Below are 72,089 nucleotides of genomic sequence, written 5' to 3'. Positions count from 1 at the left end.
ACCTAGACTCCTCCGTGCTGCCGAAATCAAGATCCTCCTCCATGGCATCCTGAAGTAGACCAGGACCATCATAATCATCCCCCTCCGGTAGGTCGTGCTCGGCCGTCCAGGGAGTAAGTCGAATGGTATGCCACCAGAGGGCCTGGTATGCGTTGTCTAGCCCGATCTCTCGCCATACCAGGGTCTCCAGTCTTGCCACCCACTCATCTAGGGGTTGCTCTCCCAATAGACCCATTCGCATTGCCACACGCTTCTGTAGCCGCTGCTCATCACTGGGGAGCCTCTCACCTCGCCGCCACTGGGCATCTTCCAGGGCATCATACCAGAGTTCCCTTCTGGCTGCATCCCTGTAATCTGCGGCCTCCTTCTCCTCCTCATCATGGAACGCTGTCCGCAAACCAGCTGATTCCATCCTGTTGTAGCCAGGGGCGCTGCCCAATGGCTAGCGTTGCCCTCAATTGTAACTCCAAACGTTACCAGTGTCTCTGAGCTGCTTCTCCTCGCACTAGGACGCCATCCCACCGCTGCCACCAATGTAACGGAGCTCCGTGTACTCCGACCGAGTACCCTCCGTTGATGGATGCTCCTAGCGCTCTCAGAGGACTCCAAGCACTGCAGACGACACCACAACCACCGCAGGCTCCACAACCGCCGTAGCTTAACTGGAGCCGCGCCGTCTTCCTTCCACCCTGGAATGAACCTTCAGCATTCAGGACCGTGTGGGGAAGATCTCTCCTCCTGGAGAGCGTATCCGGAACAAGCTCTTAAAAGAGCTAAGTGATTAAGAGCTCAGGGGAATATGCAGAGCATAGCAATCCCCAGTGTGATATAGCAGTTCCCTCCAATAACGAGACAAGGCTACGTATTGAGGGTCAGAAGAGGTCTGAGATGCTGGAACACCCAGCCTGGCTTTTATTGAGGTTACATGCAAATAGGATACTCCCAGGGGGAGGCATAAAATCACCAATCACATATCTGGTGCAGCCCACACATTCCCTCCCCTCAGATAAACAGTTAAACCAATTATTACATACAATAAGAATACCGTTTTTACACACACACTGTAACTTTAAAACCATACATTCAATTTCAATAAAATGCATATTCAGACTCAGCATACATCAAACATAAACCCTTCCAAAAATCAGCCAAATCCCTCCAGTGGATCAAAAGTTAGCTGGAAGTCCTTTATGACCGACCGCAAGCACAATTTCCTGCCCAAAACAGTTCCATAGATTTGGGCTGTGCGGTCGGTCAATTTCATGCCGAAAAAACGACTAAGTCCCATTTCGAACGGGACTTAGTCTCTGGAGCTGCAAGTTCCGTATGGGAGAAGGTAAGGGTCAGCGGTGTTCGGCAAAATGTGTAGCCGATTTCAGTTCCACAGAATATTTAGCATACACCGCTGACCGCATTCGAGGAAACCAAGATGGCCGCCGCCACGTGCAATTGACCGGCAGTAACCTCACAGCCTGGGAGGTAAATTGCCTGCACACTTTAGCTTCTGGGTGGTCCGCCTGTGTGGTACTTGGTTCAGTAAGCCCTATTTACTGAACCAAGTGGGAGAGAGCCAGGGGCAAGTTATTTTACAGGTCTGGGGACATAGTCTTAAAGGGACATTGTTCAGCAAAGTCACAATATGTCCCCAGACGGTTCTTAAAGGGCCATACACACCCAATAAATGTTAATAAGTTTTCAGAGGCACAATCTTCCAGGGGCCATAGTCATGAGGCAGGAGGCTGGCAAACATGCTTCTCCACAATCCAGGGAAGCAGGGCAATTTCTCATTTAAAGGGCCAGTTACAAATAGCGATTTGTAACACATCTCCCCTTTGGGGGGAAGACTAACCAGGCACCTGACCTTCTGTCGGTCAGTGCCTCCGTTAGTCGATCCACCAACCCACAATAAACAGATGTCCGAGTAGCCCCCCCACAACATCAAAGTACAGGAACAGCCCACCCACAACACACAGTCACTGCACCTGGGTATTTGGCTGTGGTAATGAGGCCACATGCCGAGGGTACTTGAAGGGCAGAGGCCAACTGCACTCTGCCCAGATGCCAGCTCTTCTGCTGGGGTAGCCTGCAGGACATCAGGCTCTGGACCAGGGACAAAGGTAGGGCAGAGGCCGACTGCACTCTGCCCAGCTGCCAGCTCTTCTGCTGGGGTAGCCTGCAGGACATCAGGCTCTGGACCAGGGAAAAAGGTAGGGCAGAGGCCGACTGCACTCTGCCCAGCTGCCAGCTCTTCTGCTGGGGTAGCCTGCAGGACATCAGGCTCTGGACCAGGGAAAAAGGTAGGGCAGAGGCCGACTGCACTCTGCCCAGCTGCCAGCTCTTCTGCTGGGGTAGCCTGCAGGACATCAGGCTCTGGACCAGGGACAAAGGTAGGGCAGAGGCCGACTGCACTCTGCCCAGCTGCCAGCTCTTCGGCTGGGGTAGCCTGCGGGACATCCGGCTCTGGACCAGGGACAAAGGTAGGGCAGAGGCCGACTGCACTCTGCCCAGCTGCCAGCTCGTCTGCTGGGATGCTTGGGACATAGTCCTGCTCAGTAGCCAAGGGAACATGGACGTCAGTAGGGGTTAACATTGCCTCTGTTAACTCTGGTGCCACGCTAGGAGTTACCTGGGGAGGGGAAGTTGTACTTACCCCCTCCTCTGGGTGTCCCGGTGAGGGTAGTTGGGGATCTGGAAAGGCTGTCCAGCATCCCTGTAGGTCAGGCACAGAGACCACGGTCCCATCTGCGCCGTCTGGGGGATTGGTGTCTCCCCTTGTTAGGGTAAGCTGCCGCTGGGGAGAGGGGGTGCTGTGCTCCTTTCCCGGAAACACAGGCTGCCGCTGGAGAGGGAGACCGCCTGTCTCCACTCCCGTAACATTGTCCTGTTGCTGTAGAGAGGGACCAACTGTCTCTGCTCTCTGTATGACACACTGCTGCTGGGGGGGAAGGTCGGCACCTTCGGCCCCCTGGGGTACACACTGCCGCTGGAGCGGGAGACCGCCTGTCTCCACTCCCTTACCATTGTCCTGTTGCTGTAGAGAGGGACCAACTGTCTCTGCTCTCTGTAGGACACACTGCTGCTGGGGGGGAAGGACGGCACCTTCGGCTCCCTGACACTCACTCTGGGGTTGGGGATCTTCCCAGTAAACCTCTACGATATCCTTCCAGCTGAAGGGCTCTAGACCTGGTTCTGCTTGTCGGGTAGGTTGGGGCTGCACGGAGCTGAGCAGGTGTAGGTAGTCTTGCTCCAGCTCCCACTCCCTTGTTACCAGGTGGGTCATGTCTTCTCTCACCTCGCGTTCGTCAGCCCAGACATACATGCCCATCCGGTAGTCGTAGATGTCCCAAAACCTAGACTCCTCCGTGCTGCCGAAATCAAGATCCTCCTCCATGGCATCCTGAAGTAGACCAGGACCATCATAATCATCCCCCTCCGGTAGGTCGTGCTCGGCCGTCCAGGGAGTAAGTCGAATGGTATGCCACCAGAGGGCCTGGTATGCGTTGTCTAGCCCGATCTCTCGCCATACCAGGGTCTCCAGTCTTGCCACCCACTCATCTAGGGGTTGCTCTCCCAATAGACCCATTCGCATTGCCACACGCTTCTGTAGCCGCTGCTCATCACTGGGGAGCCTCTCACCTCGCCGCCACTGGGCATCTTCCAGGGCATCATACCAGAGTTCCCTTCTGGCTGCATCCCTGTAATCTGCGGCCTCCTTCTCCTCCTCATCATGGAACGCTGTCCGCAAACCAGCTGATTCCATCCTGTTGTAGCCAGGGGCGCTGCCCAATGGCTAGCGTTGCCCTCAATTGTAACTCCAAACGTTACCAGTGTCTCTGAGCTGCTTCTCCTCGCACTAGGACGCCATCCCACCGCTGCCACCAATGTAACGGAGCTCCGTGTACTCCGACCGAGTACCCTCCGTTGATGGATGCTCCTAGCGCTCTCAGAGGACTCCAAGCACTGCAGACGACACCACAACCACCGCAGGCTCCACAACCGCCGTAGCTTAACTGGAGCCGCGCCGTCTTCCTTCCACCCTGGAATGAACCTTCAGCATTCAGGACCGTGTGGGGAAGATCTCTCCTCCTGGAGAGCGTATCCGGAACAAGCTCTTAAAAGAGCTAAGTGATTAAGAGCTCAGGGGAATATGCAGAGCATAGCAATCCCCAGTGTGATATAGCAGTTCCCTCCAATAACGAGACAAGGCTACGTATTGAGGGTCAGAAGAGGTCTGAGATGCTGGAACACCCAGCCTGGCTTTTATTGAGGTTACATGCAAATAGGATACTCCCAGGGGGAGGCATAAAATCACCAATCACATATCTGGTGCAGCCCACACATTCCCTCCCCTCAGATAAACAGTTAAACCAATTATTACATACAATAAGAATACCGTTTTTACACACACACTGTAACTTTAAAACCATACATTCAATTTCAATAAAATGCATATTCAGACTCAGCATACATCAAACATAAACCCTTCCAAAAATCAGCCAAATCCCTCCAGTGGATCAAAAGTTAGCTGGAAGTCCTTTATGACCGACCGCAAGCACAATTTCCTGCCCAAAACAGTTCCATAGATTTGGGCTGTGCGGTCGGTCAATTTCATGCCGAAAAAACGACTAAGTCCCATTTCGAACGGGACTTAGTCTCTGGAGCTGCAAGTTCCGTATGGGAGAAGGTAAGGGTCAGCGGTGTTCGGCAAAATGTGTAGCCGATTTCAGTTCCACAGAATATTTAGCATACACCGCTGACCGCATTCGAGGAAACCAAGATGGCCGCCGCCACGTGCAATTGACCGGCAGTAACCTCACAGCCTGGGAGGTAAATTGCCTGCACACTTTAGCTTCTGGGTGGTCCGCCTGTGTGGTACTTGGTTCAGTAAGCCCTATTTACTGAACCAAGTGGGAGAGAGCCAGGGGCAAGTTATTTTACAGGTCTGGGGACATAGTCTTAAAGGGACATTGTTCAGCAAAGTCACAATATGTCCCCAGACGGTTCTTAAAGGGCCATACACACCCAATAAATGTTAATAAGTTTTCAGAGGCACAATCTTCCAGGGGCCATAGTCATGAGGCAGGAGGCTGGCAAACATGCTTCTCCACAATCCAGGGAAGCAGGGCAATTTCTCATTTAAAGGGCCAGTTACAAATAGCGATTTGTAACACATCTCCCCTTTGGGGGGAAGACTAACCAGGCACCTGACCTTCTGTCGGTCAGTGCCTCCGTTAGTCGATCCACCAACCCACAATAAACAGATGTCCGAGTAGCCCCCCCACAACATCAAAGTACAGGAACAGCCCACCCACAACACACAGTCACTGCACCTGGGTATTTGGCTGTGGTAATGAGGCCACATGCCGAGGGTACTTGAAGGGCAGAGGCCAACTGCACTCTGCCCAGATGCCAGCTCTTCTGCTGGGGTAGCCTGCAGGACATCAGGCTCTGGACCAGGGACAAAGGTAGGGCAGAGGCCGACTGCACTCTGCCCAGCTGCCAGCTCTTCTGCTGGGGTAGCCTGCAGGACATCAGGCTCTGGACCAGGGAAAAAGGTAGGGCAGAGGCCGACTGCACTCTGCCCAGCTGCCAGCTCTTCTGCTGGGGTAGCCTGCAGGACATCAGGCTCTGGACCAGGGAAAAAGGTAGGGCAGAGGCCGACTGCACTCTGCCCAGCTGCCAGCTCTTCTGCTGGGGTAGCCTGCAGGACATCAGGCTCTGGACCAGGGACAAAGGTAGGGCAGAGGCCGACTGCACTCTGCCCAGCTGCCAGCTCTTCGGCTGGGGTAGCCTGCGGGACATCCGGCTCTGGACCAGGGACAAAGGTAGGGCAGAGGCCGACTGCACTCTGCCCAGCTGCCAGCTCGTCTGCTGGGATGCTTGGGACATAGTCCTGCTCAGTAGCCAAGGGAACATGGACGTCAGTAGGGGTTAACATTGCCTCTGTTAACTCTGGTGCCACGCTAGGAGTTACCTGGGGAGGGGAAGTTGTACTTACCCCCTCCTCTGGGTGTCCCGGTGAGGGTAGTTGGGGATCTGGAAAGGCTGTCCAGCATCCCTGTAGGTCAGGCACAGAGACCACGGTCCCATCTGCGCCGTCTGGGGGATTGGTGTCTCCCCTTGTTAGGGTAAGCTGCCGCTGGGGAGAGGGGGTGCTGTGCTCCTTTCCCGGAAACACAGGCTGCCGCTGGAGAGGGAGACCGCCTGTCTCCACTCCCGTAACATTGTCCTGTTGCTGTAGAGAGGGACCAACTGTCTCTGCTCTCTGTATGACACACTGCTGCTGGGGGGGAAGGTCGGCACCTTCGGCCCCCTGGGGTACACACTGCCGCTGGAGAGGGAGACCGCCTGTCTCCACTCCCTTACCATTGTCCTGTTGCTGTAGAGAGGGACCAACTGTCTCTGCTCTCTGTAGGACACACTGCTGCTGGGGGGGAAGGACGGCACCTTCGGCCCCCTGGGGTACACACTGCCGCTGGAGCGGGAGACCGCCTGTCTCCACTCCCTTACCATTGTCCTGTTGCTGTAGAGAGGGACCAACTGTCTCTGCTCTCTGTAGGACACACTGCTGCTGGGGGGGAAGGACGGCACCTTCGGCTCCCTGACACTCACTCTGGGGTTGGGGATCTTCCCAGTAAACCTCTACGATATCCTTCCAGCTGAAGGGCTCTAGACCTGGTTCTGCTTGTCGGGTAGGTTGGGGCTGCACGGAGCTGAGCAGGTGTAGGTAGTCTTGCTCCAGCTCCCACTCCCTTGTTACCAGGTGGGTCATGTCTTCTCTCACCTCGCGTTCGTCAGCCCAGACATACATGCCCATCCGGTAGTCGTAGATGTCCCAAAACCTAGACTCCTCCGTGCTGCCGAAATCAAGATCCTCCTCCATGGCATCCTGAAGTAGACCAGGACCATCATAATCATCCCCCTCCGGTAGGTCGTGCTCGGCCGTCCAGGGAGTAAGTCGAATGGTATGCCACCAGAGGGCCTGGTATGCGTTGTCTAGCCCGATCTCTCGCCATACCAGGGTCTCCAGTCTTGCCACCCACTCATCTAGGGGTTGCTCTCCCAATAGACCCATTCGCATTGCCACACGCTTCTGTAGCCGCTGCTCATCACTGGGGAGCCTCTCACCTCGCCGCCACTGGGCATCTTCCAGGGCATCATACCAGAGTTCCCTTCTGGCTGCATCCCTGTAATCTGCGGCCTCCTTCTCCTCCTCATCATGGAACGCTGTCCGCAAACCAGCTGATTCCATCCTGTTGTAGCCAGGGGCGCTGCCCAATGGCTAGCGTTGCCCTCAATTGTAACTCCAAACGTTACCAGTGTCTCTGAGCTGCTTCTCCTCGCACTAGGACGCCATCCCACCGCTGCCACCAATGTAACGGAGCTCCGTGTACTCCGACCGAGTACCCTCCGTTGATGGATGCTCCTAGCGCTCTCAGAGGACTCCAAGCACTGCAGACGACACCACAACCACCGCAGGCTCCACAACCGCCGTAGCTTAACTGGAGCCGCGCCGTCTTCCTTCCACCCTGGAATGAACCTTCAGCATTCAGGACCGTGTGGGGAAGATCTCTCCTCCTGGAGAGCGTATCCGGAACAAGCTCTTAAAAGAGCTAAGTGATTAAGAGCTCAGGGGAATATGCAGAGCATAGCAATCCCCAGTGTGATATAGCAGTTCCCTCCAATAACGAGACAAGGCTACGTATTGAGGGTCAGAAGAGGTCTGAGATGCTGGAACACCCAGCCTGGCTTTTATTGAGGTTACATGCAAATAGGATACTCCCAGGGGGAGGCATAAAATCACCAATCACATATCTGGTGCAGCCCACACATTCCCTCCCCTCAGATAAACAGTTAAACCAATTATTACATACAATAAGAATACCGTTTTTACACACACACTGTAACTTTAAAACCATACATTCAATTTCAATAAAATGCATATTCAGACTCAGCATACATCAAACATAAACCCTTCCAAAAATCAGCCAAATCCCTCCAGTGGATCAAAAGTTAGCTGGAAGTCCTTTATGACCGACCGCAAGCACAATTTCCTGCCCAAAACAGTTCCATAGATTTGGGCTGTGCGGTCGGTCAATTTCATGCCGAAAAAACGACTAAGTCCCATTTCGAACGGGACTTAGTCTCTGGAGCTGCAAGTTCCGTATGGGAGAAGGTAAGGGTCAGCGGTGTTCGGCAAAATGTGTAGCCGATTTCAGTTCCACAGAATATTTAGCATACACCGCTGACCGCATTCGAGGAAACCAAGATGGCCGCCGCCACGTGCAATTGACCGGCAGTAACCTCACAGCCTGGGAGGTAAATTGCCTGCACACTTTAGCTTCTGGGTGGTCCGCCTGTGTGGTACTTGGTTCAGTAAGCCCTATTTACTGAACCAAGTGGGAGAGAGCCAGGGGCAAGTTATTTTACAGGTCTGGGGACATAGTCTTAAAGGGACATTGTTCAGCAAAGTCACAATATGTCCCCAGACGGTTCTTAAAGGGCCATACACACCCAATAAATGTTAATAAGTTTTCAGGGGCACAATCTTCCAGGGGCCATAGTCATGAGGCAGGAGGCTGGCAAACATGCTTCTCCACAATCCAGGGAAGCAGGGCAATTTCTCATTTAAAGGGCCAGTTACAAATAGCGATTTGTAACAATATTGTATCCCTTTAAGACAATAATACCACTTAGGATTAATATATATCTGACTAATGTATGTATATAATAAATAAAACAGGCTATTCCATATGGTTGAGATATGCCGACATCTATATTTTCACCAATATTTAATTGGCTGTATACCCCTTTAAGACAACATTAATATTGAAAATGTATTCATATATTTAACATCCTATATAAAAGATCGATAAGACAGTTCATTTACACAGCTTAATATAAGTGGCTGTATTCTTTTAGGAGAGTAAAGGCACTGGAAATTGACTTATATATTTAACATCTTAGATACAAGTTTATAATGACTATCCATTTACACAGCCGAATAGAGGCTGTTGCTCAAAGACTTAAAATTTATCCTTTTTCGAGCAAATCTCTATTGGGCTTATTGTCTTACTAATTGTAACGGAGCTCCGTGTACCCCGACCGAGTACCCTCCGTTGATGGATGCTCCTAGCGCTCTCAGAGGACTCCAAGCACTGCAGACGACACCACAACCACCGCAGGCTCCACAACCGCCGTAGCTTAACTGGAGCCGCGCCGTCTTCCGTCCACCCTGGAATGAACCTTCAGCATTCAGGAACGTGTGGCGAAGACCTCTCCTCCAGGAGAGCGTAACAGGAACAAGCTCTTAAAAGAGCTAAGTGATTAAGAGCTCAGGGGAATATGCAGCGCATAGCAATCCCCAGTGTGATATAGCAGTTCCCTCCAATAACGAGACACGGCTACGTATTGAGGGTCAGAAGAGGTCTCTGGACTGGAACACCCAGCCTGCTTTTTATTAGGATCAGGTACATACAGGACACTCCCAGGGGGAGGATGAATTTGACCAATCACATGCATGGTAACACCCCCACGTCTCCTCCCCTCAGATAAACAGTTAAACCAATTATTACATACAATAAAAATACAGTTTTTACACACACACTGTAACTTTAAAACCATACATCCAATTTCAATAAAAGTTGCATATTCCGACTCAGCATACATCAAACATAAACACTTCCAAAAATCAGCCAAATCCCCCCAGTGGATCAAAAGTTAGCTGGAAGTCCTTTATGACCGACCGCAAGCACAATTTCCTGCCCAAAACAGTTCCATAGATTTGGGCTGTGCGGTCGGTCAATTTCATGCGAAAAAACGACTAAGTCCCATTTCGAACGGGACTTAGTCTCTGGAGCTGCAAGTTCCGTATGGGAGAAGGTAAGGGTCAGCGGTGTTCGGCAGAATGTGTAGCCGATTTTAGTTCCACAGAATATTTAGCATACACCGCTGACCGCATTCGAGGAAACCAAGATGGCCGCCGCCACGTGCAATTGACCGGCAGTAACCTCACAGCCTGGGAGGTAAATTGCCTGCACCCTTTAACTTCTGGGTGGTCTGCCTGTGTGGTACTTGGTTCAGTAAGCCCTATTTACTGAACCAAGTGGGGGAAAGCCAGGAACAAGTTATTTTACCGGTCTGGGGACATAGTCTTAAAGGGGCATTGTTCAGCAAAGTCACAATATGTCCCCAGACGGTTCTTAAAGGGCCATACACACCCAATAAATGTTAATAAGTTTTCAGGGGCACAATCTTCCAGGGGCCATAGTCATGAGGCAGGAGGCTGGCAAACATGCTTCTCCACAATCCAGGGAAGCAGGGCACTTTCTCATTTAAAGGGCCAGTTACAAATAGCGATTTGTAACACATCTCCCCTTTGGGGGGAAGACTAACCAGGCACCTGACCTTCTGTCGGTCAGTGCCTCCGTTAGTCGATCCACCAACCCACAATAACCAAATGCCAGAGTAGCCCACCCACAACAAACAGGTACAAGGGTGACCCACCCACAAGACACAATTACTGCACCTGGGTATTTTGCTGTGGTAATGAGGCCACATGCCGAGGGTACTTGAAGGGCAGAGGCCAACTGCACTCTGCCCAGATGCCAGCTCTTCTGCTGGGGTAGCCTGCAGGACATCAGGCTCTGGATCAGGGACAAAGGTAGGGCAGAGGCCGACTGCGCTCTGTCCAGCTGCCAGCTCTTCCGCTGGGGTAGCCTGCAGGACATCAGGCTCTGGACCAGGGACAAAGGTAGGGCAGAGGCCGACTGCGCTCTGTCCAGCTGCCAGCTCTTCCGCTGGGGTACTGAGACCATAGTCCGGCTCAGTAGTCAAGGGAACATGGACGTCAGGAGGGGTTAGCATCGCCTCCGTTAACCCTGGTGCCACGCTAGGAGTTAGCTGGGGAGGGGAATTTGTACTTACCCCCTCCTCTGGGTGTCCCGGTGAGGGTAGTTGGGGATCTGGAAAGGCTGTCCAGCATCCCTGTAGGTCAGGCACAGAGACCACGGTCCCATCTGCGCCGTCTGGAGGATTGGTGTCTCCCCTTGTTGGGGGAAGCTGCCGCTGGGGAGAGGGGGTGCTGTGCTCCTCTCCTGGAAACACAGGCTGCCGCTGGAGAGGGAGACCGCCTGTCTCCACTCCCTTACCATGGCCCTGTTGCTGTAGAGAGGGACCAACTGTCTCTGCTCTCTGTAGGACACACTGCTGCTGGGGGGGAAGAACGGCACCTTCGGCCCCCTGGGGTACACACTGCCGCTGGAGAGGGAGACCGCCTGTCTCCGCTCCCTTACCTTGGTCCTGTTGCTGTAGAGAGGGACCAACTGTCTCTGCTCTCTGTAGGACATACTGCTGCTGGGGGGGAAGGACGGCACCTTCGGCCCCCTGGGGTACACACTGCCGCTGGAGAGGGAGACCGCCTGTCTCCACTCCCTTACCATGGTCCTGTTGCTGTAGAGAGGGACCAACTGTCTCTGCTCTCTGTAGGACACACTGCTGCTGGGGGGGAAGGACGGCACCTTCGGCCCCCTGGGGTACACACTGCCGCTGGAGAGGGAGACCGCCTGTCTCCACTCCCTTACCATGGTCCTGTTGCTGTAGAGAGGGACCAACTGTCTCTGCTCTCTGTAGGACACACGGCTGCTGGGGGGGAAGGACGGCACCTTCGGCCCCCTGTAACTCACGCTGTTGTTGGGGCGCAGGGACGGAATACTTTGCCCGCACTGCCCGATATTCTGCTTCCATCTGCAGATACTCCGCCAGTTCTCTCCTCATTCTTGGTATCATTTCCACGGTTAGAAGGGGCCCGTAGATAGCCAACCGCCGCTTCAGCATAGCGTCAAACTGTACGTGACTATACCAATAGTCCAGTTTTGCTGGGTGTTCCCAGGATGCTGTTCCTCGCCCTAGGGAAGCCATCCTGTTGTAGCCAGGGGCGCTGCCCAATGGCTAGCGTTGCCCTCAATTGTAACTCCAAACGTTACCAGTGTCTCTGAGCTGCTTCTCCTCGCACTAGGACGCCATCCCACCGCTGCCACCAATGTAACGGAGCTCCGTGTACCCCGACCGAGTACCCTCCGTTGATGGATGCTCCTAGCGCTCTCAGAGGACTCCAAGCACTGCAGACGACACCACAACCACCGCAGGCTCCACAACCGCCGTAGCTTAACTGGAGCCGCGCCGTCTTCCGTCCACCCTGGAATGAACCTTCAGCATTCAGGAACGTGTGGCGAAGACCTCTCCTCCAGGAGAGCGTAACAGGAACAAGCTCTTAAAAGAGCTAAGTGATTAAGAGCTCAGGGGAATATGCAGCGCATAGCAATCCCCAGTGTGATATAGCAGTTCCCTCCAATAACGAGACACGGCTACGTATTGAGGGTCAGAAGAGGTCTCTGGACTGGAACACCCAGCCTGCTTTTTATTAGGATCAGGTACATACAGGACACTCCCAGGGGGAGGATGAATTTGACCAATCACATGCATGGTAACACCCCCACGTCTCCTCCCCTCAGATAAACAGTTAAACCAATTATTACATACAATAAAAATACAGTTTTTACACACACACTGTAACTTTAAAACCATACATCCAATTTCAATAAAAGTTGCATATTCCGACTCAGCATACATCAAACATAAACACTTCCAAAAATCAGCCAAATCCCCCCAGTGGATCAAAAGTTAGCTGGAAGTCCTTTATGACCGACCGCAAGCACAATTTCCTGCCCAAAACAGTTCCATAGATTTGGGCTGTGCGGTCGGTCAATTTCATGCGAAAAAACGACTAAGTCCCATTTCGAACGGGACTTAGTCTCTGGAGCTGCAAGTTCCGTATGGGAGAAGGTAAGGGTCAGCGGTGTTCGGCAGAATGTGTAGCCGATTTTAGTTCCACAGAATATTTAGCATACACCGCTGACCGCATTCGAGGAAACCAAGATGGCCGCCGCCACGTGCAATTGACCGGCAGTAACCTCACAGCCTGGGAGGTAAATTGCCTGCACCCTTTAACTTCTGGGTGGTCTGCCTGTGTGGTACTTGGTTCAGTAAGCCCTATTTACTGAACCAAGTGGGGGAAAGCCAGGAACAAGTTATTTTACCGGTCTGGGGACATAGTCTTAAAGGGGCATTGTTCAGCAAAGTCACAATATGTCCCCAGACGGTTCTTAAAGGGCCATACACACCCAATAAATGTTAATAAGTTTTCAGGGGCACAATCTTCCAGGGGCCATAGTCATGAGGCAGGAGGCTGGCAAACATGCTTCTCCACAATCCAGGGAAGCAGGGCACTTTCTCATTTAAAGGGCCAGTTACAAATAGCGATTTGTAACACTAATATACTTATACAACTAAACTGCAGAATTGATCTCCCCTTTTTCCCTTCTTTTTTATATGTTTGATATATTGCAATCCATATACAAACGTTATATGTATGGACTTGGAGCTTGCCATTAACCTAAATGGCGGCCACGATCGAAACGGAAGTGACGTTGCGGTAAGGGTGATACGTCACTTCCGGAATCACGAGAACTCACACCAGCTGATCGGAATACCCCTTACCATATTTGGACATCCGGAAGGCAGTAGGAACCAATAGAAAGGACTCTCTGGGTATTTAAACAGCAGGAAGACACGAGCAGGATACCGATTGAAAAAGCCTTTTGTATAAGGTGAAACGCGTCTCGGAAGAGGACTCAATTTTATACCATAAGTTTTATGGGAATTCTTTTACTTATATTTTATGTAAGTGTTTTATAATAAACAAGTTTTTTTTACATTTGAGCCTACTACCTGCATCTACTTTCCTGCTATAAAGAAGAGCGGTGCCCTCTTAAAGGCACACTACTTATTACACTGAGAGCCCAGTCTGGATTGGCTCTCTTAAAGGTGAGCAAGCATTTGTATCGATTTTGTTACCATTCTGGGTTGAGGATAATACACCAGGACTCTGGTCCGCTGTCTCCTTTTTTCTCCCTTTCTTTGAGGACCGCTATTAAGCCATTGAAGAAGCTTGGTGTTTGCTTTATAACACCCCTGCGCTTATGATTTGAGCCTATCTCTTTCAGGCTCTGTACCATGTGAGTGCGACATAACATAACCTTCTCTCTATGAATAATAAGTTCATACATACTACACCATTGTCTCGATTATAATTTTTCTCTAGATTCCCACGTACTTTATATCCCTTTGTAAAAGGGTGAGTTTATTTAATTTACTAGCGCTCCACTGGGTCTTGTTTGTTGTGACCTTCCTACTTTCATTATCCCACTATTCTGCATGGGTGCATGATGACCAGCTGTGATAATTCCAAGCTGGAAAACTGGAATGCGTACCCTCCGAATAAGGTATTTTAGCCCCCAGAGAACCCGACACACCTATACATGGGTTTCACTGAACTCAGGAGATGTTGCTGAACACATATTGGGGTGTTATTTGGCAGTAACCCTTAACCCCTTAAGGACACATGACGTGTGTGACACGTCATGATTCCCTTTTATTCCAGAAGTTTGGTCCTTAAGGGGTTAAAGTTCTTAGTAGATGTATTCTTAAATTGCTATATGTGTCAAAAAAATCATCAATTTTTTTTTTTTTTTTTTGGCATAGATTGGTGGTAAAATGTTTGCATGAAGAGTGTCAAAATACCCCAAGTTTAATACCTTAGGTTGTCTTCTTTTGAGAAATATATACAGGGATTCCTGACAGATATCAGTGTTACAATGTAATTTTGGTTAATTTTGAAAAGGGTGTGGAAATAGCAAAGTGCTACTTGTACTTATTGCCCTATAACTTGCAAAAAAATAAGCTAAAAACATGTTAATATTGGGTATTTCTAAACTCCGGACAAAATTTGGAAACTATTTAGCACAGGTGTTTTTTGGCGGTTGTAAATGCGTAACAGAGTTTGGGGGTCAAAGTTAGAAAAAGTGGTCTTTTTTCAATTTCTTAATCAAATTTTATTTTTAATAGTAAATTATATGATTTGATGAAAATAATGGTATCTTTAGAAAGACCATTTAATGGCGAGAATAAACGGTATATAATATGTGTGCGTACAGCAAACGAGTAAGAGGAAAATTACAGCTAAACACAAACACCGAAGAAATGTAAAAACAGTCTGGTCACTAAGGGGATATACAGCATATCAAGGTGGTAAAATACTATCAAATGCATTACATATGTACTAGTGCTTAGATTGACCCTTTAAATATGTGAGTCTTGCGGTGGGGTCAGTGTTTTAAAGGGGTAAAGAGAATCTAATTTCTTTATGTAGCTAATTTTCACTCTTTGTGATAATACCAAGCCCAGGTGATTATACACAAAAGATGTTATTGAATACCTTGCATGTTTTTGCTTGTCAGCAATTACGTTTAACAGTTCAGTATATTTAAAAGGGTCAGCTTTAGATCAAAAGTATGATACCCTTTATAGATTTCAATGTAGTAGAACCTATGAATTGTAGAAAAGGTTGCAATTTGAATCCTTAAAAAAATCTAACCCCCCCCCCCCCTTCATAATTTTAGGCATGTGAACAAATAATAAAGCATACTCCCTACCATACAATATATGGGTTAAAATAAGCTTTAAAAAATGCATGTCATGAGGAATTATTACACATGCAGTAACAGCAGTAACAATGATGCTGCAATTCCCATGATGAGTGAGAATTGTGGGAACTAACGTTCACAAACATTTGTAATGTAAAGTTTAACCTCCACTGTCCAATTGCAAATAGTGCTCTTTAATAAAGTGATACTCTAATCACCAAAACAACTTTTTACTTACTGAAGCAGTTTTCTTGTATATGTCATGCCCCTACAGTATCACTGCTCAATTCTCTATTTAAAAATTAAATCACTTTCGTAATGTAGTCCAAGTCATACCTCCTCTTGCCGTGAATCACACAGCCACCCTACAAACTTCCTGGAAAAGTCTAAATTGTTTAGCTTTGCTGAATGCACAGTTGTTTAATTTAGAATGTCTTATCGTCAGCTCTATTAATAGCCTGAAGGAGACTACGGGAGCCTCATATGCATGCTTACGATTAATTAACAGGGCAGGAGGTAAGACTTCTTACGTAAAAAAAAACACTGTGCTGTAAGATGTGATTATTAATTAAACAATTTTTTTTATCATGGATATCACCAGAGGAAGTGTGGCTAGGGCTGCGTAAACAAAAGTAATTTTACTCTGAGATGGCTGTGATCCCCAGGGGCATGCTCTATACACCAAAACCACTTCATTGGGCTAAAGTTGTGTTGGTGCTTAGAGCATCCCTTTAAATTATTTAAAGTGCAATATTTGGCACAATCATATAGCTAACAAGACATTAGCATGATGGTGTGTTAACCTAAAAAAAAAAAAAAATCATTTTTATTTTATGATATACATTTCATGCTTGTCTGTCTGACACAGCCAAAGCATCATGTAAATTAATTTAACAGCATGGACGGAATGCCCAAACGGACATATGCTCGTATGGCATTTCTCCACTAATGACAAGCATGCATGAGTATGCCTGGAACATTATGTGGCAATGATGTCACCCTGAGAATGGAAGCACTGCAGAGATAAGAGAAAAGTGTGTTATTTTATTTACTTCCACTATACTACTCACCCCATTAAATACTTAAATCATTTTTATTGGGGTGAGGGAATGAGTAAATGTCACTTCCAAAGAAGTGACCGTTTATGCTTTAAATATTTTTTAATCTTTTGGTGGCAGCAATTTGTTGGAAGTTATGGGGTTACAAATATTATTCCTTTTTTTGCAACTATCCGTTCAAGACAAGAGACAAGATCACACAGTGCAACGTCTGGTTCATGCTGGGAGTGAGTGCAAAAGCAGAAATAAATAAAAGATCTTTTATTTTCCTTAACATCAGAGATTCATTTTAAATGGCTGGATACAACAGAAAAACATATGGTCCGGGTTTTAGGTCAACATAATTAACACTTTCAAGGTTAGTACCAAGTGACTTTTACACAAAAATTAGACCAAAATATACATTTTAAGGGCCGGAAATAATATGTAAATGTATTCTTTTGTGTATTATGTTTAGTTTAAATCTATTTCCATAAAAAAAAAAAAAAAAAAAATATGTATCTTGGTTTTGGACAGAAAAATTACAACTAAAACCAAAATATCAGTCACAAAATAATGTAGTTATAAGATACGAAAATTACATTTGCAATAAAATGTGTTGATATGTAATCTTTTACCATATATACTATGCTTAGATTGTATGTTACTCTTTGAGGAGGAATACCTCAGCAAAACAGGCAAAGTGTATTGCAGGTTTAACTGTACTACAAAACTTGACTCAGACCACGATGCGACTTCGGTATATGACAACTCCGATATAGAGCAGGACTCCTAGAACCTTTGAACCCCTTGATATAGACAAACACTCCAACATGCATTTTGGAAAAAGGGATATAATTTTTGTGGGTTGAGACAACCCGAGGAGTTCCAGGGACCATGCTAGTTAAGAGTCATCAATTTATCTCCTCTCATCTTTATGATGTGCTCGTGAACTGATTACCTTTTGTCCCAGTTCCCCCCTCTAACATTTTTGAGTGTACAAAGTCCACCATTTTGCCTGCAAATTGGCCCTTCATAAATACCATCAGATACATGAGGAGAATAAAGCCAGATCTGTGTGTTGACAGTTAGAAACTAAGAAAGCCACCAAATATTAATTGATCTAATGAACTTGAGTGATGATACAATTAACTGTAACTTTCTGAGGACCAGTTTGCTGGTCAAGAGCAAATTTACTTCACATATTAAGGAGTTAAAGAATATCAAAGTCTTTGTAAACATGGTGTGTATTGGAGTCCATTCAAGTAAGAGCAATAGAGTATAAACCACAGAGCAACCTTGCCAGTGGTGAAAGGAGAGCCCTGAAAGAATTGCAGAATAATTTGGAAATCATAGTTAGATCTTCTGACAAGAGGGGTAATGTAGTTATTCTAAGTAGAGGCCAATATATTGACACGGATGCACGACTACTGAATGATGCCTCTACTTCTTGAATCCTAAAATAGGACTCCACTACTGAGTATCATCTCAGGTATCTACTTTATGAAGCCTTCGATAATCATTTAATCAACAGAGATAAATTTTCATACCCGTTAAATTCAAAACCAGTCATAACCACCTTTTTTGTGCCCAAGGTCCACAAATGCTTGACTGATCCCTCATGTAGACCAATTGTCTCAGGCATTGGCAATCTCACTCAAAATTAAAGTAAATACATCAACAAAGTCATTAAACCCTTTGTTGAGAAGTTGCCATCCTACCTGAGGGTCACTAAATACAATCTTTATAAACCTCACAATCACAAAGCTCTAACAGGGGCACTTTTAAGCATCCTAGACTTGGAAGCTCTATTCATTCCATCTCCCATGATCTAGGGATGCAATATGAAAGTAATTTCCTATAGACACAGAGTAACCTTGCAGCCTAATGTTTTGTTTTTTCATTTCCTTATTAGGCTTCACTCTAACAAGAAATTATTTTCTGTTTAATGACCACTTAAATCACCAATTCAGAGGTACAGCCATGGGAACAGCTTGTGCTCCAATATATGTATGGGGCTTTGGAAGGCACGTACTGTGGCTGACCCCACCATGTTACAATATATGTGGAACGTATTTATGTGGCGATGGTATATTGATGACATACTGGTCATTTGTTTGGACACTAAAGAATGGATACTTAACCTCTGCTTCACGTCAGAAGTAGGAGGCAATCCCCTCAATTTCCTTGAGATAATTATAACTATGTAACCAAACCAAGTCTTGCTACCATATTATTTATGAAAAAAAACAGCAACCAATAATCTGCCAAACTGGGAGAGTTTTCGTCTGAAGGCAGGTATTCCAATAGGACAATAATTATGCTTGCCATGCAATTGTACTAATGACACAGATTTCCAAAAAAAAGTCACGCAAAATTAGATTGGTGTTTCTTAAAAAGGGTTAACCAAATCATTGCCTTAAAAGAGCATACGCTCTAGCCTTTTATTTTACTTGTGATTATATACTTAAGGATAGTTTACTACAGCAGGATTCCAAACAGCCTATTCATTTTATAGAAATGGGGGCATACCTCCCAACATGCATTTCTCAGCAATAATTCTACTATAGAGACAAACATTTATACGATATTGGAGCAGCGCACATAAAAATACAGTTTTAAATTTTATATGGCTACTTTAAATCACAATTCACAAATCTTAATGTGATTAAAAAAAACACAATACTGGGGCGGGGCCGGGCTGCCGAGCTGAGAGGCAGCAGAACAATATGCCTCCCGGCCTGAACGCGAAAAAAAACGCTAAAACTCGGCATATAAACTTACTTAATACCGAAATGACCGACACATCCCTATCAAGCAGCATCCAAGCTTCAGGGAGATCCCAAACAGGGACGGGTACCGAGTCAGGAACACCGCAAATACAAAAGCGGGCCTACTCGCCATCACAGACATGGAAAATGGCGGCACCCAAAGACACATCGATCACTGATTGTCAGCCAGCGAGACGGCGGACTGCCAGCTACGCTACCCACACGGAGGACCATACCGTTACGAGAGGCGGCCTGGCCCCGTTCCCCCCCCCCACCGGCCGGGGGGGGGAGACAGACCCGGCCACATGGCGGTGGCGCGCCCCGGGTGAATGATACCGCGAGGGGTTTGAGCAGACCGCCTGCACGGGCAAAGGCAACCGGAATGGAGCCCGCCCGAAGATCTGCCTCAGACAGAGAGGCAACGGGAGCCAACCATGGGCGGCTCACACGGGCCCTGGTAGAACCGAGCGCTAGACTGATCCCCCGCGCTGAGTCCCTGACCGCCGGAGAAGTGGATACCCGGGCTTCTGGGTCTGGGAGGTCCCCGGAGAGCCATGTCCCCGATGCCGTGAGCCCGGTGGGGCGGGATTGTGCCACCCGCCCGACGGACCGGTGGTCGCGGGGGTGGAGCACCGGCCCCAAGCATGTGGCCGACACCAGGCGAGACACTGGAGTACACACCTCAGGAGGCCCACGTGGAGCTGGGGAGGTGCAGGGAGCGGATGCCCCGAGGACTTTTGTGGTGGGGTCCGACGGACAGCTACTACTCCTGAGTACCCACAGCACTGTGGGGATCCGACCGGTGAGCAGAGACCGACATGGGGAAGAAGGAAGGAGGCCTGGCAACCCAGGGACGGTGTGGTTGCAGCGACATGGGAGACTCCCTCCGGACGGCTAGACGGTCTGACAAGGCCTTGCTGCCGTTCGATAGTTCACAATTCTTTATTTTCCTCTTTTGATCTTTATTGTATATTTTATTTTACATATGGTTTTTTCTTTTTTTATTATTATTATTATTTCCACGCTTGTATTTACAATTTAAGCAATTAGCATCAGTGTGCAGGTCCTCCACGAATCCAGGGGCCGTTAATAAGCCCAGTAAAGCATGTACCTGCTTTCACAGCTCCACTTATTATTACACACAATGCAAGGCATGCCAATATTGCCCTTAACTAGCGGCTGCAATGATGTAAACAGGATGTATTGATGCCTCAAGATGCCTGACTAATTTAAATTAATGCACGTATTGTTACCAAAGTTTCACAGTTTTTATATTACAGCCTCAAACCAAACACAGTTATATATTTCAGCATGTTAAATGACATGGTAATATGCACAACCCCTTTACCAGACCTACATGGTGTGTTAAGCCAATTGCTTTATTTAAATGCGCATAACCATGTTTACATGTTTACACGTTGATCTATTTCTACTTAACTATAAATATGCGAGATAGACAGATAAGGCGCGGGCCAGGCAGCAAGGGCTTCGTACCCTGCGTTACTAAATGTGCCTAATGTACTTGATATATCTAACTCTGCAAAATGTATGTGTGCTTAATTCTTGTCAAAGCTTGGTTACTTTGAATCACTCGCATACAGCTACCAGCGCCTTTAATCATTTACAAGTATTGCATAATTGCGTGCAGAGTACATGCAAGATGAGCACTAGCTACTGAAAAGACGACTACCCTAATGAAACATATAGCAGTAAATCGTTTTAATTGCATAGATCAGTCGACAGTATGAACAAATATTTTATGTTATCCAGGTTATGACAAATCCGCCTCTGCGTAGGCGACCAAATGCTTGCACTTCTTTATACTGATGCTTTACCCGCCTTCACACAAATCAATCCGAGATATGCATTTATATTGTGAAAACAATAAACATATTCAAAACAAAAAAACACAATACAAAAAATGCAGTGTCAAAACTAAACAATTGCACATTAATTGTTTAGTTTTGACATTGCATTTTTTGTGTTATCTTTTTTTATCACATTGATTTTGCATTATATTCATTCACAATGCTCTTACAACAGATTATTTATATACACTTTAGCTCACTTAGCACTAGCAGTATTTAAAATGTCTCCCACGTTGGAAATAGTGTAGGACCCACCGATATTGGGATACTGTGAAGTAGTGGTGGGCTTAACATGATATGGCCATTTGATGAAACTGAATCACCATATTTGTTTGCTGAGACAGCTGTATATTGTATTCGTTTTATAGGCACATATGATGCTGGCTGAAATAATATGCTTAAAATACTTTTGGCCAATTCTGATTCATGACTGCAAGAAGAGGATGCAACTTATGAGATAGGGTGGTACATAGTCACCTCTTTATACAGTAACCTCCAACCATGAAAAACAGCTGGTTACAGAAGCCCATAGTGGGCACTTTTCAATGTGGGCATTGCACAGCATGTAAACATATATTATGCCGATCCAAATCATACTCGGACATCGAAGTCACCAACTATCCGGTAGATCCTTTTTTTAAATTGACGGACTGTTGGAGTTATCTACCTCTTGGTCTGCTCATGCGGGCTTAAGTATGTGAGTAAGATGGTTAGGCAATTCATGTGTGGTATCATTGAGCAAGTCAAATCCATCAAAACAACTTCAAAGAATCTCACAATGGTTTGGCAGAAGACATTAGATTTATAGGATTTGAACATGTCAGGCAATCAACCAGGAGGAGGGACTGGAATTTAAAATTGAGACGTTGTGAGTCCTTTTGTATTTATCACCTCAAACCCCTTACCCACTTGGTTTAAATGAAGATGTTTCCCTTAACTATTCTGCCCTCTCTATTATGAGAATCAGATCGCACAGGTGTTGGAATTTCTCAGATTGAATCGTATCATTAGACTTTGAAATAAAATAAAAAAAAGAAAGAGAAATATCTTTTTTTCCCCTCTGTTATCTAACAGACACACAAGGCAACTATACACATTTATTACGTCTTTAAAAAAAAATATCTGTCACTAACAGAATTGGCTTATGCAGTCTAAGTTTGAGCCATTGAGGAATAGGGCAATGTGGAACTATTGTTCATTGGGACTTCCACCCAGTTTCGCAGATATAGTGATGTATCAGCACATACTTTAAGCCCACAGGGCCTTGGAACTGGCGCATCATTATGTAGAGCATTCCTCTATTGTTATTCCGTCACCATGGCAACCCCTGGCACATAACGATTAGGGAATGGTGACCTCTCAGAGACTGATGAGGGCTTCTCAATATGAACGTAGCTACCCAGAAATTCAATGACATGGATGCATAGTTGGCTGGGCCCTCTGTGGGAAGGAGTATTACCAGCTAGTAAAGTTGACATGTTTGTACTTTGCAACTCCCCCCTACAGGTAGATCTGGAAAGATCTAGGATAACTGATTGGAGTGTGTGATATGTAATACAGTAACAAAACACAAGGAAGCATCTACAGTCCATCTTTTTCTAGAAACAAATTTGGAGGATACCCAAGAAAAATAAATCTGGGGAGTGATAATACATATACTAAAAAATTAAGGCTGGAAAGAAAAAAAAATTCAGAAAGGTGAACTATGGATGGGAAGCATTGATGAACACAAGGGTACTCAAATTTCAATTTGAATGGCAAAATTACTCTACTAGCAACAGCTACACTCACAGCTTGGCTATTTTCGTCTGAATTGTGCCATTAATACAATTTAATTTGCTACGAATGTTATGTAAGCAATTTTTTTTATTCATGCAGAGAATCGAATGAGTTTTGTATGTGCTCATGCACAGCGTTTTATGTGATCGGTGTTTATTCATGCCAAAATTTATATATGATCACTTTATATATCCACGCAGAATATGTTATAACATCACTCCTTTTATCCACGCAGAGCGTTATATGTAATCATATTTAACACTCAGCTTACAGTTTTACCAGTCTTTATAATCACAGAAATGAGTGTATGTAATAGTGATGTCCATATTTACATTGATTGTATGAATACCATGAAAATGTTCAGAGCAACATTTTATCAGCCCATGCAGAGCGATGTTTTAGCTCAAAAGAAAGAATAAACTATATTTACTACATGCTGGTTTACATGGCCGGCCCAAGGCATTGTGCTGCCTGGGTCCAAGCATGAAATGCTGCACCCCCTCCAACAAAACCACACCAACCAAAACAGGCCAACATCCATTATGTTATGCAGCATGTGCAGTGGATGCAGTCTGCTTATTGTGTGCAGACTGTATAATTGTGTAGTGGAAGCAGTGGAAGCAGTGTGTGTATTGCATTGTGTGTGTGTATAATGGATGCAGTATTTGTGTGTATAGTAGATGCAGTGTGTGTGTGTAGTAGGTACAGTGTGTGTGTGTGTGCATAGTGGATGTAGTGTGTGTATAGGGATGTACTTTGTGTGTAGTGGATGCAATGTGTGTGTGTGTAGTGGATGCAGTGTGTAGTGGATGCAGTGTGTGTGTAGTGGATGTAGTGTGTGTGTGTGTGTGTAGTGGATGCAGTGTGTGTGTAGTGGATGTAGTGTGTGTGTGTGTGTAATGGATGCAGTGTGTGTGTAGTGGATGCAGTGTGTGTGTATAGTGAATGTAGTGTGTTTGTATAGTGGATGCAGTGACTGTGTTAGTGAAGTGCATGCAGTGTGTGTTTGTGGTGATAAGTAAATTTGTGGGCATGACCAGTTTTTAAATTTTTTATTTTAACTTATTTCCCCCTCCCTGCACTTATTCCTGCCTCTTACCTGTGGGAGGGGGGGGGGGGGATACATGATTCCATGGTGGTCCAGTGGAGCTGGAGGACAGTGAAGAGGGAGCCCTGAGAGTGATCTTACATTCCCAGCAGCAGCAAGTACACTTCTCTCACGACCCGCAAGAGTGTTACCACGGGTTGCCATGGCAACGCTTGGTAACGCTCTCGCCATTCACGAGAGAAGAGTACCTGGTGCTGCTGGGGATGTAAGATCACTCTCAGTGCTCCCTCTTCACTGTACACACCAGCAGGGCCCAGAACAGCACATATGTATAGCGGTAATCGCTATATATGTGAAAATAGGCGGCCCGGGCTCTGCTCCAGATTTAGGTACAGGAGCAGCATTTTGAGCAAGGTACAGGAGCAGCATTTTGCCATAGTGCCGCCTGGAGCCGTGGCCCCACTGGGGCCAATGGACGGGCCGGCCCTGCTGATTTATTCACTGAAGTGTTAACTGTCTGAAATACAAAGTGAATTCTAACTAAGTGAATAGGCTGGAAATGTAACAGACCAGGGCTATACACTACAGACTGAATTGTTAGGAATTGAAAGTGAATTTTCAAAATTCAGGCCAAATGATTTAAATTGCATACATAGCTAAAAAAATAAATAAATAAAAAATCTTTCTATTTTGGTTACAAATTTGAAATTCACATAGAATTCACTTTGTGTTTTGAAAAGTCACACCTTCGAGAATATTAGACTTGTGCATTCAGTTTTTGCTAAATTGCAATTTATCTGAATTTGAGCCAATCGGGTGTGTATCTGAATTCTTTATCTCCGGAGCGACATACTGACGTATAATCGAGCAAGTGACTATAAATATAATCTGTGCTGCAAATAAGGCTGGTGTACAGATACATCCATGGCTGCTTTGTATTCCCAGTCCAACACTTGTCTCGGCTCCCTTGAGCTGTGCATGGCCTCGGGATGGAGGTCACCTAGCTATTAAGTAATATTACAGTTTATGTAAAAGTGTTTGCTAAAGGCCTTAAACTGGTAAAATGCCTAGTGCCCTTGGATGTGTTAATCTGGCTCTGCATTTAGGTGACCTTGTGTTCTATTAAGAGTCATTTAAAAACTGAAAGGTATTTTATATACATAAACCAATGCAAAAATTAATTTACAATAGTGTAACTTAAAGTCACATAACTGTGCGTTTTATTGCTTAAAACATCTGTTTTACACTTATATATCTAAAAGTTTCAGTCCAAGAAAAGTGAAACATTTATATTGATCAGATAAATATTCCTAAACGATGAGGGCCCTTAAAGAACTGTCCCTCCTAAAAAAATTCCTTTGAGAGGTATTCCTAATATCTATACTACCCTCCTAATGTATTTCTGCTATTTCTTAAACATTGCATAGAACCATATATACTTTGACGTGAGATAAAAGCCAAACAGCCCATCAAGTCTTTCCAGAATATATGTGAATAATAAATGTATTTAGTTTTTAGGAAAGCCTTATGTGTATTTCAGGCATTCTTCATTTCCCTTACAGTCTTTGTTTTTACCATCTTAACGAGCACTAGATATAAAATATAATAGAACTTAGAATGATGTGGAAATCAACAAATGTGCATGCGAATAAAACAAGGTGAGGTTATTAAAATTATGAAATCAAAAGCATTTTAATAAGGGAAATGTGTGATTAAATATACCTTCAACTACAGCAAGTGAAAACATTTTTATACTAAATACATGTGATTTTTATACAGTTTATTATATACTATAGTTTAAAGTAATGTTTTCCTCATTTTTTTGTTTGTTCGTTTTTTTCTTTAACATTTTGATTTTGCATTTATTTTTCTCATTTTATATGCAGGTCTCTCTAATTGAATCCATACCACCATTTGTTGAATTGGATTTATTTAAAAAAATGTTAACAGTATATTAATATAAAAAATATAAATTTGATTCATTTACCTGTCACTCTCTGGCACTGAAACAGTCAATGAAAATAATGTGTTTTTTTCTTTGTCAGAAAGAACATTAAAATGTAAGGGGTCAAGACCAGTGTCATATAAACAGTTTTACTGTTCTGCAATTCTTTTTTCTAAAGTTGAAAACTGGAGATGAAACAACTGTCTCTCTCCGCACAAAATGCCCTCTGGTTCCATGATTGATGACCAGTCCAAACAATCTTTGTTTACACAGCTTTAAAGTACTGATATTGTTTAGTTTTGAGGTATCCATGATTAAACAAACAGAATATAATTGAAGGTAAAACCTTATCACACAAACGCGTATTGTTCCAATTTCTTTTCATAAGCAGGAATGACTGCCTCTTTACAAAAAGCCACTTTTTGCTCATTTCGAAGCATAATTATTACTTCCCTTATTCAAATTAGGGTCGTGAAGCCAACCTCGCAGAAGGTCAAATATTTGTAAGGTTTTCGCATACAGTTTTCTTGCAACTGTGTACTCTCTGCTCCTGAAGCAATATGTAATTATTCCCAGTGAAACTGTTAATAAAAGATATAGTGGCTACAAAGGCACCTTAGTAATATTTTGAATGCCACTGACAATCTGAGGGCAGCCACATATTTCCCTAGAAATTACATTTTTTTTCTATGTGCTCTCAACACATTTGTTTAAATTATTAATCAGGTTTATTTGCTTTTTTGTTTATGAACAAATATGATTACATTTTAACTCTACCTTATAATAAAAATGCCCAGGTACTTACCAGCGATATATATATATATATATCTAAAATAAAGAGATTTACATTTTGGAGCACAATTTCTAAATTGTGCAGACATCTTTAATCCAAAGCTGTCACACTTAGATAAATAATCAACGTTTCAGCCCCACCTGGTCCTTTCTCAAGATGATAATTTTTATTTATATACTTCTTAATAGACGTGTGCATTTGGTTTCAAACAAATTGCTATTTGTCTGAATTTTGGGTGATTGGCCATTCCTCTGCAACTTCAAAAGGCCATCGGACGGGGGGCAGGGCTGGGCCGCCAAGCAGAGCGGTCGCAGGGAAGAACAGCTCCTGCAAAAAACGACCCATTAAGCCTGGAAATTACGATTTTAACTACCCACAACACTCACCACTGCGACCGCAGATGGGTAAGGGCCACCGGAACCGGGGAGAGGCTTGCTCCCAGAGTTGAAAACACTCATAAAATGCTCGGATGTTATCCCATAAAAAAGAGAGGGAAACTACCGAGCCAGCTGGTAAATTAAGCATGCACGTTAAATGTTATGCCAAATCAATCTTAGAGTCTGGAGTCCAGTAGATAGGCAAAAAATGGGGATGGGAGGCAGAGAGATGCTAAATGTGATAAATACAGTGCATGATAGGTATCTCTAAATCCACAGAAATATTCAGACTTTAATGTTCTATTAAGATACAAGAGATACTCTAGCAACTGTGTATCAATGCAAGCTCTCTGATTCCTCTAATTACCTATAAAATTAACCCTTGGTGCGGAAAAAAGCCAAATCCGTGGTTCGGAATGCTCTTACTGAGGGGGTTATAGGTGATAGTCCCCTAAACAGCGTACTACCTTTAAATAAATCTGAAGTGTAATATATCCATGGCGAGATAAATAACTCGATATATACACAGTGCAGAGTTATGAAGGGTATTAACCACAAGTTTAGGTATAGCAGAGGGACAAGTAGAGGTAGCAAGTGTCTAAATAGACGAGGGAGACAGCTAGGTCGAAAAATAAAAAGCTGACATAGAGTCAGAATATCACAGACAAAACGAACAGTAAACAGTCTCTTTGCTATTGCTATTTCCCTTACTTCTGCTAATAAACACCTTCGTGGGTGTTCTAAAACTAGATGGTTGTACTAAATGCTGTTGAACCTATCAAACAGAATAGGACTCCAGAGGGAGTAAGTAATGAGAAAACGGAAAGTTGGAAAAACTAATAATAACTCATAATCAAAAGGTGAATAGAAGAGGGGAGGATTCCCTCAGTGCGTCGTGAGTGGTGCATAGTGCAATGTCCGAGTGCTGTGACTCGGGAATCCCCCCAGTGGTACGATCCGACGCGCGTTTCGGAGTAAGCAACTCCTTCGTCAGGGATCAGGGAGTTCTAGCCCCCGGAGGGGAGATCCCTGCGATACCAGGCAGGACCTTTCCTGGCGGTGGGTGGAGTGGACGGCCGCCACTCCCCTATCCTGCCCGACGGAACCCGACAACCATGCCGCACCGGTGCGGGCCCGACCCCGGTCCCCCCGGTCTGGCCATATCTTGCCAGGCCACTGTGCAGGCCTGAAGCCTGAATCCAAGTTGGCGGAGGCCGCGAATGAAAGCGCTGACTCACAGAGACCAAAACAGGCCGCTGATCCCTGCTGGCAAGACACAGAGGGAGCCAGCAGCGAGCAAACACCACGGGGCCCCAGACAGTCACTTACCATCAGTGGCAGAGGGGTGAAGAGAAGGGGAGATGCACAGCACAAGGCGGCACAACAAACACCGCTACTGGCGCCATGCAACAAGCTACATACCTTCAAAGAGCGGGAATACCGGAACCCAAAAACCTGCACAAAGGGCAGCACTCAAAACTGCACAGAAGCGCAACCCTGGAAAGCAACATAAGAAAGAACGGAGAGGGGGAATGCAGAGCACACCCAGACACAGGAGACGCCGCCATGTGCCATGCAGCCGCCAACTTAAACCCCGGCCCAGATATCACCCTTGGGCAGTATGTAAAGAGCAACTCGCAAGCAGCTCCCGAGCCCTAACCGGGACCACCAGAGACCCACGGTTGTGGGAGAACCCGGGACAGGACTGTGATGGACACTGGCAATGGTGGGGTAGCTCTCTGGGGACATGGACATGTAACACAGCACCAAACATGACGCGTAGCTTGGTAGACATAGGCTGAGCACCATACTTGAAAGCAGGATCTGGCTACCATGTCCCCTAGGCCCCAGGTCTCACGCTAACCGTCACCCGCCTACATCCTATCTTTAAATATAGATTTAAGCTGTTCAGCTCATAAGGGTCCCCATCTCCCACTGTTTGTACTTTGATTTTTGTTTCTTGTCCCCAAATGCCACTCTCATGTTAATGGGCCTGTCTGCCTGGCGCCGTCTTAAGAAACACAACCCCTGTTACACTCTTGCATTATAAGCATGTACCGTTCACCACTCAGTAATGCCTGACTACTCACTTGCAAACCTAATCTTTTTCACTAACGCTCCCATGTCTGCCATTTCCTATGAATGATCCATCAGTCACGTTTTCACCCAGACCTGTATGTTACCGCTTTTACTATACTGCAGTAGTATACAGCGACTCAATCCTAACTCACTTGCATGCAAAACTACAGTACAGTACCTATTTACTAATGTTAAGCCTGTTATATCGACTCTGTTTATACTTAAAAAATGTGCACGTACTATCGCCACAAATAAGTCTGTATGCATATCAATATGAACGCTGTTGTGGCGTATGACAATACCATGTACCTACCTGCACAATAAAAATATAAAATTTAAAAAAAAAAGGCCATCGGACATATCACAAAATAAACAAAACGGGCAGTGGACAAGTTGTGTTGTTTTTTTTGTCATTCAGAGTTCCAAAGTAAAAAGAATGAAGAATTTTTTTTAAAGCCTTCTTTATGCCCTAACCCACTATACCATGGGTGATGGACATGTCTTCTAAATAGATGAGCACCTGCTCACTGTAACTAAAAACGTGTGACCGGAAGGCTGTTTCCACTCAGTCACTAAAAAGGCCCATAGGGGGCCTGACACAGGCTTTAAATACAATAATAAGTTAGGGCCAGCAGGTGGGGAATCAATAAAAAAAAATATGAAGGTGTATTCTAAAGTCCCCACAGCCCACACTCATGAGGAGCAGGTGGAGGCTTTAAAAAAAATAACCTAAGGGGAAACTAAACTGTCCCCCCAAGTTCCCAACTAGAGGCAGTATTTGAGGGCTAAAAAGAGTAAGGGAGAGTCTTCCCATTGTCCATCCTAGCTCTCACCCATGGTTTTAGGCTGGGGCTATTAACATACTGTGATAAAGTGAAGGCAGAGAGGCCTTCTAACCCCAGGGGAAGTACGTGTAGTTTTTGTGTTGCACAACACAAAGCTTTGTTTAGTTATGGGCCCCTGGGGTGGAGTATTTGGAGAGAAGGGTGGGCCAATGCTCCACTCCACAGTTTAGTGGTTTTCTTGGGAGACAAAGATCCAGGCCAGGGTTTTTGGACAGTCTCCAACCCACTACTCAGCTGCAGATGATCAGCTGTAGCAGTGGGAATAAACCACTCCCTGCTAGGCAGGTACAGGGGGATTGCTGGCTTCCTCTCAGGAAGCAGGTAGGAGAGAGGGTGTTCTCTCCAGTAAGAGAGTCAAGGAGACTAGGCACTGGGAGTGCTGGCTTGAGGCACTGGGAGGCTGGCTTGGAGCACTGGAGTGCTGAGAGCAGACAAATACACTAGGTTGGTGAAACCCACAAATTTTGTTATAGTTTAACCCCTGATAGATAGGGAATCTGATGTGAGTTAGTGCTCAGACGAGCTAGGCTTTTTGTTGTAGGGATTTGTGTTACATCATTGCATTTATGTTTCGTTTGCTGCTGCCTGATGTGTAAATTTACAAATAAAGTTGCAGGGATTATAAGAAAATAAAAGGACTGTGCATATTTTGCCCTAGAGGACCGTGCTATCTACTAACAAGGATCACAATACCAATGGGGTGACATCCCATTGTCCCTCCCAGTCCCCACGCATGAGAAGCAGTTGGGACTATTTAAAAATAAATAGTTGGGGCTATCTTCCTCCCCTGCTGCATTTTGATGCACTTGGGAAAAACCTATGGAAAAAGCCTATGGAAAAGCATTGGATAGGCTGAGATCATCAAGATTGATCTCAGCAATGGAAGTTAAGCTAGTCGTGGTGATACTGGAGGGAAGATAAGTTTTACACTTTTTAACTCCACAGAGAGGGAATGACTGGACACCTAAATATGTATTTCAGCACTATAGTGTTAGCAATACATGTTTAATTGCTAAAACTATAGTGTTCCCTTCAATATCACTCTTTGCAAATCTCCCTTTATAAGGTGCTAGAGACATTATTAGTACCATAACCACTGTAGAGTGCTGTAGTGGTTATGATACTAGGAGTACCTAGGTAGGAAGCAAACTATTGTGGTGGTTATGGGGGTTTGGTTCCCCTTCAGGCAAAGCAAAATATTGTAGTGGTTATGGTGGTCTGGTTCCCCTTCAGGCTGGAGCAAGTTAATTTTAGTGTATATACGAGGTTAAAATACTCACATTGGCCTTCTTGAATTAACCCATATTGAGGCTAGTAAATCAAATCTGGAATGTAGTGAATAAAATAATTTCGGAATGTTCCTGAATGCTTGAGAATTTATATTGTTAAATGAAAACAAAGTTAATAACTGTTTTTCAGAAATATATCGCTTTCTTTAATATCTGGCAATATTGTAAATAATTGAGTGCAGGTTTGTGATAAGCGGCAATCAGACATGGGGTATAAATGGCGAATTAAAAAAATATGTATCTGTGATTAATACAAGCCCATTAAGCTTATTGCTGTCATACAATTACCTATAGGATCTCGCTTCCATGGTGTTTGAAAGATCAAAGTTGTGGAAAGACAGCAGGTAATTAGTTTTTTGCTTTGGAGCATTAGGTAAAATTACTGCAAAGAGGCAAAACTCTCGATTTATAGGGACCCTTAGGGGATTTATAATGATCATAGACAAATATATGCATACAATATCAGTTGGTGTGCTAAAATTTAATTTTAGTGAGGAAATGTGGTTGAAGATGATCACAATGCATGGCGATGTTCCTGTTTTAATATTGGAGGATGTTATTATTGGAGAATCATTTCAAAAGATATGTCACCAGGGAAAAGATATCATTTATAAATCACTAATGAGTAGCAAACAGTGTTCAGCTTGAAGGTATGTGACATTATTTGCCCACAATGTGCATTCACAGTAAAAAGAGAAAAAAAAAAGCCAATTAAAAAAATAAAATAAACAAAAATATAAAAATAGCTATATCTAAATATATTTAGTCTTTTCTCAATCAGTATATTTAAGGGCATTTTAACCGAGACAGGCATTTAATACATTGTATTTTGCATAAAATCTTTTTCTTTTTTGCTCAGTTTGTAAAAGAGTAGTGGAACTTTTACATTGACTCAATTAAGCTGCATAGAAAATTAGATCTGTTTTTTTCTTTTTTTTTTTTTTTTCTTATTTCCTTTACGCATCAAATTATCAGATTTATTATAAATCCCTTCAGCGCGTGCATCTAAATTAAAGAAACGAGACCTTAGAAATTCTACAATGTTAGTGCTTGTTAACCACATTGTATTTTATTTATTTAATAATAAAATTATACCAAGAAAAATAAACTGAGAGTGTTAATTTTCAAGGTGATCTGGAAATACACATTATGTTACATTGGACATATATGTTAAATATTGGACATATACGTTACATTGGACATATACGTCATCGAAGTGGTCTGGATGAAGTGTCCCTGTCCCCTTAACCCTGCAATGTAAAACACTGCAGTTTCAGAGAAACTGCGATGTTTACACTGCAGGGTTAAAGGGAAATTATAGTGCAGATGTGGTTGATGTGGTTAATAACACGTCCGTCTGCGGAGGAGACCTAATGCACACTCACAGCAACTGGCGGGCTCGCATTAGGATCTCCCCATAGGAAAGCATTATTCAATGCTTTCCTATGGGAATTCCGGTGACACTGGAAGTCCTAATGCATAGTGTAAGGATGTCCAGCGTCATTTAGACAAAAGTCATCTAAGAACCCGGAAGTTTTCAAGGTGATCTGGAAATACACATTATGTTACATTGGACATATATGTTAAATATTGGACATATACGTTACATTGGACATATACGTCATCGAAGTGGTCTGGATGAAGTGTCCCTGTCCCCTTAACCCTGCAATGTAAAACACTGCAGTTTCAGAGAAACTGCGATGTTTACACTGCAGGGTTAAAGGGAAATTATAGTGCAGATGTGGTTGATGTGGTTAATAACACGTCCGTCTGCGGGGGAGACCTAATGCACACTCACAGCAACTGGCGGGCTCGCATTAGGATCCCCCCATAGGAAAGCATTATTCAATGCTTTCCTATGGGAATTCCGGTGACACTGGAAGTCCTAATGCATAGTGTAAGGATGTCCAGCGTCATTTAGACAAAAGTCATCTAAGAACCCGGAAGTCCCTCTGGTGGCTGTCTACTAGACAGCCACTAGAGGAGGACTTAACCCTAGCAGGTAACTATGGCAGTTTATAAAAAACTGCAATAATTACATGCTCAGGGTTAAGGGTGATGGGAGTTTGCACCCTGTGGCGGAACCAGCCTCGCCACTGGGCATTGGAGAAGACTGATTGCCAGCCTCCTGCCATGTGACTATGGCCCCTGGGATGTATTGCCCTTTAAGAAACTTATTTGGGCTTATTGCATTTTAAAACACTTTTTCTGCCCCTTTGAATACATGGGAAGGTGTGCCCCTCCCCCGTTTCCTGTCTATTGTTCTCCAGCAGGGCATTGTCCCAGGGACACTGCCAGGCCAGTTGGAACTTGCTGTTTTGCCCCTCCTCTGTCTCTCATCAGCCCTTGCTATGGTTTAACCCCATGGCGATTTGACTGTGTTCGTGGGATCTGAGCGCTGTTCGGATATAGTGAGCGCTCAGATCCAAGCTATCTGGGGATAGGTTGAATGTGGGGGTTCTGTTCAATATAATGGGAATTATGTATTTTTATGTAAAATGAAGAAGAAGATACAAGGTAGAGCCACAGCGTCACAATCACATGTGAAGCTGTAGAGTCTACCCTATAGTAGCCTACCTCAGAGCTACAGAATAGGGGGTAACCCAAACAAAAATAGATACAGCAAAGAGACCCTTGAAACAAGGGGATCCCAAGAAAGTAGCTATGAGCACAGAAAGAATTTGTTTGCAAAATTTTGAGTTTTGTACTTGCTAAAATTGTCTTTCTTTTCAATGGTGAGATCTACCATCAGATTATGGGTTCGTCAATGGGCACTTCATGTGCCCCCTCATATGCAAATCTATACTTGGGCACATGGGAAAGTAACCTCCAAATTGATGAGCGTTTGGTCCAATATTTGACGCAAGTACATTGTTGGAAACGTTATATCGACGATGAACTCATAGTGTGGTTAGGCTCAGTAGACGACTTTAATGAGTTTGTACGACTGTTGAATCTGAACGAACTGAACCTACACTTCACAAGCAAAGTCGGGGGTAAACATCTACATTTTCTGGACATTACTTTGTCCTTACAGGATGATCGAATATCTACAACTCTGTACCGTAAAAAAACAGCTACGAATAGCTTTTTTAATTGGCACAGTTACCACCCTTATCCCTCTAAAGCCAGCATCCCGATTGAGCAATATCTGCGGTTGCGTAGAAATTGCTCAAACCTTGAAGACTTTAAAACAAATGCTGTCAGCCTTTGGAAGTCTTTCAAAGATAAAGGGTACCCCAATAGAGTGTTAAAAAGGGCATACTCTAGGGCACTAAATTTGGATAGAGTGAACCTTCTTCAGGATAAATTTCACCCACAAGTCACCAGATTCGATGTATTGGGACATACGATGCAGGTTGGCATACAATGTTGTCAATTCTTGGCAGATATTGGCCAATCCTGACATCAGATGTCCATATTAAGTCAGTGATTTCATCATTCCCCTCTGTTACAGCACACAGAGGGAAGAATTTTAAGGACCTATTGGTACCCAGTCACTTTGGACCCCCCAGTAGTTCTCCCAAGCTGTACCTCCCTAAAGGCACATACAGGTGTGGTGCTCTTTTGACCTTATATAGGGCTATTTATTTAGGGTTTGTTTAACCCATCTGCCTATAGGATTTTTAAGGCTGCCTTATGATAGTAGGGATTTTTCATATATATATATATATATATATATATATATATATATAATTTTTTTATTTTATTTTTTTTGGGTTACCAGCTCCTATTTTTAGGAAGCTGTGGGTGGTACAGGGTGGAGTAGGGGATTTTTCTGTTTATTTCCCCCCCACACCCTTCCTACCTCTTACCCATTATATGTGTTTTTCCTTTTATTATCTGGTACTATCTAAGCGTATCTTTCTGTGCTCAGAGCTACTTTCTTGGGATCCCCTTGTTTCAAGGGTCTCCTTGCTGTATGTATTTTTATGTGTTTTTACTATTGTTGTAAATGGAGATATTTTCTGTATTCTGGAGATAATTGGCTTACCACACCCAAGCCATGCTTGCAGGCGGTCACAAAGGAACTTCAAACTAACTTTTGACCCACTGGACCAATTTGAATGAATTTGACATATGTTTGTATTTGGAGTATGCTGATTCTGAAGATGTAAGTTTGTTTATGTGAATGTGATGTATACTTTTGGAGTTATGAATATTGTGCAAAACTGTGTATTTTCCTGCCTGTGATAATTACTTTAGCCCATTGTGTTCAGTAATTATATCACAGGCAGAGGGGAGGATGTTGTATGGGAGTGTCTGAGTGCATTGTATGTATTGATTGGTTGTACTTCAAAACCCTGTGGGCGGTACTATGTTTGTAGAATGGGCATAAAAGCAGAGTGTTTGAATAAGAGTTCAGTTTTACTTCACCCTCAGTTTGGAGTGCCGTCTCTTATTGGGGGAATCTGCTACAAGGGATTGCTATGCTTGTCATACTCCCTTGCTAAATCACTACTAAGCTCTTGTAAGAGCTTGTTCCTGCCTTGCTCTCTGGAGGAGTCTACGGTGGTTATGGTGTCTGCTGCAGTGATTGGAGTCCTCAGGAAGCGCTAGGAGCATCCTTCAATGGAGGTACCCAGTCGGGGTGCCCGTCGATCCGTTACACACCCAGACCACTTCAATGAGCTGAAGTAGTCTGGGTGCCTACAGTGTCCCTTTAAGACAACCTCCTGGATTCTACTGACGGATGTCATCACGCTTTTTATGAGGATGTCCAACATCTACAAAATTCCCATAGGAAAGCTTTGATTCAATGCTTTCCAATGGGGATGCTCTGATGTTTGCTAGTGACATGTCATTATGTCCCCATAATTGGAATATCAGAGGACAAAAGAGAGACAGGGCTGGGAGGGGGAGGTGTTTGTGTGTATGTAGCAGGGGCGTGCTTGGACGGGGGCAGGGAGGCTACCCGAAAACCCAGGGCCTCCCACATCCTGCAAAAAAAGGAAAAATCCGAATCCCCTGCCTCTGGCTGGGGACTCGGATTTTTCAGCTTTCCTCACTCTCCTTGCAGCCTGCAGCCAGTTGAGTCAGCCGGCCTCTCCTGATGATGTCAGGAGGAGGGGGCGTGACTTCCACTGCTCTTCTCACAGGACCGCTGGGGGAGTCTGTGAGAAGAGAGACATTTCAGGAGAGGCAGACTTCACTGACTGCTGCAGCTGTATGCTGGCTGCTGCTCCTGCTGGCTGCTGATCACTCCTCCCAGGTAATACTCGGGGGCTCGGGTGGGGATCCCCTTTTGTTTATCTCAGTCTCCAGCCCCTGTCCCCTTCCTCGGCCCCTGTCCCCTTCCTCGGCCCCTGTCCCCTTGCTCAGCCCCTGTCCCCTTGCTCAGCCCCTGTCCCCTTGCTCAGCCCCTGTCCCCTTGCTCAGCCCCTGTCCCCTTGCTCATCCCCTATCCCCCTTCCTCAGCCCCTATCCCCTTCCTCAGCCCCTATCCCCTTGCTCAGCCCCTGTCCCCTTCCTCGGCCCCTGTCCCCTTGCTCAGCCCCTGTCCTTTTGCTAAGCCCTGTCCACCTGTCCACCTTCCCCTTTCCTCTGTCCCTATCCCCCTTCCTCAGACCATGCCCCCCGTCTCAGCCCCTGTTCCCGCTCTCAGCTCCTGTCCCCCACCCTTTCTCAGCTCCTGTCCCCCCTCTCAGCGCCTGTCCCCTTTCCTCAGCCCCATGCCCCCCCACCACAGCCCCCATAACATCCCCATTACTGCTCCTCTCCCCCAAATGCAACCCATATCACCCACACCACAGCCCCTTTCCCAAATTGTAGCCATCAACCTACTATAGCCCCTAACCCCCCTACTACATTTCCTAACCCCCTAATTACAGCTCATACCCCCCACTACAGCCCCTGTCCCCCCACTACAGTCCCTATCCATCTACTACAGCCCTGTCCCCTTACTCAGCCCCTATCTACTGGCTTTAAAAGTGTAAAGTGTGGGTGGGTGTATGTGTGTGTATGAGTATGAGCCACAGATCATGGGGGTTAACAAGAGGAGAGAGCCACTGATCATGGGAGTTAACAGGTGGAGAGAGACATAGACCATGGGTGTTAACAGGTGGAGAGATACACAGATTGGGGTTTGGAAAGGTGGAGAGACACTTATAGGGGTTGATAAAGGAGAAGAGATACAGGTGAGAGTTTGGACAGGTAGACAGACACAGGTGGGGTTTGGACACATGGAGAGACGCTGATGGGGGCTGATAAAGGTGAAGAGATACAAATGGGGTCAGAGTATGGGGAGGTGAGATGAAGAGAGAGTGAGGGAGTAAAGTTTGGAGATTCCAATAAGAGGAGATGAACAATGACATCCTTTAAAATATTGCTGAATTAAAGGAAAACTTTAATAGATTTAATAGAACCTCAGCACACAAATTTGTTTTAATTTTTTTATACATCTGTAACCTTTGCAACCAATCCCCTCTTTCCCAGGCGCAGATTTCGAATCAGTGCTCCAGTGCTCACTCCGGTGGAGCCACGTATGCAGTCACACATGATCACGGCTTTCCAATGCATCTCAATGAGCTGTAGTCCTACTCATTGAGAAGTGGGAAAAACAGGCATGCTCTGCCGAGCTAAATGAAGCGGAAGAAGACTCCCAACAAGGAGGCTGTCACTTTTATAAACTTTTTTTAAATAACAAACTCCAGACACATCATGCACTTCAGTAAGTTGAATTGTTTTTTGTGTCTGTAGTGTGCCTAAAACATGCCTTATGGAATTAACTCTTGTTTAAACACCCAATTGCATTCACACAAAGCAGCATCAAAAACAAATTGCAAAGACCATAAATTGCCATACTGGGATTATAGAAGAACTGGTGAATTATTCCAAAGCCACTACTTTGGTTGGGCTTTCTATTCTCTACACGAAATCCTTTAGTTGAGTAAATACACTACAGTATATCGATTAAACTGTGAAATGTAGCAACTTACTACCTTATTAATTGTAAATTATAGACAAACTTATTTCGTCTAAGGCAAAGGAAAGGTTTTTTTACTGTAAGAACAATCAGGATGTGGAATTCTCTGCCTGAAGAAGTGGTTTTATCAGAGTCCATACAGATGTTCAGCTACTAGACAGCTACTAGATGCATACTTGCAAAGACAGAATATTCAAGGATATAATCTTTCAATGTAGGGTAATAACTGCTTGATTCAAGGATAAATCTGACTGCCATTCTGGGGTCAAGAAGGAATTTTTTGTCCTAGCTTGTTGCAAAATTGTGCTTCAAACTGGGGGTGGGTTTTTTTTTTTGGTTTTTTTTGCCTTTTGGATCAACAGCAAAAAACAGGTGTGAGGAAGGCTGAACTTGATGGACGCAAGTCTCTTTTCAGCTATCTAACTATGTAACTATGTAACTTGGCTAAATGAACCTTGGCTAAATGAACATTTTGCAATTCGGATTGTAATTCATAACAATTTTGTATTTAGTGAATACACCCTTTGTATTTGTATATATTATGATGCAGATCACATTATTATGCTTTAGAAATGTACCCTTTGGCTCTCAAATTTTAATGAACATTTTTCAACATGAAAGCCAAATGGGAGATGGGGATCTAACCACCTACTAAAGGGACACTACAGTGACCAGAACAACTACAGCTTAATGTAGTTGTTCTGGTGAGTACAATAGTTCCCTTAAGGCTTTTTTGCATGCCTCTAGAACACATCCAAGTGGCCACTCCTTAGATGGCCATTGGAGGTGCTTCCTGGGTCAGTGCTGCCAAAAAAGCAGCCCTGATGTTCAGCGTCCCCACGCTCTGCATGGAGACACTGCATTTTCCTCATAAAGATGCGTTGATTCAATGTATCTCTATGAGGAGGTCCTGATTGTCCAAAACAGCATTTGGCCCCGCCCCTGTGCTAGATCGGCCATTTTGATGATGTCACAAAGGGGCAGTGAGTTTTAAACTTTTATAGGGGGCTCGGGGGGAGGGGGGCAAGCCACCTAAATGGTGGGTTAAACACCATAGAGTCAGAAATACATGTTTGTGTTCCTGACCCTATAGTGTTCCTTTAACCATGTGTACATAAACTGATGATGGCAATATTACAAACCAACCTTGTATTGATGCATAGATAAAGAATATTTTTTGAGCATTTTTTATTTTTTTTATTTCCAGGTGACACATATTATTCTTGGTTGTCAGATACAATAAATATCAGATACTTTATTGCATTCTGTTAATCTATTATTTTAACAAAATCATATGTTGCTGTATGCATATTTAACCATGATTAGCTAAATAGTTATGGATGATTGAGTAAAAAAGGCTCTAATTCTACATTCTACGACAAATAACTCTTGTGCCTATTATACATTCCTGCTGCTGATATACATTCTTGCAGTTTTATTTTTACTGGACATATTGATAATGAAACATCATTAAAAAGAATGTGAATATTATTTTATATTTTATTAAGAAATGTGTATATTAAAGAAAAAAGATAATAAGATAACATGAAACTTCTGATGTTTAAAGTTGGACATTAATAATATTTTTTTTTTTTGCATCGTATATGCTCAGTACATCACTAGTTTTACTTCCATACATGGAAAAAAATTCCCAGGTCCCTCTGTAAACACAGATGCAACATATTAGGAAGCTATTTACATTTACTGTAAAAATAGTTTTCACATACAGAAGGACAGTGATTTACATTTCACCACCAGAATCTTTCACAGTGTGGGAATGTTTGTGAATGTAAGGGAGAAACACTGCTTTTGTGTGAAGCTGTTTTGTGTAACATGTTTAAATTAGACTTTCTGTTTACCACCTTAACACAGATTGTGCTCAGAACATCATCACCATTCCATAATGTTATGGAACTGTGAGAGGAGATACAACCTCCAGAGTCATGATGGTCTATATGATGTGGTGGCTTATAAGGTCAGCCCTGAACAACCAATCAATTTCAGAGCTGACTGGTAGATTGTCACATTCGCAGTGCTATATTGTGCAGCCTCAATATAGATATATAGACAGACGGATGGACAGATGGATGGATAGTGAGACTGCCTGACTCTGCCACTTCAGTAAACTTTGATAAAATTCTGCAACTCCAGTATAGGCTAGTGATCTTTTTATATAGATCAATGTACTTTCATGAATTAGGGATGTTAAAGGGATTTAAGTGATTTAGGGGTCTGGAATGTCCTTTTAATGGGAGGTATGGAACTGTATGGCACATAGTTTGGCAATGATTAGCACTGACACCGCACACACAAACACTGTTTCTCAAAGTATGCAGACACCTACCTATATTTTGAAGACCAATCCCCAGAAGTCAGCAGTATACGACTCTTTTAGAAGGTGTTTTGGGCGTAGATTTGCAGCTAAGGGGTTTATTTATGAAGAGTGAAATTGAATTGAAAATGAAAACCTAATATGAAAGTTTCAATCAAAATGGAAAAATCTTCTAGTACAATCACAGCTTCACTATTTTCACATGTATAATGTAATCCAAGTTTCAATTCATTACCATTCATTGTATAGCAAATAAGCCTAAAGGTTTCTAATTTTTTTATTTATTTTTTTAGGATTTAAAAAAATACAAATACAAAAACGTGTCCATTGACTTTTTGAAGAGTTTCCAGGCATCTTGCAAATGGGAGGCAACTTGCAAGTGACATGACGTTTATAATGGAATCACAAAATTGTGTATTTAAACGTAATTAATATTCATATATAAACGTAAAAGCAAACAACATTAACCAGAAAAATTGCAATCCACTGTTTTTAATGCAAAGGTAGTCTCACACTTGTTTTTATTCTGTAGTTTTCATACATAATTCTACGTGCATTAGCTTATAAAATGTTTGCATTACTGTATATTGGCAATGAGAATAAAATCTTACATTATTGGATAAAATGTAAAAAAAAACTATAGGTTTTACTAATATTACATTTTCTTAATTAATGTTATATATATTTTCATACAATAACATAAAATAATATGAAAGAAATACTTAACAAATGTATACTTTTTAACATCTTGTAAGTAAAACACAAGCATGCCCCAGTTAAGTGTTTTGTTTTGTTTATTGTTAATTAAGATCTTTAAAAAAAAAAAAATATATATATATATATATATATATATATATATATATATATATATATATATTTCGGGTTCCCACAGTCACAGTGTTTACTTTTCCCAATTGTGCTATTTTGCAGTTAAAAATGAAGCATTTCTGATGATATCAACTAGAATGGATGAGTTTTTGATTTTTTTTTTTCTTTTTACTTCCCGAACGCAGCCTGCACGATGGTTGGAACGTCCAGTGCTGATACAATCTAAATTCACATATTGAATGCTAAACAGGTGAAATGAAAAAGTAGTTTTAATTTTAATTAAAATTCTTTCTAGAAATATTGCTTGTGGTGTCAGTCAACTTTTCTATTATGTCACATGCACAGACGTCTATTTTTGAAATCCAAATGAAATAATTGAACAATAAAATGGTATGAGGGTGTTGTTGAGAAAGTTGTTCAAAGCACTGAACTACTAGTTTGATTCTTTAAATATGAATATTTTCTCGGATGAACAATTACAAATGTAATAAAGACAGCAGCAAAAAAAGGAAAAGAAAAAAAACTCTTGTGTAATGAAAAAATGCCAATTAGTCCAATCTGTGGGTTGAACATATAGAGAAAATTGGTGTTTTCGCCTTGCATTAAGTCTTTAAGATTTTTCTGCCCACTCTTAACAAATGTTGTAATCTTGATAACCTTATAAAACCTAGCAGAGAGATTGTATGACTTTTTATTTTATCATTTTAGATTTGCTGCAGAGTTTGTTTGAACAGAAATGCATTAAATGTGTGTAATTGAACATATTTCAAAGGAGAACTGTCTTGGAAAAGTTATGGTAAACATGTTTTTTCTCCTATTTTTGAGTTATATTTACCTTTTTTTTATTGCTTACTTGATGGTTACCATTGTAGGTAATAGTGGAATACATGGGTATCCTGTTTTGAAGGGGTTTATTCCCTAAAAAGAGGATTGTAGTGAATTGACAATTGCATTTCAAAATGTAGGCTAATAAAGCCAAACTGTGACTATATTTATCTAATTAGCTTAGTCCTTCTTAAAGGAACACTATAGTGTTAGGAATACAAACATGCGTGTACATAGTGCTGGAGTAAATAGGTGATCAGCCACCCTCTCTCTAGAGTTAAAAGATGTTTCTCACCTTTTCTTCATCAACGTGCTGGACTTGCCTAAGCTGGCTCCACCTCTATGGCAATCTTGATGATCTCAGCCAATCCAATGCTTCCTCAGTGGAGAACATTTAGATGCTATTGTGATTGCGAAGCTAAACACTGCACAGCACCAATCAGAATTTCCTCATAGAGGTGTATTGAGTCAATGCATCTCTATGGGGAGTGTTCAGTGTCTCCACGCAGAGCTGAACTAGGAAGCACCTCTAGAGTCCATCTGAGTGACTGCCACTAGAGGTGTTACTATGAAGCAATGAAAACACTGCCATTTCCTTGAAAAGGCAGCGTTTACAGTGCTAAGATCATAGGCGTGCGCAGCCTATTGCATTAGGGTGTGCACCCTCAAGCACAAACACACGCCATGTGTGTGAGGGTGGTTTGAGGGTGTTGTGTGTGTAAGGGTGCTGTGTGTGTGTGTGTGTGTGTAAGGGTGCTGTGTGTGAGGGTGCTGTTTGTGTGCTGTGTGTGTGAGGGTGTGTGTGTGTTTGTTAGTGTCCTGTTAGTGTGCTGAGTGTGTGAGGGTGCTGTGTGTGTGTTTGTGAGGGTGCTGTTTCTGTGCTGTGTGTGAGAGGGTGCTGTGTGTTTGAGGCTGCTGTATGTGTGTTGGTGCTGTATGTGCGAGGGTGCTGTATGTGTGTGGGTGCTGTATGTGCGAGGGTGCTATGTGTGTGTGGGTGCTGTATCTGTGTGAGTGCTGTATGTGTGTGGATGCTGTATGTGTGCAGGTGCTGCATGTGTGCTGTGTGCGTGTGTGTGTGCTGTGTATGTGTGCTGTGTGGGTGGGTGCTGTGTGTGTGTGTGTGTGCTGTATGTATGTGTGTGGGTGTTGTATGCGTGTGTGTGCTGTATGTGTGAAGGTGCTGTGTGTGTGCTGTATGTGTGTAGGTGCTGTGTGTGTGCTGTATGTGTGTAGGTGCTGTGTGTGTGCTGTATGTGTGTGTGCTGTATGTGTGAAGGTGCTATGTGTGTGTGCTGTATGTGTGTAGGCGATGTGTGTGTGCTGTATGTGTGAAGGTGCTATGTGTGTGTGCTGTATGTGTGAAGGTGCTGTGTGTGGGCTGTGTGTGTGTAGGCGATGTGTGTGTGCTGTATGTGTGTGTGGGCTGTATGTGTGAAGGTGCTATGTGTGTGTGCTGTATGTGTGTAGGCGATGTGTGTGTGCTGTATGTGTGTGTGGGCTGTATGTGTGAAGGTGCTATGTGTGTGTGCTGTATGTGTGAAGGTGCTATGTGTGTGTGCTGTATGTGTGTAGGTGCTGTGTGTGTGCGCTGTATGTGTGTGTGTGCTGTATGTGTTTGAGGGTGATGTATGTGTGTGTGTGCTGCATGTGTGAAGGTGCTGTATGTGTGTAATGTACCCCCACCTACAACCCCCACATTCATCCAGACACATACAGCTGTATGTGTCTGGGTGATTGTGGGGGGTGGAGGTGGGGCTTCTTACCTTATGTAGGGAGGAGGGATTCTTGTTCCTGCTACCTTCCCTGGTGGTCCAGTGGAGAGTGAACTCTAGCCAGTGGGGCTAGAGTTCACTCTTGCGAGATCTGAGCGTTGCCGAGAGGAACCCGGCGGAGCTGCTGGTTGAGCTCACCGGGTCCTCTCCTGCCTCCCTCCATGCTGCTCGGATAGCGCCAGCTTTGCATTAACCGACAGGAGATATCCTGAGATCTCCCCTGCCGGTCTCAATCCATAGGCGTGCCGCGGGGATTAGGGTGTGCCCAGGCACACCCGGCAAACCCCGTGCGAACGCCTATGGCTAAGATTGCAGGGACAGCTAACAGATAAATAAATTTTTAGATGAGACACTGTCAGTCCTGCTTTCTTGTACACAATAACTGTACCTAGATTGTAAGCTCATTAGTGCTGGACTTTCTTCACTTCATATTTATCTGTTATCAGTTATTTTGTCATTTACTTCCTGCTATTTATCCCAACTGCATAATTGTAAAGAGCAGTATTATAAGTTGGAGGTATGTAAATAATAGCAGTAATAATAATAACACACAGACACCACATTGTAGTGAAATCCATAGAGCTCATAAACAAGCCAAAGAGAGAAGGGAGGATGAGCGATGTGTCAGAACATGTTTGCAGGCTGCAATAACAGCCATAACAATTTCAGATGCCTGTCTGGTAGAGATGTTGCGAACATAAAATGTTCCGTTCGCAAACGGCGAACTTTAAAACCCACAGGGACTCTTTCTGGCCACAAAAGTGATGGAAAAGTTATTTCAAGGGGACTAACACCTGGACTGTGGCATGCCAGAGGGGGATCCATGGCAAAACTCCCATGGAAAATTACATAGTTGATGCAGAGTCTGGTTTTAATCCATAAAGGGCATAAATCACCTAACATTCCTAAATTGTTTGGAATAACGTGCTTTAAAACATCAGGTATGATGTTGTATCGATCAGGTAGTGTAAGGGTTACGCCCGCTTCACAGTGACAGACCAAACTCCCCGTTTAACGCACCGCAAACAACCGCAAACAGTCCATTTGCACAACCGCAAACTCCCCATTTGCACAAGGTTGGATACCAAGCTAGCCATGTCCCGTTCCTTGTCCTCACTGATGTCATTGAAGGTCTCTTCCTCCACCCAGCCACATACAACACCAAGGGTCCCTGAAAGGTGACAACAAGCCCCATGGGACGCCTGCTGTGTTTGATCTTCCACCTCCTGAAAGCCACCTTCCTCCTCTGACTCCTCTTCTTCGGACTCCTCTCTCTGCGTTGCCTCTCTCTGTGTTATTATAAGGTGTGTTAAGTAGTACTATTCCTATCAGTTTAATCCCTGTTACGTCCCCTATTAGGGGACGTGTATATGGCATCGATTTTAGGAACCGGGAGATGGAAAAAGATGCTTGGGCGGTCCTCCTACTTCAAATTTTGGGCACTGCACGTGCAATCTAATGTGCCACCAGATAGGAGTGGTGTGTTAAGTAGTACTATTCTTATCCGTTTAATCCCTGTTACGTCCCCTATCAGGGGACGTGTATATGGCATCGCTTTTAGGAACCGGGAGATGGAAAAAGATGCTTAGTTGGTCCTCCTACTTCAAATTTGGGGCACTGCGCATGTAACCTAATGTGCCACCAGATAGGAGTGGTGTGTTAAGTAGTACTATTCTTATCAGTTTAATCCCTGTTACGTCCCCCTCATCAGGCCTTTTTTAGTCGAATGTATCGCCCACTGTCAGTCCCTTCGGGATCCATCCCTCATTCATCTTAATAAAGGTGAGGTAATCTAGACTTTTTTGACCTAGGCGACTTCTCTTCTCAGTGACAATACCTCCTCCTGCCGTGAAGTTCCTTTCTGACAGGACACTTGAAGCAGGGCAGGCCAGAAGTTCTATCGCAAATTGGGATAGCTCAGGCCACAGGTCAAGCCTGCACACCCAGTAGTCAAGGGGTTCATCACTCCTCAGAGTGTCGATATCTGCAGTTAAGGCAAGGTAGTCTGCTACCTGTCGGTTGAGTCATTCTCTGAGGGTGGACCCCGAAGGGCTGTGGCGATGCGTAGGACTTAAAAAGCTCCGCATGTCCTCCATCAACAACACGTCTGTAAAGCGTCCTGTCCTTGCCGGCGTGGTCGTGGGAGGAGGAGGATTACTTTCACCTCTTCCCCGTTAGATTCCCGTTGTGCTGTGACATCACCCTTATACGCTGTGTAAAGCATACTTTTTAATTTATTTTGGAACTGCTGCATCCTTTCTGACTTGCGGTAATTCGGTTACATTTCAGGCACTTTCTGCTTATACCGGGGGTCTAGTAGCGTGGACACCCAGTACAGGTCATTCTCCTTCAGCCTTTTTATACGAGGGGACCCTCAACAGGCACAACAGCATGAAAGACCCCATTTGCACAAGGTTGGATGCCGAGCTACTCATGTCCCGTTCCTCGTCCTCAGTGATCTCACTGAAGGTATGTTCTTCCCCCCAGCCACGTACAACACCACGGGTACCAGATAGGTGACAACGAGCACCATAGGAATGCCTGTTGTGGTTGGTCTTCCTCCTCCTCCTCAAAGCCACATTCCTCCTCTGACTCCTCTTCCTCACAATCCTCTTCCAGCGTTGCCGCAGGTCCAGCAAGCGATGCTGATAAGGCTGTTTCTGGTGGTGATGGTGACCACAACTCTTCCTCTTCACGCTCATCTACGGCCTGATCCAGCACTCTTCGCAGGGCACGCTCCAGGAAGAAAACAAATGGTATGATGTCGCTGATGGTGCCTTCGGTGCGACTGACTAGGTTTGTCACCTCCTCAAAAGGACGCAAGAGCCTACAGGCATTGCGCATGAGCGTCCAGTAACAGGGCAAAAAAATTCCAAGCTCCTCAGAGGCTGTCCTAGCACCCCGGTCATACAAATAGTCGTTAACGGCTTTTTCTTGTTGGAGCAGGCGGTCAAACATTAGAAGTGTTGAATTCCAACGTGTCGAGCTGTCGCAAATCAAGCGCCTCACTGGCATGTTGTTTCGCCGCTGGATATCTGAAAAGTGCACCATGGCCGTGTAGGAACGCCTGAAATGGCCACACACCTTCCTGGCCTGCTTCAGGACGTCCTGCAAGCCTGGGTACTTATGCACAAAGCGTTGTACGATCAAATTACACACATGTGCCATGCACGGCACATGTGTCAACTTGCCCAAATTCAATGCCGCCAACAAATTTCTTCCATTCTTTTTCTTCACAAACCACTTTGCCAATCTCCAGTTGGTGCGGAGTCAGCCACTGATCCACCTGTGCGTTCAGGGCGGACAGGAGTGCTGGTCCGGTGTGACTCTCTGCTTTCAGGCAAGTCAACCCCAAGACGGCGTGACAATGCCGTATACGGGATGTGGAATAGTACCTGGGGAGCTGGGGGGGTGTCGTTGATGTGGAGCAAGACGCAGCAGCAGAAGAGGACTCAGCCGAGGAAGTTATGGAAGAGGATGGAGTAGGAGGAGTAGAGGAGGTGGCAGCAGGCCTGCCTGCAAGTCGTGGCGGTGTCACCAACTCCTCTGCAGAGCCACGCATTCCATGCTTGGCAGCCGTCAGCAGGTTTACCCAATGTGCAGTGTAGGTGATATACCTTCCCTGACCATGCTTTGCAGACCAGGTATCAGTGGTCAGATGGACCCTTGCCCCAACACTGTGTGCCAGACATGCCATTACTTCCTTTTGCACAATCGAGTACAGGTTGGGGATTGCCTTTTGTGCAAAGAAATTTTGGCCGGGTACCTTCCACTGCGGTGTCCCAATAGCTAAAAATATTTGGAACGCCTCAGACTCCACAAGCTTGTATGGTAAAAGCTGGCGGGCTAAGAGTTCAGACAAGCCAGCTGTCAGATGCCGGGCAAGGGGGTGACTTTGTGACATTGGCTTCTTACGCTCAAACATGTCCTTGACAGACACCTGACTGTGGGCAGATGAGCAAGAACTGCTCAAGACGAGAGATGGAGTGGCGGATGGTTGAGAGGGGGCAAGGAGGACAGCAGTGGTTGACGTGGCTGAAGACGCTGGACCAGGAGGAGGATGGCAGCTTTGAGTTTGTGTGCTGCTTGTACTCATGTGTTGATCCTATAGGTGTTTGTGATGTGCGATCATATGCCTTTGCAAAGCAGTTGTACCTAGGTGGGTGTTGGACTTCCCACGACTCAGTTTCTTTTGGCACAGGTTGCAAATGGCATCGCTGTTGTCAGAGGCAGACACACAAAAAAAATGCCACACTGTTGAGCTCTGCAATGACGGCATTCTGGTGGTGGCAACAGCATGCGTTAATTGGCGTGCTGTCTGGCTGACCCCGGGTGCCGATGCATGCTGTCTCACTGTGCCACTAGCTCCTTGCGATGACCCCCCTCTGCTTCCAACTCGTCTCCTCCTCCTCTCTGTCTCCCCATCTGAACTTTCCCCCTGTTCTTCTTCTCTTCTAGCGGGCACCCACGTGACATCCACGGACGCATCGTCATCATCAACCGCTTCACTTGTATCTGACAACTCAGCAAAGGAAGCAGCAGCGGGTACAACATCATCATCATCACACCGTACGTCCATGTGTGTAATGCTGCCTGACTGAGACATATCCCTGTTATCTACATCCTCTGGCAATAATGGTTGCGCATCACTCATTTCTTCCAACTGATGTGTACATAACTCCTCTGACAGATCAAATGAAGCGGCTGTGGTGCTAGTGTTGGTGGTGTCGGCAGGCAGGCGAGTGGTAACTTGAGAGGTGCCCGAAGCTAAGCTGGAGGAGGATGGTGCGTCAAGGTTCCGAGCGGAAGCTGTAGAAGATTGGGTGTCCTGTGTTAGCCAGTCAACTATGTCCTCAGAACTTTTCGAGTTCAGGGTACGTGGCCTCTGAACACTGGGCATTATTCTAGGGCCAAAGGGAATCACAGCACCACGACCACGACGGGTGGCCTGCCTCTGCCTGTCATTTTTTTTTTCGATTAGTGGTACTATGCGTGCAAGCTGCTGTGACAACAGATATGAGTGGCACTGTGCACTGGCAGAAGTTTGCAGAGTAGACACTGTAGGCCTGAGACACACACTTGCAGACAACTAACTGCTATTCAATCTATTACAGTCAAAACATTTTTTTAAATGTACACTACTGTTACACCAGATATGAGTTGCACTGGTGTGACACTGTGCCCTGGCAGGCCCTGAAACGCACACGTGTGAAGGAAACTGACTGCTATTATTTCACAGTCAAATTTCTAGTTTTTTTTTTTTTTTAATGTACACTACTGTTACACCAGATATGAGTTGCACTGGTGTGACACTGTGCCCTGGCAGGCCCTGAAACGCACACGTGTGAAGGAAACTGACTGCTATTATTTCACAGTCAAATTTCTATTTTTTGTTTAATGTACACTACTGTTACACCAGATATGAGTTGCACTGGTGTAACACTGTGCCCTGGCAGACCCTAAAACGCACACGTGTGAAGGAAACTGACTGCTATTATATTACAGTCAAAAAATTTTGTTTTTTTTAAATGCAAGCTATTGTGACACCAGATATGAGTGGTGGCACTGGGCAAGTGGGCACAGTATACGCTGTGAGCCTGACACACACGCTGGCAGGCAGGCAACTGTAATTAGATTACACAGGAAAAAAAAAAGCAGACTGATGTTCTAGCCGTAAAAAGGGCTTTTTGGGGTGCTGTCCTTACAGCAGAGATCAGATGAGTCCTTCAGGACTGTAGTGGACACTGAATACCCTAGCCTAGCTATCCATTTCCCTATTAAATCAGCAGCAGCTACACTGTCCCTCCTCTCACTAAGAATGCGGCGCCCGAATGAATCTAAAATGGATGCTGTCCAGGAGGTGGGAGGGTCTGGGGGGGAGGGTCTGCTGCTAATTGGCTGGAATGTGTCTGCTGACTGTGAAGTACAGGGTCAAAGTTTACTCAATGATGACGAATAGGGGGCGGACTGAACATCGCATATGTTCGCCCGCCGTGGCGAACGCGAACAAGCTATGTTCATCAGGAACTATTCGCCAGCGAACTATTCGGGACATCTCTACTGTCTGGTTATTGCCAGATATTATGAGTACATGCAGTCAAAATATTTATATTCTTATGGCAATTTGGAAATCTGCATTCTAAAAAATGCCAGCAGGCCACTAAATATACACATAAGGAATGTCTTTGTCCATTTTCGTTTATACGTTTTGTAGTATTTACTGTACAAAAAAACTTATTTACTTTCATGATTTTCATGTTTTTTGAAACTGCATGATACATAGCCAGATAAAGGACATGATATAATGTCAAATACCTTTTATGCCATCCATATTTAGAGAAAGATTAGGATCCCACAGAGCCCTGAGTAGGTTACATGTCTCCTCTCCCATTCCACTCTTAGGATAAGGATAATAAATAAAGACAAGATTGACCAAGTATCCTCATGGTACCCTGGCCCCTGTCTAATCCCAGTCTAATGTGGACAACTGCCTTAGTCTGCCTTATGGTTAATCTGACTGTGTGTCATGGGTCCTAATATTCCTGAGGTCATATGAAGTCAGCTTTGCTTGTTAATACATTCTATTCAACTTATTTGTAGTATAATAATTTAGTTTGTTTTCAATCAATTTCCTACTAACCTCAGTAGACCTACAATAGCGGGACTTCTTCCAGCTCCAATCAGGTTGGTCAAAATCTGCCTCATGTGGTGTAAAACCAGTAAGGTTTAAACAGGTGCATATGAGGTTGTCTTTGGATCTGTATGCATCTAGAACTTGGCTTTGCTTCGAAACCAGTGTTTTAAAGACTGTGCACACACCCAAAAAATTAAACCCAGCTGGATAAAAGCAAAGAAACGTTGCAACAATGTCCATCTAACTGTTTCTGATCTTTGTCTCTGGGTTGTTTTGTGCTTTGTAACAGGTTGCTATAGGTTGTTTACACCTGTGTTTCTTTAATACTTACTTAATCAAACTAAATTAAAATATAAATGTATAGGTACAAAATATTATGCAAATCATTTATACAATATATTCTGTGTATAGACTTGCTGTCAAAGAAAAGTCTCTCAAATATTACTTAAGTGTATGAGTTTTCAGGAATTCACTTAGCTCAGCAGAATACACAGCAACGCTCATTGTTTACGTGTTAAGGAGTGAAATTCTGAAGATTCCAGTGGCATTATACTCGTACCAGACAGGGCCGGATTAACATAGGGGCTGATGGAGCTGCAGCTCCAGGCCCAGGCCCATGGAATAGGCCCATTTAAAAAAAAAAAAAAAAAGTTTTTTTTTTTTTTTTTTTTTACACACTACTCTTAGGTTTACCACCTGACTGTTTTTTTTTTACTGGCACAGCCGGTATTTGAGGCTGCCTGGCCGTGCTGGTATTGCAGTAATACTGGCAATACAAATACAGGTAATTTTCTCAGAATAAATGGAGATTACTCTGCAATACCAGCACCGGCCAGTAGGGGCCACTGTGTGTGGAGAGAGGCAGGGATAGGAAGTTACAGCATATCCCTGCCCCTCTCTACTACTCACTGATCTGTGGTCCAGACAGTCCAGACAGCAGCTCTACAGCTCAGGTAAGTGAGGAATGGGGGGAAAGGCAGCAGGGACATATGGGGACACTGAGACACATGGGGACACTGAGACATTAGGGGACACATGGGGACACAGACACATGGGGACACAGACACTAGGGGACACTGAGACACTAGGACGCAGACACTGGGAGACCTGGGAACACTGAGGCACTTGGGGACACTGGAAAACATGGGGACACTGAGACCCTAGGGGACACATGGGGACACTGAGACACTAGGACACATGGGGACACAGACACTGGGAGACCTGGGGACACTGAGACACTTGAGGACACTGGAAAACATGGGGACACTGGGACACATGGGAATGCTGAGACATATGGGGATGCTGTGAGACATAGTGACATTGGGACACGGAGACACTATGTTCCCATGTCCCCCAGCCAGTGTCCCTATTGTCTCATTGTCCCCATGTCTCTCAGTGTGCCTAGTGTCCCTATATGTCCCAGTGTCCCCATGTCTATGTCCCCATGTCTCCCCAAGTGTCTGTCTCCCAGCCAGTGTCCCCGAGTCTCCCAGTGTCCCCTAGTGTCCCTAGTGTCTTAGTGTCCCCAAATGTTTCAGTGTCCCCATGTCTCCCAGTGTCTGTGTTCCTAGTGTCTCAGTGTGCCTGGTGTCCCAGTGTCCCCATGTCTATGTCCACAACTGTCCCCATGTCTCCCAGTGTCCACAAGTGTCTGTCTCCCAGCCAGTGTCCCCTAGTCTCCCAGTGTCTGTGTTCCCATGTCTTAGTGTCCCCAAATGTTTCAGTGTCCCCATGTCTCCCAGTGTCTGTGTCCCTACTGTCTGAGTGTCCCCGTTTCTCCCAGTTTCCCTAAATATCTGTGTCCCCATGTCTCCCAGTGTCCCTGGGTCTCTCAGTGTCCCCATGTCTCTGTGTCCCCAGTATCCTAGTGACATGGGGACACACTGAGACATTGGGACACTGGGAGAAATGGGGACACAGACACTGGGAGACTAGGGGACTGGGCAACATGGGGACACTGACACTGTGATACATAGAGACACTGAAACACTGGGTGACTTGCGAGACTGAGACACTGGGAGACAGGGAGACACTGGGAGCAATCCATCTATACAGCAGAATCAAACTGTGAGTAGTTTGTTGGTGATTTTACTGGATTTTCTCTGATGTCACTCCTTGTGATTTACATCATGTGATGTCACGCATAACTAATTAATTATACAAATGATTAAGGCTGGTATTTTTTTCCAAGAACGGTGGCAACCTTAACTACTCTTCACATACTCTTGCTTAAAGGAGCACTATAGGGTCAGGAACACAATCATGTATTTCTGACCCTATTATGTTAAAACCACCACCCTGGCCCCTTCTTGCCTCTCTAAATATAGTAAAATATTACTTGTATTCAAGTCTGCAGCTGCTGGCTCAGAAGTGGTGGTCTGAGCAAATTACAATACTTCCCCATAGGATTGGCTGAGACTGTCAACTAGGCAGATCAGGGGCAGAGCCAGCACAAGTCCAACAAAGCCCTGGCCAATCAGCATCTCCTCATAAAGATAAAATGAATCAATGCATCTCTATGAGGTAAGTTTAGTGTCTGCATGCAGAGGGTGGAAACACTGAATGGCAGTGCTGCACACTAGGCAGTACTGCCCCAGGAAGCATCTCTAGCAGCCATCTAAGGAGCAGCCAGTGGAGTTATTTTCTCTGAAAAGACAGTGTTTACTGCAAAAATCCTGAATGGAATGATTCTACTTACCCGAACAAATACAATAAGCTGTAGTTGTTCTGGTGACTATAGTGTCCCTTTAAGTTTGGAAGCTTAAGAGGGATGTATGGGAACAAAACTTGTGTGGACTGGCTGACATTAAAATTAGTTGGTCTCTCTAACACTGTGGCATGTCCCCTTTCTTCTACACTCACTACATACACCTTCTCTCTGTCTCAGACTATATACCAGGAACTTCTGCCTGCTAGTAAGAAGGTAAGGAGACAAGTGGACCAGCAAGTGCTAGGGGACAGTCCTTAGAAAGCATGGAGTGAGCGCATCATTAGACACATTTATGTCAAGCTCAAGGTGCTGCTTGCATAGTATGCCCTTAGTTGGACAGCCTGCAGGATTAGCAGGCAGCCTGACATGAATTCATGCCAGACTGACCTTCCAATTCTTTGGACAAACATGCCCCCTTTTTAGGCATGTTCACCAGGTCTTGTCACGTGATTCGCGCCAGTGGCCCACCCTTTTACCCCGCCCATTGACTTCCTGCTTCACTGGACACTGCTGCTAGGGGTTATGGATTTACTTGAAAGATGAAAGCATAAATTAGAGAGAAATTAGCATAGGGTATGTGTTTGTTTCCCTCCAGCACCATCTCCATCAGATACATGACGCTTGGGAGGTATGACTGTTTTAGTGTTTTTTGGTTGATAAGATTACGTAATTAGGCCCATCATAATTGTCAGCACCAGGCCCACTGTGCTCTTAATCCGGCCCTGGTACCAGAGAACGTTTTCCATTAATGTCCCTTAAAGATGTCTGCCTTTTCAGAGAAAAGACTGTGTTTACATTGCTCCCTAAGGACACATCCAATGGTAGTCACTCGATGCGTCAGTGCTGCACAATGGCGTTTTGCCACACAGGCGCAATAGCCTCCCAATGCTTTACTATGAAAAACCATTGGATTGGCTAAGACTGTCAAATTTGATGATCTCAGCCAAGGAAGTGGAGCCAGCTGCAGCGAGACCAGCGTGACACTGGATATAAGGTGAGTAAACTACTTTTTAAAGGCAGGCAAAGGGGACTAGACACCTAAACAGTGCTTTTACATCTATAGTTTCAGGAATACATGTTTTTATTCCTGACACTATAGTTTTCCTTTAACATCCTAGGTAGACAATAAACACATTCATATTGTGCAACATTCCAGTATGCAACAGGTTAACTGGACTCATGCAAATAATGGACTGCTAGAAGTTAGAGCTTATAAAAACAGGCACTGATGTATAGCATAAAACATGTCTCAGTGTCGACACAGTGTTTATAATAAACAACTTCTAAGTGATCGTTGGCCCGAATATCCAACGTTCCAATCACAAAATGAAGAACATGCAAAATGATTTGGCAGACTCAGAACATAGGTCCACCTCATAGATTTGTTTAGTATTAAATAGCGGCTCATAATCTTTAGAAACCTTTTTCCACCACAAACACAACAAAGGAAAATGATTTTTCAACGGACGTTCCAAGTGCTGATTGGCAATATCCTTCGACCAGATGTCTTAATAACCAGCCAAGATACTAATGTTGCTGTACTGTGATCCGGCATTATGCAATATCGATGTTTGCCTCTGATATATATTAATCTCAATATATATTAACTGAAATAAGATATATTTGTTTGTGGGGAGTCATTTTTCTTTTTTTCTTTCCAACACATTTATGCTTCTAAAAATATTCTAAAGAAAGAATACTTAAACACCTAGAACTGTCCTAACACGTCACCATAAAATACTTTTTCCAGAAAACGATTTACTTGTTGGTGACAAACAAAATCACTATTTGGATACAATACAAAGAAAGTAGACCTAACATATTTTAGCAATTAAAGCTAGTTTAAAATTTATTGAGCGAGTTATGTCATCATCATTTATAGAGGCAATAAAAAATATTTATTTATTTCTATTCAATCGTATCTGCCAATAGATATATTTTCTATATTTTTATAGCAAACAATATTATACAGAGGAGTCAACATAGTCATGTCCTCCATGGGGTTAATATTCATTAACCCTTTGCCAGTATGTTGGCAATCAATTTTGAATAAAATCATTTTAACCCTTAGACAAGACCTTCCTTGTACAAGAAAAAGTTGAAAGTAAACTTTTCATGTTCTAAAATAACTGCTTGTTTTGATGATTACTTGAGAAATATATTTATTTTGAAACTGCAAATATTTTTTTTTCATTTTTACAATTTGATATTTCTTTTCACCAATTTTAATCTAAAAACTATTGTCAATTACGATCAGAATTAGACAAGTATGGTGAACAAAATATTTATTAAAATAGTGCACAGTGTTTCATGTTTAGATTTTTAAAATATACTATTATTTTTGTGATTTTTGTTCTGCATGTTTTACATATTTTGTATTAAGATTAAGTCTGAAATTAAATGAGAAAATGATTAATGGTAATTAATTAAACTGTGAATATTCAGTATACTGTCAAAAAAAAAAAAAAAAAAGAATTGTCATAAAAAATTAAAAACCTGAAAGCACAACAGATTTTGTACCATTTCATCTACTTTGGCTAACAATTTGAAATTAACTTTGAATTTACTTTGAATTCCCAGCAATTCTAACTTTAGTGAACAACGCTGACTGAGTTCATGACAAGTCACACGTGAATGACCCTGTAGGTCAATTTGGGAGTGATATATATGGTACAATGTCACATTAAACATTTCTAGAGAATTACACTCGGAATTACGCTACGGAATTTGCTGGCGCTATGTAAATAATAAATAATAATAATGTGTAGATTTGGATTTAAATCGTTATTGCTTAGAAGGATGTACGTTAAATCATATTCATTTTAGCACTTAGTATTACATTGCAAATATAGATTCAGTCATTATTACATCTTACATTCACTATGATTTTTGGGAACTGGTTTTACACGAATGCCAAAGTTAAGTTGCAATCCCAAAGGAAGATGACTGCGAAAATCCATAATTACCAGTTAAACTCACAGATGGACTCAAAGCAAATTATATACAGACTCTAGAGGGTGAAGGAGAATATAGGACCCACCACCAATATACTTGCATCATCCATCCTCAGGAGAAGAGTTGACTTAGAGCTTTTACTATTTTTTCTTACATTGAGAAGCATATCTATGTTTGTATGGCCTTAGTTTCTTGGGGTTCAATTATCCATTTTTACATTACTTGGTATAGAATATGTTTTTTTTTCACATGTTTTTGTTTTAAATGTTGGCCTTATTTAACTGAAAGAGAAGACAAAGTTTTGTGGTAAAAAGGGAAATGTTTTTTTCCATCTCTGTGAGAGATGGATGAATGGATGGATGGATTGATGGATAAATGGATGAATGGACAGACAACTTTAAAGCAGATTTTACATTATCAGGAAAGGCATCAACATTTCCACTGTAAGTTTATTAAGGCAATCAATCGAGAGCACTGTGGACCATTTTTTGATGTATGTGTTTTATCTTCTGTGGTATCAAAACTGTCAGGTTTCTGGCAGCTATTGAATTTATTCTTGTTTGCTCACTCCCCCATTGTGAGATAGAAGCCTTATAACCTCCAATTATATACCCATACTTATTGTCATGCATGCTAGCAATGATTCAAATTTTTATTACAGAGGCATTTTGATTAGTAACTCATATGCTACATTTCCTAAAGCATACCACCCAACATTCTTGCTGGCTGATGCAGATTAAGAATGGGACATAGTTTCCTATAAGGAAATGTCATACGTTGATTGTCAGCCGGTAATTAGCCATCAGTGCGTGAATCTATTACCTGTCCCTCTGCAGTCCTTGCATTTGCCATCGCGATCACCATATCATGTGACTATTAAAATAAGCATTGAATTTGGATAATAGAAAACAAGTTCCTAATGATGAACACAACTTCACTGAATAGAATTAGGCTATCCGGAAAAAGTATTCTGTGGCTAATATCTGGATACGATATTAGGACTTTTCTAACTGACTTGTTCTGTACCAGAAAAATATCTTTCAATATCAACGAATTACAATATAAATGATAGGTGAAGCCAGTATGGACTACATTTGGACATCCTTCCAGTAGAATGAAAAATGTACAGAGCTATTCAATAAAGTGGGAATTCAAAGTGAATTCAACATTAATTTCAACTACCAATCTTATGAATTCCTTAACCAAGAACTGAAAACGTTTAAACTCTAGAAGTTTCACAAAAAGCAAAGGAACAAAGGAGCAATATGATGCAAGAAAAACATGACGCATCAAGAGTAAAGAAGAAGATAGGTAGAAGGGATGAAAAGTTGGGAAAAAGAACCCCTGACTTACTAAGAGGAGTGAACCCTCATCAAACGAGGCAAGAGAGAGGGCACAATATGTCAGGAAGGGACCTTCATATCTTCGTGCATACAGAGGTCCAGGTAGGAGGAAGGCACATAACGTGCTTTTCTATGCATAAAAGTATAATGTGAAAACTTAAAATATTTTTCAAAATGATACAAAAATGAGTTTTGCTAAGTTTCTGGCTACACAAAGGGGTCAAAGCATGAGTATCACAGGGTGTTTATGGCATAAATTCAAATTCTGGAACACAGTTTGGCCACACATAAGGTCACGTGTAGCACACCAAGCTTACTACCCTGTTCATCATAACATGTGAAACAAAGCAGTATCACAGCAGGAGGCCCACCTATTTTTGATTCATTTTTGTCAGACATGGTTGTGTATAATGCTAAACACCTTAATTCCATTCCTGTTCATTAGGAAACAGATGGATACTACACCAGTGTATTTATATTATTTACTTTCTCTAACAGCTTCTATGCAAAACATACAAAATGATTAAGCAGGACTTGTTTTTTTGTATTTGTATTCACTTTTGTATCACACATCTATGTAACAATGCTGCCGCCCATCCCATGTGTTCCTTATTAGGGGTTAATAAGCATGTAGGGGTGTATATAAAAAAAAATACCCCTTTCTGTCTCATTAGAGATATCTTTGCCAGAAGCTCAAGGAAGCAAGGTGAAAGGTTAGTGTAGGACCCACCTGAGAGGTTTGCCTTGACCTGGCAGGTGGGCTAAACTATCATGGCCATTGGAGAAACTAACTAACCTCTATTTGTTTAAATATGCATACGGATTTGGGAAGAGGACAGGTAACTTTATTCTTTGGTTTCTATTGTATGTATTGGGGTATTGGGGCTGATGTGTACTATGTCCCTTGCTGCAGCCCAGGAGTGATGGGAGTTTAAGCACAGGACTTGTTTTTTTTGTATTTGTATTAAGTTCAAGTATTAAAAATAGTTTATGTCAATCTTTTTTTTAATAGTTTCAAACAGTCCTAGATATTCAGTATACATGCAGAAAAGATTCAAAGAAAGCTTTTAGCTTTTTACTAGGCTAGTTCCAGATCCCCATTGTCACTGTGAAAATTAAGTACTTTAGATATTTTTGGCAAAGCCACATTGTTCTTGGATTTCAGTAAGCAAAGAAGCACAACTCTAGGGTCTAGTATTGTGTATGGTGGCTCAGGGATTACAGATTGCTAATGAAAGGTCAATGAATGGCCTCTTAAGCCTGTGTAAGATGTGTTATGAATTTTAATTGTGCTCTGTTTCTATTGTACATCGAAGCTTGGGGCTAGCATTGGTAGACCAAAAACGTTTTTGTGTTTCAGAGGAAACTGGTTGGGAAAAACAGCCATGATGTGACAGATGTTTACACAGTTTGTGAGGACCCGGTGGGGTCTTTGTATGTATTAAGGTCTTCATTGAAAGATGTGCTGCACATCGAACATTTGCAGTAGGGTCACTGTAGATGTGAATGCTAGTTAGTAATGGGCAGCTTGCGTGACCAATGCAAACAAGACTATATTTATTCTTTTATGGAGTGACCAGATGTCCTTTCTTTCAGGGGACAGTGCTTTGATTGAGGCAACAGTTTACATATACTCTGCGAGACTGAAAACATATCCACTAGTGCCCGACATTTCTGAAAATGCTATTTGATGGTAAGCTAAAGTGACAGAATGTCTCCTTTCATGGAGATTGCTTATGGAAAATGTATACTGCGGGGCTGCTTTAAAATCATTGCTGCCCCGAAGGATGTATGTTTTATAAGCTTCCAGATTAAAGGGTAATTTTGGTCAGCCAACAGTATGTTTAACATCAGCCTTTAGGCATCTTAAACTTCAAGAGTTACTGAAAGCCTAACAAAAAAAAAAATATATAAAACAATCATAGGTAAAAGACTATCCTGAAATATTAAAGAAAAACATGTTGTTGATTTTTGAAAAAACATATATTATATACTGCATATTGTTTAGTATTAAACCGATTAACTGATTATTAAACTGTAAAATATATTGTCTCCTTATTTTCTACTTACTTTACTTAAAAATATTTTTGAAAATGTACCTGTGTGCTGTGTGTGTTTTTAATCTCTAGTTGCAAAATCATAGCATAAACGCAGAGTTAAATTTACATTATGTATTATTAACTCCAAAGCTTAAGGCATCATAGATTTTGTAATAGGCAACCTTGTTTTTGTCAGCCATCACTCAATGTAAGAGGCTGAAGTCATTAATACCTTCTGATTATATCTGCATGTCCCCCAATACCACCATGTATTATAGCTAGACAAAAATGCTGAAATTAACTCGGTGTGCTAAAATCAGTCACATTTTTATCTTTAAAGGAACACTCCAAGCACCATAACTACTATAGTGTGTCCACTGGCAATCACTCTTAGTCAGTGAGCTAAGAGCTCACAGCCAGAAGTTGTAGTAATATAAGTTAAGATGAAGACAGCTCAAATGGCAGTACTCCTATCTAAAAATTCTTGCTACGAAAAAATAAACTTAAAAAAAAAAAACTGTATTAAAAAGGACAATACAGGAACCAAAACTACTTTAATTTAATGAAGCAGTTGTATGCAGCCCTTGTCACACCTCCTTGCATGTTACTTACGCAGCCTTCCTAAACACTTCCTGTAAAGTGAGATCTAATGTTTATACTTCCCTTATAGCATAGTCTGTTTAAGTAAGAGTTTATCTCATGCACTGTTAATAGCTTGCTAGACCTTGCGGGAGCCTCCTGTGAGTGATTAAAGTTCAATTTACAGAGCAGGGGATAAAAACGTGTAAAGTAAGTTTACTTCAGATTGAAAATGAAAAATAAATTATGCAGGCTATGTCAGTCACTTCCAGAGGAGGTGATGCATAAACAGAAATAAAAGTGATTTAACTCCTACATGGCAGATAACTGAGCTAAGAGACTGCAGGGGCAAGATCTATACACAAAAACACTGTTCCATTAAGCTAAACTTGTTTAGGTGCCAAATTGTACCCTTAAGAATTTTATTGTATTGTGTATACAAGAGTTGTGGAAATAAAATTAAAATATCAAAATCCAATCATAACAGATCCAATTTAAAATGGAATTTTGTAAATCATCCAAAATCATCCTAATTCTTTAAAAAATACTTTATACGATATACTGCTTAAAATATGTCCATGTGCTTTTCAAAGTGTTTAGATTTTCCAGCAGTTTATACTGCATTCTAATATCACTTCACATTTCCCAGCATGCACAAAATTTTATTTTCCTGATTGGCTGCTGACTTTGCATTTTTTTTTTTTTTAAATCTTTGTATTATGTTTATAGCTGATGGAAAAAAAAACAGGAGACCAGGGGAGAGATGGAGCAGGGTTAAATGAATGCCCACAGCATAATGACTTCCCTGGCAGAAACACGTCTGTCAATAACTGTTGAACTGGTATGAACAGAATTCTAAGACATCGTGCGGATCAGTTTTATGTCTTGTTGATTAATGGAATGTTTTTTTGACCATTAAAAGCATGCATTCCAGATCACTACAAATTTTAAGAACCATAAAAATGACAAACACAAATAAATATTTTCATGATGGATTACTTTGAGTTTTGGAGAGGATCAGGTGAAATTTAGAAGCCAAGCACATATTTTTGAAGAAAAAATACCACAAAAAAAGGTTTGGCACCAACAGTTAGGGTGTACCCGTTTTGTGGAAAAAGAGGAAATACCAACTTTATTATTGAGTTTACAAAATATTACTGGGCCTGAAATAAATGTATGGAGATCTGGTGGTGAAATACCGGCTAGGGGACAAGGCTAACAGAAGTAGTCTTATAGAAGCTTCAACTGTCTCGTTGGTAAATATAACTGTTTAAATCTCAGGGCACAGAAACAATACCCAGCAAAGTTCAATTACCCTTTCAAAAGGCCACGTTTGATAAAAAGTGTATAATTGACTTGGATTAGATCTATACCCTAGAACAGGAGTAGGCAACCATTGGCACTGCAGATGTTGTCGACAACATCTTTCTTGATGCTTTGACAGCATTATCAATGCAAGAACATTATGGGAGATGTAGTCCACAAGATTTGTAGTGCCAAAGGTTGTCTACCCCTGCCCTATAAAAGGGTGGGCAAATTGTAAATCCTCAAATGTAGTAAAACTATGACTGCCATGGTGCTTTAACACTCTTTAGAGTTGCAAAGCATCATTGAAGTCGTTGTTTGCAATACCCGTGGAGCTGCCATTTGCATAAACCCTACTCTAGAAGATGTTTAAAATGAAAATGTCAATGCATACTTCCTTGTAAAAATAAATAAATACATAAATAATTAATGATACCAGGACTCCCTGGTTCCCTGACAGCTGCCTGTTTTATATTTAGTTTTATAAGCATATCCACTCAAATCAGTGGCGTACACACGATCCATGGGGCCCTGGTGCGAAAATTGATCTCTGGACCCCTGTGACCGCGGTATGTACGCCAGTGACTCAAATAACCAAAATTGCTTCTAATTGTCACACACTCACCAGAAAATAGTCCTGGTGTGAGAATCCAGTTTTGGAACCTTCAACGCCATACATGTTATTTTATTATCTGAGACATGAAAGAAAATCCTATAAATAAATAAAAATATGTAAGAGAATAGCAAGAACATGCAATCACGTGCACAAGAGCTTTTAATTTGTTCTGTACATGTGCAAGATCTTCCACAGCATGCAACACATGTTTAAGTCTGGGGTAATATATATAAGCACGCTAGGCTCTCTGCATCTACCAGGTTACTGAATACCAATATTGGTAGGTATGACAATGCATTTGAAGCTAAGATGGAGACCATCGTGAAATGTTCTATGTGTGTTACCCTTTAAAAGACCAAACCATTATGTGCAGTTTTATAGACGCAGTAGGAAAGTCTTGATGCTACTTCACTTAGCATAGTGAGATAAAGTTATTACCTTTGCTAAATTTATTCTGTAAGTGCTCCTGAACATGCAAAACCAGCTTTATGTTACCATCCTATCACAGTCCAGGCATTTCAAGCATTTTTTTGGGGAAAGAGATCTCTCTTCGATACAGATATTATCTACTGGGTTATTAGTGAATTACCTCAAATAGGTTCTGGGTACCAATCCCTTATTAAAGATGAATTACCATTGATAATCGAATGTAAAAGAGAGATTTCACTCCCCTTAGAACTTAGTATGCACAAGTTACGAACATACATACAAGTTGTGTATAGTTTTTTTTATATCGTATATCCCTGGCAGGAGATCATTCTAAAAATATAAACATCTCATCTTGCTTGTTTTTATTCACAATAGATATTGGAGACTTGATCACATGAGGGCTTAACAAACCCAAGGAGATGAGGAACTATAGAACCTAAAATTATTTCTAGTTTTTAAATAGAACAATGCAGCCTTACCTCTATAGTGGCTCCAAAATATGTCACACTGAATCCTTACTTCATTAAATGTTGTTCCACCCACTGGCCTTCCTAGAATCTTCAAGGACACCATAAGAATAACACCAGCCTCGATAAAAGAAGTAGAAGTTTTTGCTTAAAACTTCAAGAAACTCATTCAAGAAATGGAATTCCAGAAATCAATCTTTATGTCTCCTCAAGTTCGCAATGACAATTCTTGTACATCAATGAAAGGGTTTTTTTTTTTCATTATAAAAGAGAGATATCAAAATTACACATAAACAACATATTACATTGAATTGCATATATAGTTTCAAATTAGGTGGGTTTTTTTCATTGTATGGCATTGTCATATGCAAATTATTACATTTTTATTACATTTCATTATTTGTATGGCTTGTAGTCTCACAATGATGGAAGCAAACATCATATTAGAGATCTTGACAGTTTTTCACATTGCATTATCAATATATGAAAATAATTGTCTGCTCTGGGATTCAATTACATTATTGTGCATCTTTTTCATGCTTAATACATAATGATGGATAGCTTTTATTTTCATCACCACCTGCAACCATTTAGTCACCCCTTGATTGCAGAAGACAAAATAATAAAAGACTTGTGTTGTATTGCGAGTAAAAGAATATTGAAGGCGGGTTCCTTGTTGCTCGTTATAATTTTGTTCTTTTGTTGCTTAAAGAGTGAGATGTGTGTGATAAAGATGCTGTCCTAGAAATCAGATGCAAAAAGAAAAGCTTTGGGAAATATTCACGGCGAAACTTACGTATAAGAGGAAGCAGACAACCAAGTTTATTAAAAAAAAAATTGTTATATAAAGTGGACCGGTCATTCACCAATATATGAAAGTTAAAATTTACTTCAAGTGAATAATGAAATGTAATCTCTTCATTATATTACCTAAATCACCAACATATTTGGGAATTATATTTTAGACTCAACTTTAAGCTGTCATCTGGAGGAAAAAATTCCCATGGTAAAATTACTGATAGTTTTGATATTTAATGTCACTTCCTGCGACACAGCACTACCAGTTAAAGGAACTTACTCCTCTTGCTTAGGCCCCAGTTTAATATTGATGAATATGCTTTTAAAAATGTGTAATATTTTTGGATACATTTTCAAAATTATGTTCACAAAATATAAAATATATAACTGAGTGGTGCATAGCAACTGAGCTGAACAGTCGCATGGCACATGAGCTCCTGTAGTTTGAGGCCCAAATCTACTCATTTGGAACATCCAAAACATATTTTTATTTACTTTTTGGTGCTGTTAGTGACAGGACAGCAAGATGGGTCGCAAGACTCTTTAGACCGGACAAACTGCGACAGGGATCAAATATTGCTGAGCTCCTGCGGCAGACACATGGGGCAACTGGGCCCAAGACGGCCGCCTACCCAGAGACCTACTCCAAGCTATCTGATGATTTCTCCTCGGGGGAAGAGGAAGCTGAATTACCCCTGGTGCAGATACCAGCACCGGTCCCCCAGAAAGCTGATGCTTCACCGGTGACGACAGTGGTTATGAAGTCGCTCCTTGCAGAACTCCAGAAGACCATCCAGTCAGACGTTGCCTCGATCCGCGCCGACTTCCATGGCCTAACAGGATGAATCGGAGCCATGGAGTCTGCTTCAAGTTTTTGCACTTATCAAATCACCTCACTGCAGCACATAGTCCAGGTACTTCAGCAACAGAATGAGGCATATGATCGCCAGTTTGCAGCACTTGAAGACGCACGTCACGCCAACAATCTAAAGGTCCGGGGCATCCCGGTGGACACCCTGGCGGTCGAACTACCACATTTATTGCGACGCCTACTAGTGGCCCTACTTTCACCACGGCAGGCTAAGGCAGTTAACCAGGATGGCTTTTTTCGGGCCCTGAAGCCGGCTAAAGCACCAACCACGGCACTTCGGGACCTCAATTTACGGTTCCAGCAACACAAAGATAAAGCTGCAGTCATGGCAGCGACCAGGGACAGCTCACCCTATAAATTTGAAGCAATGGAACTATCATTCTAAGCGGACCTCACTGGGGGCACACTTGCCTGGCGGAGATCGCTCAGGCCATTCACTACGCTCCTGTGAAAACATGGAATACAATACAAATGGCATCTGACCTGTACACTGCTGATCCTGCATGGAGAAATCAAGCATACTGTGTGTGACCTCCAAGAAGCAGCAGCTTTATTATCCACCCTGGGACTACCAAAGGACTCTCTTCACCCCGCTGAGCTCCGAGGAGGCCAAACCAACTCATCACTGGAACCCAGATAGGGTGGCCACCTTCATACTATGTGGATCCAAACAAGATCTGACTGTTGCAGTAACTACCTGAAGCATGCAGCTATGTAGCAACAGACCAGAGATCCTCTGTTAATTAATTTGTTATGCAGTTTTGGTTGTTATGTTAACACGTTTTGCTAATGTGCCTATTGCACCCCTCTAGACGGATGGTCCACTGACCATATTACTTCCCCCCCTCCACCCCACCTGAACCTAGTTTACCTTGTCCCCCACATATAATAATGCCATAGCCAGGCGTAATACTTAATAGCACTGAGTGCATCTCTTCTCTTATGAAGTGACCCACTCGAATTTCACCTATGCGGTAGTACTGCTCAGGATGTACATCATACAATAATTGTATCTATGCATAGGCCAACTTACATCCACACAAGTTTTTAACTTATGATTTTCCTGCCATCAGTCTAGCTAGGTAAACCTTATGTAAGACTGTTTGTTATAGCTAGTCTAGAGCAGAATTTCCAGCTCCTTGTTTCTATCATAACAAAAAAAAGTGCATTGTATTGGAAGCCATAACACTGTTTTCATCTGTATATTGCTCTGATTGCACCAGCTGTTGTGGCAGTGCAAATCTGTTTGTTATCCTACACACAACCTAAATAAATAATTTAAAACTATATATACATATATAAAAGCATATATAAAAAAAAAAAATACAATATATAAAAAAAATATTACAAAAAATTACAAAGTGAAATATTTTCATAATGTTAAATAATTTTAAACGTTTATCCAAAAATATCAAATCATTTGAAAAGCTTATCTAACAATAGTAAATAGAGGCCCTTAATTGGATATAACCGCAGAGGGGGAACGTGTTGGCTATGTCATTTTTTTATTTCTGTTTTAATTATCATTTATTTTTTTATAAATTAATTCTGCAGTTTACGAAAAAAAAAAAGAAGTGCAGTGATGTGTAGTACTTTTCATTATAATGTGCACTATCACTTATTATTCATTTTTGTAAGCTATCATGTAGTATCTGTCTCCTGCCTCAACTGGTCCTGGACTCATATTTGCAGCAAATATATGTGTGACAAGATGTTCAAGATGCACTGTGGCAATTTATTTTTATTCCGTATTAAACAGATGTGTACACAACATAAAATATGTAGAAATTATTCTAATTTATCTTGTGATATAAGAAGCAGGAATTAGAGCAAAGGTGTTAGCTTTCTCTAGGATAAAGCAAAGAGATTTTATGTTCCGTGTAGTATATTCAGCAGTAATCTTCAAGGTGTTAGCATCACAATTTGCAAGGTGCCCTTTTTTCAGCTTTTTCGGTTTATATCAGAAGCTCAGCTCACATGCGTCTAACTCCATAACGCTACTTTGGTTTTAAATTGTAATGCTTATATGAGGCGAGGTAAATACTGGAAAATTGAAATCAATCTTTCTGATTTCCAATGTCATGACAGTGTAAGTAATTGGGAGCAGGAACTGACAACATTCAGTAAGCTGGAAGGAAAAGTGTTTACATGTTCATTTCAACAAATCTCTACGGATATTTGACACAACAACTCGTATTGTATATTGTAAACGGAGCGACTAAATCCTGTTCTCTCTGTATCGTCGTGCTGGAGAGTTATGTATATACAAAGACTCACTAATAAAACAGATACCTTCTATGATAATAAATTATGTTAGAGACTCAGCATCACAAAAGAAATAACACAGTTATAAGCATCTTCTAAATGTCTCGCTAGATTTTGGGGTTTTGTTTTCCATGTAAAAGCGTTAGGGTGGTTTGTAATCGCACAGCATTGTCAAAATAAGTTTTAAGGATGCATCAAGACAATCTTTAAAGTAATATTTAGGTACAAAGGGAATATTGGGTACAAGGCTTTAACAAAGTCATTTTGCACACCATTATACTACTATAAAAGCTGCAGTGAGGAAATACCAAAACTTCAACAGTTTTGAAGATGCTGAAACCAACAAGTCAAGTGCACCTACAATGGTCAAAGTTCAATAGACTATGCATCTTCACCATTCTAATGTTTGGCCGAACTACAACAGGACCCGTTGACCACGTCTGCGTGCATTATATATTGACTGTTTATCATTCACTGTTTACATGAACGTGCAGGTATACTTAATAAAGTGGCCGCTGAGTGTATATCTATTGTTTGAGCATACAGACTTGACTCTAATGACTGCAGCTAAACGATATGGATCTGAAGTTCAGCTTGAGTGAAATTTAATTAGACAGTGATAAAGAGAGGCAACTATGCGTGTGCTTGGGGACTGTTGATTACTAACAATCCCTACTGCTCTATATATTAGGAATCTCTGTGTCATGAAGTCGGTTACCGTACACATCTGTTTTTTGATTTTCTTTAACTGTTCCTTTTGGGTATTACAGATAATGTTGAATCATAATTAGGAGCACAGCAGCCTGACTGCAATGTGTAACAATACTAACCGCTATATTTTCACCAGGAACGTGTCCAGTGGAGCATTGGTACCCAGTGACCCTATTAATGATTTTAAGCTGTTTTCACTGGGGTTACTAACTGCCACTGTTATGGGAAAATGCAAATATGTTTTTATTAAATCAGAAACAAATGTAAACTGTTTTTATTAAATCAGAAACTACTCGATATTCGTTTAGGTTTGCAGAGTGGTATAATTAATATAAGTGAAGTACTTCAACAGTTAAAAAAATAACTGAAAGACAGGCAGTAAAATTTAATTCACTTATCACAAACCTATATTTACAATGATAAACATATTCAGTCTGCCAGAGCTAAGGCCAGTCAATGGAAAGTAAAAGAGTATTATGGATTAACCCGTCCAGGTTATATACATGATGATTTTGGAAATTGATCATTTAGGTCACCTATTGCAAACTGGTGAAAAGATGTCAAAGATATAAATTCAACATCCATACCACTCTATGTATATATATATAAAAATACACGTAATCAAATATATAATCAGGTACATAAAACCACTTTTACAAAGAGTTAAAATATAAATACCTTCAATATTCTATCTGAGTGCTTTCTTAACTCACTTTTAGAAATAATAAACATTCAAATCATCTTAAGCTACACCCAACAGCCACTGAAAAATATACTTAAACAATTAAGATTCTCATTGTTAAGCATCCAATGTCACGAACGTGACTTTCCATAATGGCTGTCAGATCTTGGTAAAAAAATGTTTTTAAGACTATTTTTGGGGGTTTCTGGTATTTTAAGCCACTAATAACTGTAGTTATTATATTTTCTAACTGTAACTTAGGGAAAAAGTTGTCTTCTCCCTAGCAGGACAAAGAAAGATGAATAATGTCATATTTCCAATTAGCAATTATTCTAAATATATTGAGACATTTTGAATAAAGTAGTATTTTTAACATTTAAAAAGAATGTAATTTTACATATCATTGTGAACAAAGGTGGTAAATACTTTGCTGCTTCAAATTATCCTTATATCTCTAAATCATATACAATGGTTTTTATCTTTAAAACAAAACACTAGAAATATTAACTATGTTACTATTCCATCTATCATTATTATACAAAGTATAACAAATGTAAAGATTTTTCCACAGATTTTACCTGTTAACATTTTTAGCACAACAGCACCATGATGTCATTGGTGTTCTTTTCAATTCTTCCAGACAAAAGCTTTGCTCATTTTAATCAACCACCTTTACAGGAAAAGATCATACTACGGATGTTTTACTGTTACAACAATGATCAAAGATGCTGGGAGCAAAAAAAAAAAAAAAACCTAGACTGTTGGAGAACTTTGGTTTACTAATTTAAGGAAGAAATGGTCTACAATGCCCACAGTTTAATGGAGAGGGTGTTATGGGCAAATGCAAATATTACAAGTTTTAGAATGAAATGTTGTATTTCTTAAACTGTGTACTTTGTCTTTAAGAGATATTGCAAACTGACAAGGTGTTACAAATGGAACATATTGTTTTTCATAGATGTTTCTTTATGCAATAACCCCAGGTCATTACATGTTTGCGCCATTTTGCCCCAGACGAATTACAAAAACAATAATGCATAAACAAGCTTCAAGGCTATCCTATGACTCTTGCAGTACCCAATATACTGTGTTAATCTTAATAGATAAGGATGTCCAGACTTTAAGATGCATCTTGAACTAAGTCAGGAAAATTTCCATGACGTATACACCCTTTAGTTATGGATTTTTGCCAAGTTAAGGGAGGTCCTAAAATGAATAAAGTAAAAAAGTAACTTTTTCATATATGAACTACAGTGACCGTAAAATGAAGACACCTAAGGTATAAATAGGTGTACTTTTAAATGTTAACACGGAGGAGAGACTTGGAGACAGACGCTGCTCCATCTTAAAATGACTGAGAGGCTGACATGATGACATGTTCAGAAGGGTATGTTAACCTATTAATGATATTTGCAAGCATTTCATTTCATCTTATAAACTCTGCTATAATGGATTTTATATGTCTATACTTATATGTTTATATAATAAATATCTAAAAGACAAAACTATTGCTTCCAAGACAATCCTTATTTTATATTGTATTCTCAATTATTTATATATGTTAAATAGAGGATCTCTTACTAACTATATAAAACGATGGCTAAGATATCTGTATGGTAAGCCCTACTAAGTTCTATGCTTTAAGACATTATAGTGGTAAATAAGGGAACAGCCAGCGGTTACACCACTGGTCATATAATCATATACCACATAAAAGCTATACATTAAAACAAATTGCTAACAGTTGTATATTTTTTAATCAAACAAAAAAAATGGTATCTATTTTAAAATGTTAATGTTGTTAATATGTATGTATAAATATAATATCTATTTGAGGGGAAGATTGCAAAAGATTAATAGAATACATGTTTTATATCATAATTATCCCCAAAAATTGGTTTTAACTCCAAACAAATCTACATATCTTCTAATTGATAAGCAGTTTGGTATGTTTAGTATGTTTGGCATTTTTTTGGGTTTGATTAAAAAATATACAACTGTTAGCAATTTGTTTTAATGTATAGCTTTAATGTGGTATATGATTATATGACCAGTACATCTAGTGAATGTCAGTCCTTACTCTCAAATGTTTTCAATAAATGGTAATTTTATATTATACATTGTTTAGCTGAGTATTTTTGTTGTTTTACTCAATAAGATTCATGATATTTGGGTTTGTAATACTCTGGCCAAATTTCTAAGGGAAAGCAGCTACTTAATTGGACTAATCCAAATTTAGCCGAAAGTAGACAGATTTTGGCTACATTTTGCAAATCATTATCAACTGACCTCAACTCATCATACAGAGAATAAACACCTAATCTACAAAATGTCACTATATAAATCAAATCTTAATTTTTATGGAGCACAGGCTAGTTTTCCAGAAATTGAGAGGAATAATGGTTCAGTCAACACTTATAAGTTTAAATTTACAGGCGATTTTAGCTATTATTAATGTTCCAGTTTGAGATGACTAATTGCTGTATATTTGAAGTTGCTATGGTAACATCAAAAGTATTAGCAAGCTGCTTGATACTGATATGGGAACTCCAAATTATGTTCTGTTTGGCATCCGTTGATAACACAAAACCATCATGAAGAAAACAATGGTGTGACATTAGGTAAATGATATTGTCCTTGTTACATTTTGTTACAGGTTGGCAGTGATGTTAGTATTGCTGGTTTCTGTATGAATTCGGATTACAGAACATAGATTGTGGCAGATGAGATGGGTCCATTGCAATGACAAATATTCTTCATTTTCCTATTCTTCATATTTAGTAACATTGGCTATACAGTAAACCTGAAGATGAAAGTGGGGGTATAGTAATCCAAATAACAGATTAATTATTCTAGGAGGGACTGAGGGAGGGACTGAGAACAATACACAATCTTCGAGGATTGCTAATTAGCCATTTTAGGAAAATACAGAAAAGCTGAATTGCTGCCTCCTCACCCCACCACCACCCCAATTCTCCAGACTGTTTTTAAATAGTATGACTTTCTTTAGGCTCCTTATGTATGTCTAACACATTGAGACTGGATTGCCCTGTTTGTAAGGTTCAATGGTAAAAGTATGCAATATGTTCTTTAAAATATATGTGTCTATATAACTGGTGAACTGCTCTACCTCAAAAGCCATACACCACAAGTGTCATGTGCTAGGCAGTGTAAAAGCTCAGGGGCATTTTACATTTATGACCATAGCAAACGTGACTGTCACTTTGTATATTAACTGTCATGTTTCCAAGCATAAGGCAATGTTTAAAAGAAGCAAACACTCATTGTATGTTGTGTATATTCTACTTTCATCTAGGGATCAGTTTGCAATCTAGAAGAGGGTATGGTGTAAAAACTGACAAGGTAGAAGAGTGATGTACAGGATAAGCTCATCTGTTGAGTGTGTGGGAAACCAGTAGAGATGGATGGGGATAGAGTGAAGTTGACTGTGTCGATACTAATTGTATTAGATGAGAGAGGGCAGAGAATTTTAAGGAATGAGAATTAGCCATAGGGGTTCTAGTCTTGCCTGATGTTATCAGTTTTAAGGGACTTCTGATGGAGGCAGTTATGTTATTCCATAGAAATGAAGATGCTCTTAAGAAATTCTATAGGCTAAAGCTAGCA

The sequence above is a fragment of the Pelobates fuscus genome, chromosome 7 (genome assembly GCF_036172605.1).
Source record: "Pelobates fuscus isolate aPelFus1 chromosome 7, aPelFus1.pri, whole genome shotgun sequence".
Taxonomy (NCBI): Eukaryota; Metazoa; Chordata; class Amphibia; order Anura; family Pelobatidae; genus Pelobates; species Pelobates fuscus.
This window is presented reverse-complemented; position numbering follows the sequence as displayed.